We start from the raw sequence: 72,089 nt of genomic DNA, 5'->3' as shown, positions 1-72,089 counted from the left end.
AGTGAGAGTACAAATGAAAATCAGAGTTGGCTTGAGGGACATACTGAGAGTGTACTGCCATGCAAGAAGGAAAGAGAAAGCTGAGAAGACTCTCTAACTTTCAGAGGCAGGCTCAAAAGGCAGCTTGATATTTCATCCTTCAGATGCCCCCGCACAGCAGCTTTTCTCCTCATATTCAGTTTAAATGGAAAGTCTTCAGCTGTATTTGCTTAAGAGACAACAATAAGCAATTGGTAGCACTTATAAGCTAAGAATGTAAAAGGTTGTCTATACAACACTTACTGCTAATTACCAAGAAAACATGGTAAGCTGCAGAGTTACATATCCTATACAAATTTTCAGTTGCTGAAGTTTTCTCTATGTCATCTCTAGTTGGTGTATGTAGCTACAGTAAACTAGATTCCTAGTTCAGTCTGACTTTTGCGCCTCTAAGATGATGGAACAGATCATCCTGGAAGATGTGTCAAGGCAAATGAATGACAGCGAGATGATTAGAGGCAGCTAATATGGCTTCAGCATGGGCACATCATGCCTGACTACTCTAGGGGCCTTCTACGATGGATTGATTGCATCAGTGGACAAGGAAAGAGCTACTGACTTCCACAAGGCCTTTGACAACGTCCCACACAACATTCTTGTCACTAAATTGGAGAGATATGGGTTTGACGGATGGAATATTTGATGGATGAGGAATTGGCTGTATGGCTGCATCCAAAGGATTGCAGTCAATGGCTCTATGTCCAAATGGAGATCAGTAATGAGTGGTGTCCCTCAGGGGTCTGTACTGGAACAGGTACTGTTAAATATATTATTAATTACATAGACAGTGTGGATGACACCAAGCTGAGTTGTGCAGCTGATTTGCTAGAGGGAAGGGATGCTGTCCAGAGGGACCTTGACAGGCTTGAGGCGTGAACCTCATGAAGTTCAACAAGGCCAAGTGCAAGGTCCTGCACATGGGCCAGGGCAATCCCCAAAATCAGTACTGGCTGGAAGATGAATGGATTGAGAGCAGCCTTGTAGAGAAGGACTTGGGGATACTGATGAATGAAAAATTAGATATGAGCAGGCAATGTGTGTTTGCAGCCCAGAAAGCCAATTGTATTCTTGGCTGCATAAAAAGAAGCATGACCAGCAGGTCAAGGGCGGTGGTTCTCCCTCTCTACTCTGCTCTCATGAGACCCCACCTGGAGTACTGTGTCTATGTCTGACGTCCCCAGCATAAGAAAGACATGGACCTGTAGGACCAGGTCCAGAGGAGGGTCATGAAAATGACCAGAGAAGTAAAACACCTCTCCTATGAAGACAAGCTGAGAGAGCTGGGATTTTTCAGCCTGGAGAAGAGAAGACTCCACGGACACCTTATAGTGGCCTTTCAATACTTAAAAGGGGGCTTATAAGAAACATGGAGAGAGAGTGTTTAGCAGGGCCTCTAGCAATAGGACAAGGGATAACAGTTTTAAACTGAAAGAGAGTAAATTCAGATTGGACATAAGGAACAAATTCTTTGCTATGAAGGCAGTGAGACACTGGACAAGGTTGCCCAGAGAACTTGTGAGTGCCCCATCGTTAGAAGTGTCTAAGGGCAGGCTGGAAGGGAGTTTGAACAACCTTATCTAATGAAAGATGCCTCTGGCCATGGTAGGGGGGTTGGAACTAGATGATCTTTAAAGGTTCCTTCCAACCCAAATCATTCTATGATTCTGTGATTCTAATGTTCTATGATTTTGCAAGTAAGGAAGCTTTGGATGGCAACTCACACTAATAATTAGATAAATGGCTTGGGACATGGACGACTTTAGATACATTCTTTACCTGCCAATATTAAATATATAAAAATTCATATATTGCTATGAATCTGTTTTGCTCTCCATCTGGATATCAGCAATTTTTCATTCATTTTCCTTCTTTATAATATTCAGAGAAAGAAGGAGGCTTCCCCCCCCCCCGCCCTTGCCATAAGGGAAATGTTGCTCTTACATTTTAAGAAATTTCTCAAAAGTTTTCAGCCTATGTTCTTTAATATGGCATTTAGGAGTTCAAGAATATTTACTTGAAAAGTAATAAATATGGTGAAAACTTAAGAATTTTCATTTACTACTCTGCTGTCACTTAAATTCAAGGTTATGATTGCTTTTTTCCTCAAAAGGAGAATAAAAAAATAAGTTAGTTTTTAGGTTGAAGATTCCAGGAGATTTATGGAGTTTTATCTGGCTAGTTGCCATGGAGGTTAATTACTGTTGAGATAAGCCCTAAGGATTATCAAATTTCAAAGCACAGAAAAAGTGCCATTCTTTGTTATATAAGGAATAAGTTCCCAAACTACTCAGATGTCCCTATTAGGAACAGCAATAAGCTGGGACAGCTGCAGTCTTTTTTTCTTTTTTTTTTTTTTTTCCCTAGTGATATTTCAGGTGAAATGCCCCTATTACATTTATAATCTTTATCCCCTTCCCTTGGGGAATGGGAGGAGTTAATGTGGTGCCTCTTCTCTTGGTTATGAAGCCTTTCTTTTGTTGCTTTAAATTCTCTCTTTGATTTGTAGCTATATTTAACTCCAGCGTTTTCTGAGCCATCAGCAAAAATATTCAAAATATCAACAAGAAGAAATGGTAATATGAACAGTAAGATGCTTTGATTGTTTTTGGACTAGGTCACAATTTAAAAAGAAGTGTTAAAAATAAGGTTATAATTCTTGTTAAAATACAAACATTGGAAACATAAAAAGGTATCCTTCTCTTTGATCTGTATTAGGAAAAAGGGGGTAAAGTTTTATCAGCTTCAATGGATTTTATTTTCACTGTGGAGAATTTAACACAGCTGTACATTTGGTTCAGTTGAATAAGATGTCTTCAAATGCCCAGAATCAAACATGGAGGATGTTATGCACTTAAATTTAACAAGCAAAAGGGAAGAAAAGATTTAAGGTTCCTCAGTCTCTCCCCAAGGAAGATGTTATGTTATCTTTTTAATTCCTGTGGAAGAAACTATTTTTTTAGATACGTTTTTCAGACCCTAATTGTATCCTTAAGTTCTGGGGGGTTTTTAGTTACTATAAAACTGGAATAAAGTAATACAAAACCAAATGCATTGGAAACTTGATTAAAATAAAGCACATACTGAAGAAATGTTATGAACCACATTCAGCTGACAGATCTGCAAGAAATCTGGTGTTATATATGCAGCAATTAATTACCTTCTTGTAAAAAAAAATTGAAATTGGTTCATTTGTTTTCTAAAGAAAACAAGGATTAGGAGAACATTTGCCTCCTATTGTGCTCTTTCAACAACTTATATGAAAAGCACTTTTTTATAAAACTTTATTTAAAAACAAAACCAACTTTAACTCACCCTTTGCTTTCTTGAGATTGTTGCCCATTCTATAGAACTGCTAATAACTACAGGGACCATATTTCTATTACAAGCCAGCCACTTAAACACTCATGTAATCACTTTTAAGAAGACTAACATCTAATTTAGGAGTGAGATTCAGTTTGTCTCTTCAGCTTTCTAGGCTGATATTTAGACTGTGATGGTAGCAACTGAGGTATTGATAAAGTTTGATCACACACACTGCAGTTTAGTGCTATTTGAAATATGGTATATTGCCTAACCTCCAGCTTCCACTGCAAAACTCCATGGGTAGTCCATAAGTCTTGTGTAAGATCATCCTGTCCCATGAGCATTTCTTTGATTGCCTAAGGCCTCTCACATGGTAGTAGATACCATGAATTAAGTTCAAGATCTCTCTGGACAGTAACGGAAAGTTAGACATCTACCTCAGTGCAGATACCTGCATTTAGACACCTAATTTAAGTGGTTGGCTTCACTCATAAATTTAGAGACCTTAATTTGACATTGAATTCCTCTCAGGTCTTGATTCAGTTGCTGAAACATGGCCATCTAGTACTGTCTGAGGAACTCAAGGATATCTGAGGCATCCCCATAAGGTTGATAGAAATGACAGGGAGGACTTATAGGAGACTTATTTAATCAGGAGCTTTGGCTGGAAGAGATACACTGGAGCAGTTTAAATATCATTAATAGTAGATTCTTTTCTGGCATAAACAGAAATAGTTTGATTTGTGTAACAAAGCCAGCAATTTAGGCTGGCAGATATGGCACATCTCATTGTAGAAGACTTGCACCATCCAAAAGCAGCAGCTAGAAACTTCGGATCCCAGGCAGAAGAGAGAGGCCCATATGTAGGCAATTGGATTCAGCCCAGGGTGTTCACAACGGTTGTGTTTAACTCTAAGCTCGTCATCCTAAATTCCATTTATAGCTAATGGAAAAAGACTGGCACTCTTAGGGCATAACGGATCTGACCTAATTTAGACGTGCTTATTAAAGGTCATACTCAAGGGACCTCTTTGAGTCAATGAGGGGCTGAAAATTGCATTAGAATAACTGTGAAAGCATTTTAAAGGAATTTTTGCAACTACCTGTGCACTGACTCCTCACATTGAAAGTGATGAGCTTATTAGTTAGCTTATGCTGGGTAAAGTTAGTAGACAGACATGAGTTATGGTAGGCAGTAGAAGAAGCAGCTGCTGGGTTTGTGTGCACAGCGAGGGCTGACTGCTACTGTTTAGGAAAAAAAATGGAATAGGTGGCCCTGTAGGACTCCTGTTGTCTGAGGTTAGGTCGAGTAGACTCACTAAAAAGAGAGCTGGCAGCGATCCCTTTTTTTTCTGTCTGTGACATGAAGTCTTTGCCACAAACAGTATGACAGAAAGAATATTGAAGTTGAAAGATTCAGGGCAGGAGAGATTAGAGTAAGAAAGATTTCCATTAAGAAGGAAGTAGCTACAACTGTGAGGTTAAATATGACTGATGTAACGGATGCTAGAGACTTGGGAAAAGAATAACAGTTGGAAGAGGTAAGGATTAGAGACCAAGAAAGCCAGATATGTTTGGCAACTGATAGTAAAAATCTACGCAAGCAACACCTCATTTGGTACATCTGAATATGCATCATGTCTAATTCTCCTGATTGTCCACACTGGCTATTTGTTAATCTGAACTAGAAAAAGCTAACAGATAGGTATAGTAAAGGAAGGCACAGGTTGTAAACCAACTCAGGAACAAGCTCTCACTCTGCAGGCAGTAAGGACACAGTAAGTGCCACTAGTTTTCAAGAACTCATATCTAACCTCTGCACAATTACTGAAGGCAAAGCAGATGTGTCTTTGCAGAAGACTTTTAAACCACTGCTTCTCTCTAGTGAAAGAGCTTTGGAGAAGACTAGTGAATTAAATCAACTGGCTTGTGGGGACTTGAGTCTAGCTGTTGTTACAGGGCAAAAGCTCTAGAAATGTTTGTGTGTGTATATATATATATATATATAAAGAAGACAGCTATGAATAATGAAAACAAGCTCTGCTGAAAAGAGCTTGAGGCATACAAAAAGAAACTTTTTAAGGTTCAAAGCAGACGGTATATGAATTATGCTGCAGCTGAAATCGGAATAGAACATTACATTAGGAAACTATCTGGTTGGATATTTAGTATGTTTTCAGAAGTTTCTGAGTTACTTAGTCCTGAGCAACTTTATAAACTCTGTGACTATAACCTAAATTCTTAATTTTAGAATGAGACCCAGGTGATACAAAACTAGCTGCTGCTCTTTAAAGAGCTCGTCCAGGGGCAAAACAAAGATGAAGGCAGAGCGACTTTCCATGAGACCTAGCTAGGGAGACCTTGTGACATTTGCCATAGAGACAGTACAGGTAAAGTATTGAAACAGTAGCTTCCAGTTAACTCCTAGTCAAATTCTGAAGAAGTACCACATCTATCAGGTTACTTTATGGTGACATATATAGATTACAGCCTGAAGGTAGCACCTAGAAGCAACAGACTTTATTATATTAGATGTTATAAACCAACTAAAAAAATAATTAAAAAAAAAAAAAAAAAAAAAGCTCCTGACTTTATGAACAAACAGAACACATGCAGAGATAGCTGCAGAAGGGCTGTAATACTGCTAATAGATTTTGGCAGACTTCTTGTGCAATGCTTTGGAAGTTAAAACTTTTAACTAAGTTAAGCTAAAAATAGGTGTCAAGGGAAGAAGAATTTAAAGAAATGGGCAAGGGATGGTAAAGGAACAAACTTTAAATTTTGCACAAGCATAATTGGCCACTGAATGGGACCAAACTGGTTTAATTAACCTTGGACTACAAATTAGACAAAAAGTTACATGAAATCTGCTGAAAAACAGTGTTTTGCATATATTTATAGATGGGTCTTTTTTGTTGTGTATGTTTGGGTTTTTTTAATAATGCAGCTTTATACCTATGGTTAAGTAAGAAAAGCTGGCCTTTGATGAGGAGCAGTATTTCTCTGGCAGGTGCAACAAGACAGAGCCTTACTTTCTTGCAGTTTACTATCTAAAATCAGCAAAATTTCGTCCTAAAAGGTTGCTACATATTAATGTATCGCAATGTCTTACAATTCATATTAATTTTATTAACATGTTTATAGAAATTTTAATAGTGCTGCCAGCAGGTCAAGGGAGCATCACTCTACTCATCACTGGTGACACAAATCTGGAGTGCTGGGCTCCCCAGTGTAAGACAGGAGATGCTGAGATCCAGTGAAGGGCCATAAAGATGGTTAAGAGCCTGGAGCATCTCTCATACAAGAGGCTGAGAGAGCTGGATCTGTTCAGCCTGGAGCAGAGAAGGCTCAAGGGGATCTTATCAATGTGTGGCGGAATGAAGACAAGGGAGTCAGACTTTCCTCAGTGGTGCCAGTGACAGGAAAGAGGACATAGGCACAAATTAAAAACACGTGGAATTCCATCTGAAAAAAAAAAGAAAACACATTTTTACTGTGAGGGTGGTCCAGCACTGGAGCAGGTTGCCCAGAGAGGTTGTGGAGTCTCCACCCTTGAAGTTTTTGAAAACTCAACTGGACATAGTCCTGAACAATCTGTTCCAACAGGTGGGTTGGACTAGATGATTCCTTCCAACCTCAACCATTCTGTTATCCTGTGATTTCTGTCAAGTTTTAACAATTATACCACTAATGAATTTTTATTTCAATATTTATAATAACTTATTTTGAATCTTTTAGTAAATTCTTTAAACAACATTTACATTAACAATCTTTGAGACGCAGCTATTTGTCATAAAGCCAGGCAGCCAGCTAGCCTGCCTGCCTTCTTCCCATGCTTCAAAGAGAAGAGAGGAGACATATCATGATGTGGAAATTCTCTCCATAAATAAATGCTTAAATTTCAGATATTATCACAAAATTGTTATGTTGCAATTTACCATATTACTAGTCTTCATCCATAATCACTGTAGGTTAACTGACTGGATCACATACTTAGCATGTCAAAGACAATGGGAATTAATTAAAACTTAATGGATAGCTGTGAAAGTGAAAGAAGTGGAGACCAGAGATTAGATAAGTCACAGACCTACCAATTCTATCAGTCTCTTTGTAGTGGAAATACGCATTCATGAACAAATTTACAGAAAATGGGACAGTCTTTGCAGAATTTATTCAGATAGCAAATATATGTAACACAGAGAGAAGAAATTACTCAAATACTAGGTTATTCAGTATCTCCATAGCAGACTAGAAAATGATGACCATGGCACATGATTAATATATTGCAGTATTGAACAATTATAAACATATTTTTGTCAAGGCACTTTTTTTCTTTTTTCTTTTTTTTTTTTTTTTTTTTCCTGACTGTGGAGGAGAATAGGGTAGAGAAAGGGAGGCACAGGGTCCTGAAAAGAAATGGCACAAGAGATTATAAGATATGCAAATCATGTAATCAGTGCTGTTTGAAGATACCTACTGGGCAGCTTTGTGCTTCCTCACCGCGGACTTAATCCAAGACTGTAAACCAAACCTCTTGTGCTGAACATACCACAGAAGTCAAACATCTTTCCACAATCAGGAAAAAGGAATGCTTTCGCTGGATAACAGGAGAACACCCAAACAAAATAAGCATCTTGATATCACTGTGTTAGTGCCTGTTCTAAGCTTGAGCATATCAGAATCTATCCACTACTGCCTAAGTGGGTTTAGCACTTTATTAAAATGTAATATTAGTTGTAAGCACACAAAATTAGCAAGTGTCAGAGTTAATGGAACTATTCTTTGTGCTTTTTGTAGCAGGGAGTGTTTGAATTTGTAATTGCCAGGAGTAAGTGATCCATGATCAGTCACTGCAGAAATATTGAATGATTGTACCTGTATCCTTTTTAAAAATTCACTTGAAAATATAGATTCTTTAGGAGTTTTTGGGACAGAAAACAACCTTCTCTTGCAGATGTTTTGAACACTTAGGTCCTATTGCATACTGAAAAGTATATGCGTTAGAAAATTTCTCCCATAAGCCGTCTCAGGACACATCACCTGTGGTCATTCCTGGCAGATGAGAAGAAATAATACTGTTAGCTGCAACACTATTAATGTATTAATTTCTGAGAGAGCAGAATTCTCTTTCTGCTAAAATGAGACAGATCATGTCAGCCAGTTCTATGCACTTTCACCTTTTAAGCAGTCCAGTTTCAAGCTTTGAGCATTTCGGTAAAAAGCAGCACTGCACCTCCTCTCCCTTCCTCTTCCCTCCCCACCCACTTTGATGAACAGTGGAGGTAGAACATTCTCAGCATCATCAGGATGTATGAAAAGGTCTTTGAGCAGAGCTCTGCATGATTCAAAATTCTAGTTTCAACCAATATTGAATAAGAAGATTATCCAAACCTCTTTCAATATGAGTGACCTCAAAATGTTCCTGAGATGGCTAGTTTAGTGAACAAAACCACATTATCAGTGTTAATGGGTCCAGCTCTATCGTAGAGTAATTCCTTATGCTGTAGGTATTTTGTCAGTAAGCTGCCATTCATTATGAATCTTAATAAAAAAGAGGAAAATAAAAATAAAACCAAAATCCTAGAGCTAACGAAATAGAATTAATATATAAAGAAGTAAAGGTAGAAAGTTTTCACCTTTTTCTTTTGCTCTCAATATATACCAAAGATTTGGGATCCCACAATGCTTGCAGGCTGGTTGAATCAGAGGACCCAGAGCTATTAGTTTTTAAAACACTAGTACAAGAATATTGTATCTTTAAATTGAGATAACTACGAAAAATATAAAGAAGTTATGAATGAGGACCTCTTACTACCCTTACTTTTACAGCGACTATAGAGTTCATTTCACCTATAAAATAGGTTACTGTATCTGAGCCAATCACCCCATTTTCCTCTCATAGGCAAGGGAGAGAATTAGTCACTTATAGAGAAAGATAGCCATGATATATTTTAGATGTCTTCTTTAGAATGAATCGCATCTTTGAAGTGCTTATTTCTCTCCACTAGCTATGAAGAAAGTCTGACTGACAGATCCGATAAAGACTTTCACGTTTAGTTAGATAAATCTCACTCTGCATTGCTTCTGCTGACGCTTGTCCAAACAAAGCATTCCTTCATTCCTCATTGCTCCTACAGTAGACTGGAGTCTTGAACAGTTGTATTTTGGTCAGCAATTGAAAGTCTACATTTTCCTGTACATACTTTTACATATGTGGCATGTGCGTGCACATATGTGTACATGTATTTTTACAAGATTGATTTCCAATGATAATATACCTTTACCTTATTCTCTAGAGAAAAGGAGGAAGAAATTAAAATTTGTTATTCCAGCTAGTCCAAATTTGTCCATGCTAGGGTCTTAATTTGAGATAGGGCAGAGTAGGCTTAAATCCCTGTTCTTTATGATTCAGGGAACTTCCTATCCCAGAAACATGTAATAGAATGTTTCCATCCTGCTAGGTGAAAGAGGGCCAAAGAACAAGCACACTGTTGAACTGATAGCTCACTATCTGCTTCCTTTTGCAACTATTCCAGCTAATTCACTCTGAGTCAAGTCTACTATAGAGCGAGCTAGTCACAAGCTAATTACAGCCTAGTCAGTAGCACCTCTCCTATCAGGACAGGCTGCGAGAGTTGGGGTTGTTCAGCCTGGAGAAGAGAAGGCTCCAGGGAGACCTTATTGCGGCCTTTCAATATATAAAGGGGGCTTATAAGAAAGCCAGAGAGGGACTTTTTACAGGGGCATGTAGTGATAGCACAAGGGGTAATGGTTTTAAACTGAAAGAGGGCAGATTTAGATTAGATGTCAGGAAGAAGCTCTTCACTGTGAGGGTGGTGAGGAACTGGCACAGGTTGCCCAGAGAGGCTGTGGCTGCCCCATCCCTGGCAGCGTTCAAGGCCAGGTTGGATGGGGCTTTGAGCAACCTGGTCTAGTGGAAGGTGTCCCTGCCCATAGCAGGGGGTTGGAACTAGATGATCTCTAAGGTCCCTTCCAGCCCAAACCATTCCATGACTTTATGATTCTGTGATTTCACTGTGGGGCCAACAATCAGTCTCTGGTCTCTTGTTATTATTAAAATAACTGTAGACATGGGTACTACTGCATGCTTGTGTGTGTGTGTGTGTGTGTTTGCTTCTGTTTGTGTTTTGGGGTTTTTTTTCTTGGTAGATTAATATGCCTTCAGAAAAAATGTTTTGGTCAAAAAATATCAATCTGTTATAGTCAGGAATCCCAACGTAGCAGTGATCCTCTGTAATACATGCTAGAATTTAAGCCACTCTGGAGGCAGATGTCACATTTGAGGAGATAAATAAGCAGTGCCCAAGGAGGTAAGCCTTTCCCCTGGATTATTTTTAGTATGCATACTTGCTTCTTCAAGCTAGTGCTATTAGGGAAAACAGACTTATTATTGGAAGCAGTAAAAGTCTAGAGAGCTGCAGAAGAGACTGAATGATAGACAGAGATGATAAACCACCAGAAAAAATGGAGGGGAAAAAGCTTTACAAGTCATAAATATAAAGAACATTTCAAAAATAAATGAGCAGAACAAAGAAAAAGGTTTACAAGTCATAAATATAAAGAACATTTCAAAAATAAATGAGCAGAACAAAGAAGAAGTAAATAAAATAAAAAGCTCCGTTCTGAGTAAGTTCAAAGAGAATGAACACACTTCATCCAGAAAGTTTACAAAAAGGACTCATATGAATGCAGCAGCTCCTCTAATGATTTAGTGGAACTGTGTCCTCTTTACTTACTTGAGAAAATTAAGAATGACTAGCAAGTTTGGAAATGTGTAGAAACTGGATTACCATAAACACAGTATAGGACCATAAAACCTTTGCCACACAAAAGGTGAAGAAATTAGTAAAACTGGAATATCCACTATCTAATTGTTACAACTACATGTATTTTGTTGGGTGATTTTTATAGCATGTTTGGTACTTATAACCCAATAGCTTTCATTGTGTGCTTTTTTTAAGATAGACCACCAGTAATGCATAAACAAAAGTATAATTCGGGAGTCAGGTATATTATCTCATATAACTGCATTGTCAGTTGTCTTCTAAATTGTATTAACACCATTATATTAGTGTTAAACATTTGATTTCTGAGGTAATTAAGAAAACTTTTAAAACATTTTCTACTCTCAGCCATTTCACAAGAGCAATAAAACTATCCCATCAATTCAGCCTTCAGGAAAAATGAGTCCTCTGTGGGAGAACATCTCTCATGATGGCAATCAAAGCATCTACTATAGCAAGATGTATTTGCTTACTTGTGCTTCACAGTGCAACTTTGTGCTTGAGATTTATGGGAAGAATAAAAATGAAATAGAGCATGTTTGTGGGCAGTATGCAGATCTGCACGCATTATCTAAATTAGTAGATCTAAAATATTCTTGTTCATTTTGTATGCCCTTCCTGTTATTTACAGGATCTAGCTTGGGAAGATAAACTAGTCCAGGAACTTCATTTTAGAGAACTTTAAAGTATTTGAAGAACTTTAAGGAATTGTATGCATTCAGTGCCTAAGAATTTGTTTTGTCATTCTCAGAATTTTAGAAAGAGTGAAGATAAGTGAAGCATATATGGCATAAAATAGAAGTAAATTAAGACAGGATGTCTCTCTTACTACAGAAAATATGCTGTAGCTCACCAAAACATTAGGCTGCAAGCGAGAACTTTCTCCTAGATTTCTTCATTTCAGCCATACTTTGTATTTCCTAGTTTAGAGGTTCAACACTATGAACAAAAGATAGAGAGGCTTTTGAGGGTAATTAGGTTTTCAGCTTTGCTGATACACTGTCTTAGTGCTAGTCCAAAACAGTGTGTTTGTATTTTTTGCATAACTGAAGAACTGGGGGGTGAGGTAACCCTAATCACCAACCCATTTTCCTGAGTGACTTTTGTTTGAAGGGGCTATGCATGACAAAGTCTGCATTCACTCATTTTGATGCCATCAATCTAACAACATCATAGCATTCAGCGTACTGTAGCACATTTAAGATGTGTTACCCTAGAAAAGGACATCAGCTTCTGAGGTGTTTTCAGAAAACATTACTTTGTAAAAAATGGTACTGGGTTAATGCTCATATCCTCCTCATTTGTATTCAGGAATATTAATTGTTTCTAATAACAAAGAAATAAGAGATCACACAGCTAGTGACTTGTTAACCTTTGGGTTCTCTTCATCACCCATTTTCATGGATCACCAAAAGAACTTTTTAGTATGCTAACATCTCTTACACAAGTGACTCAGATATTACAGAAAACTATGAATTTCCCATGTTAATATAATTTACTGAATATATAATGTGGAGGGAAACAAAGGGCTTTCAGGTATTATTTTGTCTCTTTTAAAGTCTCTTTGATGTGTACTTGCGTAGTTTCCATCTCAGATGTTCTCAGTTTGGCTTGTTAGTTTGTCATTATAAAAAATTTGCCTTCCCAGCATAACACAAATATTCTTTACAAAGTTTACACAACACAGAAATCATTAAATGATGATAAAATTTGAGCTTCATGAATGTTGTGCAGTTTCAGAAATTTTGGTAGCTATTCTGATAGCAAAATTTGACAGCTCAAAGCTGCTACTGAAATTTTGCTGAAATTCCAGCCCTAATTCATATCATGAAGAAAAATTAAAAATAGATATTATGATGTTACAGTTATCTGTATTTTTTATATGACAAGGTGTTCTGTGATATAGATTGAACTAGAAGCATGATAAAAGGTTTTAGTAAAGAAACATTATTTTTAGGAATATATTTTCAGTCTCTTTTTTTTTCCTTTTTCTTCTAGTACATACTTAAAAAAATAAAAAACAACAAAGAAGAAATTATTATTGTTTCTACAACTGATTTCTAAAAATAATTTTATGAGGAATAGGCTATTTGACACCAGAAAGCTCTAAAAGCTTTGAATGATGTGGTCAATTGTTACTTGAAGGGAAAATAGAAAAGAGTTTTTGGAGATAATTTAAGATTCTAAAGCAGCAAAGAGGCCTGGATGAGTCAGACAGTAAAGTATAGGCAATTTAGATGAATGATAAAGGAGCTCTACCTAAAAAAAAAATGATGACACTTGTCATCGTCTTGGTGCAGGACAGCCATTTTCTGTGACTGTGGATCTTATTGATGGTGGGAGTATAACATCTTTGACAGAACTTTCAGTCAGAAAGGTTGCTCAGTTAGATTACGGAATTTCTGGTCAAACAGAGAGCAGGTACAGGATCCCAGGTCTACAAATAACCTTGTGATCAATAGTGTTAGTTATGGAGAGAATACCACACCCGATTCATGTCCTTGGGCTGTCTGAGACAGATGAGAGATTTCAATCTCAGTCTCTTATATTCCAGATGAATAACCTCATCAAAGGCTGTTTAATGAGCCCTTAGTGTGTCATTCTAAATTTACCATGTGGTAAAGTAAGATACAGCAGGAATATAGACCCTGGGTTTTCCAGATTCCAGGATTTTATGCGTGTTTTTTTTTTCTGAGGTAGGCTTGCATTTCTGATTCTGGAAGTTTTATGCTTTGTCTGTTTGTTTGTTTGTTTGTCTGTTGGTTTGGTAGTTTGGTGGTTTTTTTCCCCTCCCTTGTGATGCTTTCAAATACATTTTTTTCTGCTGTGTTTCAGCAGGGAAGAGGAGAAAGTATGGGAGTTTTGGAGATGGACTTTATTTTCAGCTATACTTCCTTGTTCTCTTTTTCACGATAAATTGGTGCATCTCATGATCTGCACTTTAGTTAGAAGTCCAAAACAACTATGCAGTTAGATATCTAGCTATGTGGGTGTCTAAATTCTATTGGTATCACTCCCATCTTTCTTTCAAAAGACCAGTTCATGAATCTAAGGGACAGTGTGTACAGAACAGGAAAATACTTCCAGCCTAAGTGACAAAATTAACATATTTCAATCTGTTGTTAGATATTTCATTAAAGCAGAAGCAGTGTGATTTTGCAAATATTAGATCCCATAAAACCCTGGCTAAAATTGTGGAAGTCAGCTAGATTCAGGTTTGAAAATCTAATCGGAAACAGCCACATTTGAATTAAAGCAGTGAAGGGAGTTCCTGGGAATGATTTGAAACTGACTTATTTGTTCTCCCTTGAGAATCTGACTTTTGCAGGAAAAAGTACACAATCAGCATAATCTCTTTGTGTTTTCTATTAAATTTATAATTTTATTATTCAAAGTTTATCTAGATGCAGTCCAATTCCACATAACTGACCTTATCACTCTTCTCATTCTTTTTCTTCACTCATTTTTAGTACCCTTTCTGCCCTAGTAGATTTTGCTATGTTTCTCCTTCTTCAAGTGTCTCTAGTGCACTACATTTTTCCTTCACATGGTGTGTTTTAATCTTCTTCTTTCTTATCTTTACTATTTCTTTCTCCATTCATGTGACTGACATGGCTTTCTGTCCTCACTTCCATTCCCTGGTGCCCTATCAGCATTTCTTCTGTACCAGCCTTTCCAATTTAGTTTTCATTTCCTCCTTGATATAAATCCAGTAGTACTGAAGATTTCTCCTCTAACACCATGTAAGTACTGCATTAAAACTCTATTACTGGTAATTGAGCTAATGTAAAAGTGCAGATTACCTATAATTTATGACAAAGTAACTCTGTGTCTTAGGCATTGTAATGAATCACCATTTAAATTTAAATGTATTGGACGCTTACCAAACCTCCCAAAGTGATGTTGGGAATGCTTGAAAGAATTTTCTAAAACCTCTGACAACTGGAATCTAAGCAGTCCAAACCCAGAGTCTTTCAAGACAGTGGAGTATCCTGGGAGCTTATATTCAAGCTGTCTTCTTGACCACAAGGAGGGACAAGCCTGTCATCCATATGTGATAGCTGTTTCATCTCTTGAATCAGCTTCCCCATCTTCTGTTTCTGCAGCAGCCAAATGAAAGTTCAGTCCAGAATCATGTATTTTGGATGGAATCAGACAGTAGTTATTTCACATACATGGATATTTAGTTACTGCATTCACTCTTGTACAATTTAATCAGTGGTGTGAGTCTGATTGTTTCAGTTAGATATATAAGAATTAGATTTGGCCCAATATTTTAAATGTAAGACATTTTCACACTTTAATCATATCAATTATGCTGTGCAATCCTGAGTGTTTGAATTCTGCTGAGTTTAGCAGCTTCATGAAACTGACAAAAACCAGACTCTTAATCACCTGAAATTGGAAGAAGGGGAAATTTGGAACCAATCAGCAAAAGAACCTTCCCTGCCTTTCCATTGTGAGTGTTTTGTTTGCAAGAAGTGCACTGATGGAGTGGTCAGCCACAAATCAGTGTTTAACTGCACTGATCATTGTGCTGAAGCTAGCTTGCTGCTTTTTATGCCAAGTAAGAGAGCGGATATTTTATGTCAGCGCTGGCTCAATAATTCTGCTCATCTACATTTGAAAATACTCGGATGTGTTCTAAGATGTGCAGCTAATAAATCTAAGCATATGGACTGTGTAACCACATGGAAGTAAAATCAGTCCAGCAGGGCAGTTCTCCCCTTTTACGCTCTTTTTCTTCTGGATTCAATTCTAAGACCTTGTTAAATGAAGCCAGGCTATAAATTATTAATATTAGAATTAATAGAGATCTGTTGCTAAGGGAATAACAGAAAAAAAGAAAAAAAAAGTATTTGTTGTGTTGATCTGCACTTAGAAGTACCTCCCCCTTTTCTTCCTATTTGTAGTGTTTATCTTTGTACATGTCACCTGCTCAGGGTTTTTGGGAGGGGGACGATGGGAGAGGTATCTGAACAATTTTTTTTCTGAAGGAGATGGCAACTTGAAAATGTATTTTTCTAAAAGTTCTATGTTTTCATAACTATTACACTCAATAAGTATGCATTACATGTTATTAGCCTTAGCAAGGTATTTTAATCTAACAGTTCTGCACCATGTTCACATTAATATGCAAATAGAGCGAGAATACAAAATTAAATGGAAATGAAAGTTGGAAGTTAATTGACATTTTTGTCACAAAAGCTCAGAGAAACAGTACTTATGGTTTAATGGCAAAAAGCTAATGTGTCATCCTAGGGAGGGCTACATCAATCTAGAACTATGATGATTTCACTGAGGAAAAGTGCAAAGTGCTGTTTGTGTATGCAGGTTGTCAGCTCCCCCTATGCAGGTGGTCCTATCACCGTAAACCTGGACTAAATTGCTGCCATCCATTAAACACAGTGGCTGCCTGGATAGCTGCCTAGCACAGACTTACACAGGCCATCTATTCCTGTCAGAAATATGATATGTCACTGACAAAAGCTTAATTACTCCATTAATTAATAGGACAATTTTCAAAATGCCTTGCAATGCAGCTTGACACTCATTAGTGCCATTTATGAATAATTTCCCCCAGGGTATAATACTCTATAAAGTGTAATTTGAAAGGGAATAATACATGTTTAAAGCCTACGTATCTGTGAAACTAAAATACATTCTTTGCTGAATTAGTCAGCTTTATGAAAAAGCCCAGACCTATCTGCTAAATGCTTGGAAAGATATTTCCCTGTATCAAAACACTTCTGTCACAGAACAGCAAGTTTATTCTAGTTTAGACTCATTTGGAAGTCCAGGCAGGCCTTCTGTCCCTATAAGAATTCCTGATCCCCCTCTAGCTGGACTCTTACTACCCTCAGTTCTTCATGAAGGCCAGGGGCACTGAAACACTGGACTAGTACTGTACCAGTACATCCATTTGTCTCTGGGTATCTACATCCCTTTATATGACTGGACAAAGTAGAGGACAAGAGAACTGGCAGAGATTATTCCATCACATATCTCCTACAATACAGGACCAGGACTGATTTTGCAGGGGAGTAAAAGTACAAGAGAAAAATGAGCCAAAGTAAGAGAAATATGTGGAGAAAGCACGGGCACAGCTCCATTGTTTTTTATGTTAGTTAGTTAGGTCAGGAAAGGAGAAACACTTTTAAAGAGAATTGTCTTCCTGTTTTCACAGCCAGGAAGCTTCAGTATTTTGTTTTGATGAGGCAGAGTGTCTTCTAGTGCCTGCTCTGGGACAGTGCATCTCCTTCCTATTGAGCTTACAATTTTTTAAATTATTTTTTTTTTAACATTCTTAGAGTTCGTTCAACATATGGATAGTATCATAAATATAGTCACTGGACATATGGCCCTGCATGTGAAAATCTACAGAAGCCTAAAGTTTGAACAATATGGGCCACTGAGAAATAAGCACTTCAGTTCCCTGTGCTTTTTGCACAGACTCAGGGAATTAAAAGTTTCATTTCATTCTGCCTATGCTGCTCACTAAACAACTTTTTCTGACAGAAAAGTTTATATCACTTTAATAGACATGCTGAAGAAAAAATAGAAATAATAGTACAGAACAACATGATGAAGGTTGCTACAAGAATGCATGCAAAATATTAACAAAAACTTACTTCCAAGGCTCAACAGCACTTAGGAGGTTTAAGAAAATAAGCTACTAAGGAAGGTCTTGAAAAACACTTAATTTGTATAGATGGTGGTACAGTAAGGTAAACTGTCTCACAAGGGTATTAGTGCAAACTCTACAGTCTAAAATAAGGATTCCAGGAAGGGATCTTTTAGGTTCCTAATCTGGGACTGTATTACCTATGATTTTTGTTTAGCATCCATAATTTTCACTGTCCAAATTGGATTCCCTAAAAGAACTCAGAATTTGCCGAGTGTTCACACTCATAAAATTCATCTCCTTAGGGCATTCTTCAGTGCATGGAGGGAGGTGGTGTGGGCTGCAAAGGTGAAAAACGTTACCACTTCCTCTGCCTGCCCCGTTCCCCTGCACAAGTTGCTTGTTAGTCAGCTGAAGAGGCTGAGCTGACAGTGTGCTGCTGCCATGGTTCAGGATCTGGTGCTGGAACAGCAGGGATGGGGGACACAGTAACCTTTTCAGCCATCCCAGTCTTAGCCTTCTTGTCAATCAAAGCCCTAAGAATACACTGAAAAAACAGATTTTCTGAGGGTGGGCACTCAGCAGTTTCTAAAAATCCAGCTCTTTGAAAAAGTCTCATTCAGACACTCATCAGTTAGAGCCCTTAAATTTGGTCCGCAGCCCTTAATCGGCAAAAATTTTATACAGTTCTACATCTTGGGCAGCTAAAGCTGTTTGACATTTTAAAGTGCTGATTACCCAGCAAGTCCCATTAATCTTAGTGGGAATACGTTAGTGTCCGTGGCTCAGACTTAGGAATGTATGCTCAACCATAAGTATGTGAATAGTCAGTTGATGACAGTATTAGCACACTCCATCCCCCACCCCCCCAAAAAAAAAAAAAAAAAGAACAAAAAAACCCCAATGCAACCCTTTGATTTATTTTTACTTTCCAGTAAGAATTCCATGCTATCATTTGCTCTGGAATTTTAGACAAGACTGTATTAACCATTCCTCAGTGACTCAGTATAGCCAGCTATTTTTTGTGCAGAAGATCTAGAAGAGAGGTGTGTTAAATGATGCTCTGTGTCTTCTGCACACTCCTAGTCAAAGCATAGAGAGTATTAATGCACTCAAAAAAAAAAAAAAAGGGGGGGGGGGGGGGGGAAGGTTGCTGAGTGGATCACTGATGTTAGAGTGACTTCTGCATTCTTTCTCTCACCATTCAGCTGTCTTTCTTACAGTTTCCCTTCAACACCAAATAGGCACAGAAAGAGTGGGAGTTACAGTTCTGTTTGTCTTTAGCTATTGCAGGTGATAGGAAGATGCTACAAAGTCAGTGCCTCAAGCATTTTGCTTTTTTTCTGCACTGAAGGTAATCTTACTCTTACAAGATTTTTTTACAACAATTAATTTAGTTGTCCTCTTTGGTGCCAACAAGTACTACTACCCTGAAATATTATAGAAGTAGTTGGCTAGCCTTTCCCACCTGCAATACAAATACCGTCTCCCCTCCCTATAATCAGTGACTGGTGGACCTTTTTTATTTAAAATGCCCTCATATTTGATTTTGAAGATATAATCCTCCCAACGTACACACCTCAGCACAAGATGCATACTTCAGAATAAGCACATCTGAAGACTTCCCATCCACCTAAAAGCCACTATAAACTAGGTGGTTATCTCTCTGCAGTGGTGTTATGCTCTTCATTGCATCGGAAGAAATAAGAAATCCTTGGTGGTCACGTTGACTTAGTATCCCGTGTGTCTGTCCATCTCCAAAGAGCACCTGTCTAATGGAGGAAAGTAAGCTTCCTTTCCAGAAAGAAAAAAATAATTCTCACTTATTGTCTCTCAGCTTAGTGATCAGAACAATCAGTCATGATGATAAGGTACATACAGTCTTATCTTGACTCAGTCTGAGCTGCCCTCAGCCTTCATGTCCCGCACTGCAGGAGAGTTTCATAACACCAGGCTATAATAACAGTAAGAAAGAAGCAGAGAAACAGCTTTAGAGGTGAGCTGCTACATTACCAAAACCACAAGACTCCTGGGGACGGAAGGAGAGATGGCAAAAGGAAATTTGAATCTAACCTAGGATAACGCAGGCCATTGCTCATTGGAATAGGAACGCACATAATGTACAAACAACATAGATTACGAAAAATTAAAACAGCCTGAGGAAAAAAAACCAACCAAACCCCAAAACCATAGGTGTCTACCTTTCCAGCTGAGTGTCACAACCCCACACAATGTAGTACTCCCTTAATGGTCTGATGATTCATGCATTCTTGGGCTGCATGCTGATCCAGCTGCATTTAAAAGAGTAAAGAGGGTTCTTAGCCAGAATATGCCATAATGAGGTGTCATGATTGAGACTACCTGCAGCTAGAGTTTACCTTTTATTAATTTGTGTTACAAGAAATTAACTCATCTCTTGCTTTTCAAATAATTTTTACCTCCTTTTATTCTTATTGCTGCTTTTACCACAGTTTCAGGGTTCTCTCCTCAAATAAGGAAGCTGTAGGTGCCAACTGTCATCTGGGAAGGACTTAAATCCTGATCTGATTTCCTATGCTTAAGGTTGCTGCCATCATCTCCTCCTGACAGTCATGGGAGATTAAGTGGCTGCCTATGTTATCCTGAATTGCCACCATATTTCCCAGAACATATGTCTGGATGTGTGGGCAAATAACTGTAGACACTCAAAGACACTTGTGTGCCTATGGAGTTAGGTGATTTCAAAAAGCAAGATTACCATTTGGGAGTTAGGGTTTATTTAGTTTCTTAAATCCTTATTTTATTAAGGTTTAGCTGATCTTTATCCATGAAGATGTTTTTTTCCTTAAAACTTGGACGAAACCACTATCACTTCCATGATGATACTAGGAGGGCAAAGCAGAGCCTGCTGAGGTACCATCCCCCTCATAAAACAGAATGTCCTTAAATGCTTCAGTCTTAAGTAAAATTCTTGAAATAAACTCTGGATCTTTTGTATCTAAGGCTACCTGTTCTATAGAAAAAAGTAACGATTTCTGGGAGTAAGTTAGAAGAAGTGGATGTTTTCTAAACAGAAAGGTGGAATGATATTTTTTTGAGTCTTTGCAATGAATTATGATACCCATTCTCAGTTGAAGCTTTTTAAATTCAGCCTTGCTGCTGCATTCCTCACATTCAGTATCAATATTGTTACTCATATACTTATTATTCATAAGACTAAATATTTTACTGTTTGATTTGTTTTGTTGGATTCTGTTTGGTTATGGCCTGCTGTTCTAAGCCAACTTTGCAATAGTTTACATTTGTTGTCATAGCAATCATTCAGATTTTGCTTCCATATTTGCCAGTGCAGACTGCATAACATTTGACTTCATCAGTTGCTGTTCTTTTATAAACATTAGGCCATTGGTACCTTACTAAGTGAAAATTGTAAATGTCTGTCTTTTCCATTTGCACAGCACTAAATCATGTTCAGGTAGCAAAATATAAGTTCAGAAAAGATGTAGTTGCATTTATTTTGTTCTGCTAGTTAATTCTGTTAACATGGAAGGCTTAAAAGACTTTCATCTTTTCAAATCTGCAAAATTGTTCTAAAGTGGCTCTTCAATCCTGCATATATTAGACATCCCCAGTCTTCTGGCCAACAGCTATAGTGCATGTTTTCTTTTTAAAATAGGCTGCAGGAATTTTCAAAAATGGTAATAAGGTTCTGGTAATACTTTTTGTGGAACATGTTCTTCTGTATATGCTGTTCACTGAACTGGTATTCAATATGGCTTTTAAAAATTCTGAAAGTATTTTTAGCACTCAGAAGCTGATGTCTGATGGCAGATGCCTGGGTCACTGAAATCCCTACCAAGATTCTGAAAATGTGCCTGTGTAGACCTCACTCATTTCATTTCACATTTATTTCTCACAGAATAACAAAACCTTTTTTTGTTTGTATGTCTTGAGCTAGGTTTGATCTGTTGTCAAACTGAGCCAATGCTAGTGCCTCACAAAACAGATTGTGGAATCACAGCTTCTCATTTGTCCTGGTTTCAGATGTGATAGAGTTAATTTTCTTCCTAGTAGCTGGAACAGTGTGTTTTGGATTTAGTGTGAGAATAACGCTGATAACACACTGATGTTGTAGTTGTTGCTAAGTAGCACTTATCCTAAGTTAAGGATTTTTCAGTTTCCCATGCTCTGCCAGCAAGCAGGAGTACAAGCTGGGAGGAAGCATGGCCAGGACAGCTGACCTGAACGAGCCAAAGGGATATTTTCCATACCACAGGACATCATGCTCAGTACATAAACTGGGGGGGAGTTGGCTGGGAGGGGCTGACTGCTGCTTGGGCATCAGTCAGCAGGTGATGAGCAATTGCATTGTGCATAATTTGTCTTTTCTTGGGTTTTATTTCTCTTTCTTTTTTTGTTATATCCTCTTTCATTACTACTACTACTATTATTATTATATTTTCTTTTACTTATTAAACCATTCTTATCTCAACCCACAAGTTTTACTTCTTTTTGATTCTCCTCCCCAACCCACTGGGAACAGGGAGGAGTGAGCAAGCTGCTGCATGGGGCTTAGTTGCTGGCTGGGGTTAAACCACGGCATCATTATAGGCATATTGCTTCTCCTTTTCTTGTTTGTATTATTGCCTTCTACAATGAGTATTTTTAAATGACAATCTTGTTACAATTTTTCCAGGGTAGTTTTGACAAAAAAATATTATTCTTCTGAGATATACCTTCTCTTTACATGCTTCATATTTTGTAATCCAACCACTTAGCAGGTTAATCTTTCACAGTTTGAGGTTATGCTATAGACAGAACATGCTTTTAAGACCTTACTATTTGTTGCTTAAAGAGTTGCTGTTTTTTATTTCCTGTGTTCATGTCACTAGCTGTGTTAACCTCATTTACCACAAGCATCATAGAATCATTTAGACTGGAAAAGACCCTTAAGATCATCAAGTCCAACCATTAACCTAACACTGCCAAGTCCACCAGTAAACTGTGTCCCTAAGCACCATACCTACACATCTTTTAAACACCTCCAGGGATGGTGACCTGATCACTTCCCTGGGCAGCCTGTTCCAATGCTTGACAACCCTTTCGGTTAAGACATTTTTCTTAATTTCCAACCTAAATGTCCCCTGGTACAACTTGAGGCCTTTTCTTCTTTTCCTATCATTTGCTACATGGGAGAAGAGACTGACCCTTACCTTGCTACAACCTCCTTTCAGGTAGGTGTAGAGAGCAATAAGGTCTCCCCTCAGCCTCCTTTTCTCCAGGCTAAACAATCCCAGTTCCCTCAGCTGCTCCTCATAAGACTTTTGATCTACACTCTTCACTCATTATGAGTAGAAATCTTTCAGGCTTCATGCTCTGGCTGAGCACAAGCAGTTAAATAGCTGTTAAATAGTTGCAACATGAAAAAAAGAAAAAAAAATCTTCTAAGCTACTACTGGAATTTAAGCTATTACCTCACTGGAGCTAGTTCAGGGATCTCTAACCCACTCCTGCATAGATTACATCGGTATGCTCAATCTCTCTGGGGTTTTTAGCGCTTCAGCTCTTACTGACAAGGAGTAGAGAAAAGCAAGAACTGCACCTAACTGGAAAGAAGAGTCTGGGGAAGGAAAGAGGAGTATGGAACAGGGACATAGGCACAAGTGGAGCCAGCCAGACAGAAAAGACCTCAGGAACAAGACATACAGAACAGGGGAGAGGCAACTAGGACTGTACAGCCACAGTAAAGGAGAAAGATGGAACGTGGATCTACTCAGGAGAGGAGATTGAGAGCTGGTCAAGCAGGGAAACATTTGGAATTATAGTGTAAAGGAAATTTAATAATCTCAGATCCCTTCCACTACAAAGTTAATTGAATCAGTACATATTTTTCTGTTCTTTAATCACTGTTGATACACAAGGCATGAGGACATGAAGGAGGAATTGCGAAGAGATAGTGCTTCTTGATTGCTTTGAAAATTCTTAGCATTTCATATCTTGGGAGACCTGTCACTATAAAGAATGATAGCAGCTGACAGGGTAGCTTCAAATAGCTTTTGCTGTAGTCATGAGTTTTTGCTACTTCTTTAAATCTGATTTTATTTTTCCTACGGTACATATCTAGAAAATAAAAGTCACTGTGTTCATCATCTGCATGTGGAGGAGTTGGTTTAAGTGATGTCACTAAGATGTCAGGAAAAGAAGAGAGGCTAAAATTTTACATGTACTGTGGACAGCATTAACCATAAAACTATCCTTTCTCCTCAAAAGCTATTCTATTTGTCTCACATTGTATGTTGAAGCTTCTTTAAGAAGTGATGCATGGGAGCTTTGCAAACAAATCATTTTCCAGTAACAAAGTCTGACTTCTTTCCTCAGAACTTTTTCTTGCCTGTCTAGGGCAGCTTCTAGTGAGTAAAGAAATAAGATGATTAATTTTAATTAATACTCAATTAAATAATTTTTAAACTTATGAGTGTTCAGCCCTTCAAGTTGAACTTTCCTCACTATGATTTGTTATTTGTAATGAAGCAGGAAAAGGGATACTGTTACATGTTAATAGTAGTCAGATGGGGGCTCTCTGTAGCCTATTTGTTAAGACACTTTCCCTAACACACTTTAAGAGTGCTGGTTCCTGATCCTGTAATTGTGTAGGATATATGCAGTGGGATTGAACATAAAATTGAACAGTAGAGATTGAATCCTAGGCCTGCCAATTTCAAGCTGACTGCCATGGCAAGAAGTTATAGACTCATGCCTGCATTTGCTATCTTTTAGTCTTTCTTTGGGCCAGAAAATATTGCCTTTCTGCTGAGTACTCAACCGGTGGGTGGGACTGAATCTCATCTCCAAATGCGTAGTGATTAGAGTTGGAGATATGTGTTTGTATCTATCCAGGCAGGAAACAAATTTGAAATTAGCTGTCCCATATCACAAGTGAAGTGCTCTATTACTGAATTACCGGAGAAAAGAAGTGGTATCAGTATCTCGTCCCTTTCTTCCACCCTTGTTTCAAAATATATTAGGTCTCTGATCATATTTTGGGCCCTAATCTCTGCAGACACACACAGATATGAATCTTATATGGATTTAAATATTCTCTGGAGCTGGGAATTAGGTGACTATGGCCTTAGTTCCCATTTTCCCCTACAGTTATTCTTACTGTCTAACTTACTGTCTTTTTTTTTTTTTTTTTTTTTTTGTCTTGACCTATGTATATTCCATTCTTTAACACCAAGTTCTACCGAAATAAAGCACAAAGCATCTAACTGCCTGGATTGCATACCATGGGTTTCACTAAGTAGCTGTGGCATAAATTTCCCTTGTGAATGTATGGCCTAACAGCCCGTCTCCAGGCAGCAATCAGGACCCCACTGAGCTTGGCAAGGTGCGGTCACTGATCCAGAGCATTCCCAACATAAGCTCATGACAAGACGGAACAGATGGAGACAAAGGTAAATAGCAGTGTGGTGGGAAACAGAGTAACAATGAAGTTGGGTCCATCTGTTGTTCCAGTAGACACAGAGAGTATCCTTGTCCTCTGTTCTGTCCCATTGCACCACTTCATCTCTTCAGGTACAGCAGGCGGCTTGGTAGATAAATGGACAGGCCTACGCTTTCACTGGGGGGGGGGGGGGGGGTGTGTATGTATTTATATGTCATCTCTACCTCCCACGCAGACTTTGTTTCCTTCATCTCTCTCTTCCTTTCAGCCCTGAACACCATTCCAGTTCTGTTGGCAAGGTGGATGGGCACGGTGCCCTCGGTGTCTTTGTGGAGCAGCAGTTAGGTGCTGAGCAAGGAAAGCCATGAATAAAGGGCTCAAAGCTTTTCTCTGAGGCAAAAGCTCTCATAAAAAATAAAATGGTCAAGGAACCGCTCTCTGGTTCTGAGACCAAAGTGGCGTGACATAGCTGGTGTCCAAATGGCTACCTTCTTTTATGCTCCAAAGTAAGCTGGCCACATCAAAATTGCTTACTGGGGGTGGTCTTTGGTGCAACCTGTCCTTCAGCTGTTTGAAAACATTGTGTGGGAACATGCTAGCTGGTGCAGGCTAAAACTGATCCATAATAGTACAATTAAGCTGTATCAGTGGTCTCAGGTCAGTGCTTGAGCCCTGCACTTATTTAGTTTGCTAATATAGGAATAGTCTCAACAAAAAGACCTACCTGACATGTTATGAAAGATGCAAAACTAAGAGATAAAATGCAGGCATGTGGGGAAAAGACTTAAATAGTTGGAGTGGTTTTTAAGGTTCATGATAAACTATCCCTTTCAACACTTTTCATTTGTTTTTTGGTTTTGGCATGGGATGTCAACTCTGTCCAGGAAGAGGTGACCTTCCCATTCAGAAATCCTGGATGCTGGATCATTGCAAATATATCAGAAACTTTTTTAGTAAGGCACTGTCGTGGTTTAACCCCAGCCAGCAACTAAGCACCACGCAGCCGCTCACTCACTCCCCCACACACAGTGGGATGGGGGAGAAAATCGTGAAAAAGAACCAAAACTTGTGGGTTGAGATAAGAACAGTTTAATAGAACAGAAAAGAAGAAACTAATAATGATAATGATAACACTAATAAAATGACAACAGCAATAATAAAAGGATTGGAATGTACAAATGATGCGCAGGGCAATAGCTCACCATCCACCGACCGACACTCAGCCAGTCCCCGAGTGGCAATTCCCCGCCCCCACTCCCCAGTTTATACACTAGATGTGACGTCACATGGTACGGAATACACCGTTGGCCAGTTTGGGTCAGGTGCCCTGTGCCAACTTCTTGTGCCCCTCCAGCTTTCTCGCTGTCTGGGCATGAGAAGCTGAAAAATCCTTGACTTTAGACTAAACATTACTGAGCGCCAACTGAAAACATCAGTGTTATCAACATTCTTCTCATACTGAACTCAAAACACAGCACTGTACCAGCTACTAGGAAGACAGTTAACTCTATCCTAGTTGAAACTAGGACAGCACTAAGTGGAAAGTTGTGAAAATCATTCAGCTTAGAGACAGTTGTCATTAAATTCATTATTGTGGTTATTAGCATAACTGACAAAATAAAGATTGCAATAAATCTATTTCTACGCTTTAAGAAATAGAGTATATTAATAGAAGAGGTAAACTAGGAGCAAATATTAAAGTGTCATTAGAAAAAATGTCAATGTCATCTGATTTTATCTGGGAGCATACCTTTGATCAGAATGCTATGTGAATTCACTCAAAATCCAATCTTCTTTTAATGAAAAAGCAACATTTTGATCTTCATGTTGTTAAGCAGAATATAAGTGCTCATAACTAAATACCAAATTCACATGACTGCTCAGTATTTTAAATAACAAAGTACTTGTGTCTACAAATCACAAATTTCATACTAAATTGAATTTTGTTATTGCCATTCACAGACTGTATATGCAAGTAGTCTTCAGTTTTTTTTAAAAAAACAGTGTTCTAGTTTATAAACATAAAAGCTACATTTAAGGTATTAATGGACATATCACATTTTCCGTTGAATCAGTCTACTAAAAAATAACAATTCTTTCAGGTCTAAAGTGAAACTGTGTAAGCGAGCTGTCTAATCACACAATTCATAAGCAGAGTAAACTCCAGTTGATTTGAATTTTTGTGACCCCCCCCCCCTGCATAACATGAATGTAAAATTATATTATGTGGTCCATTTCTGGATCATATATTTAGTGATAAAAATTCCTACAATATTTTAACTGTAATTCTGTGTTGAAAAAAAGCTTTAACTGGAGTCACCTATGGACTTTTGCTCCCCTTCAAATAATTCCAAAGATAATTGTCTAAAACAGAGAGCAATTAAATTAAATCAATAGCTCTAGCAAGAAAATAATTCTTAAGGAAGCCAAGATGCTCCTTTTCAGACACAAGTGCACTTACCTTGGCAGATGGTATTAGGATTTGGAGATGAGGTCTAGCCTGACACTCATTCCAGTGTCTTTAAGACAAGTTCTTGCTAATCTACTGCATATTCATACATTATTTATTACTATTATTATTATTATGTGAAAAAGAATTCCCGAGAGCTGTGGGAAACATGAAATTTTGTCTTTATTAACTACTGGTTATTTTGGTGATGATAACTATGCAGTAAGCCCTTCATCCCTTCATTTTCTAAAGGAACTGACATTTGCTGATGTACATCAAGTAGGCCAGCTGTTCTTTTTTAGGGGGTAAAATATAATATACAGTTAAATCTACTCAAATTACTACAAAAATCCCCAAAGTAAAGTTGAAAGTCCTTCATCGGGGAACCTGAACTATAAATTCCAGAGTAATTAGAAAGAAAATAGTTTTCAGTATAAAGTAATGCATTCAAGTATTTAAGAATGCTGTCTTATGTTCCCAAATGGCAATAATTTAGAAAGTGAGAAATAAAGACATAAAGACAATCATTTTGCTATTTAATAGGGAATGTGATGGGTAATGAAGCAAGATTACAATTAAATTCTAGCATGCTGTGTCCTACAGGAAAAATCAGCTCTAATGTTTCTAACCTTTATCAACTGGCAACACTACAGTTCTGATCTCGTAAGTAGTTATCTGTTCTGTCTGTATGGCATTGACCAGGATTAATGCTGCAAGACACTAATGGAATGAGTAATCTAGATAATCTTAAATGTGTAACACTGCATGGTGATCATAGAATTGCAGAAATACTCTACAGATTGCAACTTCACATGATCAGAAACATTAACAGGCAGCATTTGCCAAATTGCAATGTCTAAATTTAGGAACCTGAAGCCATATTCTGACATCTCACTGTGCAGTCTGACTTTTTCATGAGTACTGAGCACTTCCAACCCTATTAATGTTTATGAGACCTAAAAGCCCAGAAAATCTCTGAAAATCTGGCAACTTTCTTTTATATGGCTAATTTCAATTATCAAAATTAAAAATTATAATGGAGAGTTTTTTCAGGTTTTCATCGCATGGTGGTGGGGCATGATGAAAAGCACAGGCCACTGCTGATTACTTGTGCTGGGTCTTTAGTAAAGCAGTTGGCAGCTAATGCAATAAATTGTTGAACAATAGCCTTTTAGGGAGACACCATAGGTGGACATCCACCATCAAGTGGAAGCTAGAGCCCGAAGAGGAACTGCTTTCTCAGCCATGAACCTGACACATCAACCCAGAGGAGCAAGTGTCCTATTCTCCTGGGTCCAACCTATGTTGGTCTAAAGTGCAGTGGTGGTGCTGAGCCTCTGGTTTGTGTGGACATTTGTGTTTTGGAGGAAAGGGATTGCTATCCACCCACTTAATCCTGTTAAGCACATAAATTTAGATCATATGTCAGTGAGCAGTGTGGTTCTGTCCCAGTGACCATCCCTCCCAATAGTCCCTTTACACCTTCCGACAGGCACCTTTCCTCCTACTTGTTTTGTCTGCACCTTGCAGAAAGGAGCCTTTTGAGAAGAAAGCTATGTAGAGTCATCCTTACAAAATGGTAGAACTCCCTAAACCTCTTTAAAGCTGAGTCATCCCAAATTGATGGGGTGACTGTGTCTCAGTAACATGGTTGGGAAGTGTGGAAATAGAGCAGATATTTAGCCTCCCCATTAATTCCCAACACTTTTCTGAATGGCAGTCTACTTACACATTACCTTAATGTAACTATGTCTCTGTGTCATCGGAGAGATGGCTCCATAAAACAGTCAGAAAGGCATACTGTCTAGAGACTGGGAACTACACAAAGAAATCGTATGTGAGTTTTTGGTAACTGAGTCATGGAACAGAAGACTCCTTAAAAAATAAAATAAAATAAAATAAAAAAAAAAAAAAAAAAAAAATCCTGATGATTATCCAGAAGTGAAGTGACTGTCTTCAAATGTTTTAATGTATTCTTGCATGTTACAAAACTGTAATAACTGTTTTTCATTCCTTAATAATAATAACTAATATCAATTTCTATTCGAAAATGGTATTTTTGTTAAATATGAAATGGAACTTTAATTCAAACATTTGTAATCAATTGCTTCATGATTTCATTCTGAATTATACTGTATCATTATGTCTTTGTAAAATTATTGATGGTCACTTTGTTGTACAGTTTCTCTTCAATGAGGCTTAACCAGGTGTCAGCATTTTTTCAGTGGTTTGATCTCAAGATAGTGGTTAACCAATGTTTTGTACCTTTTATCCCTGTATCATAAGACCAAAGCCATTCAGGAAGAAAAAAAAATGAGGTCATATAGTCCATGTTTTTACTAATGATGAATTGCCCTTTATCATGCACTTTATGCTGTTTTCCTCAGAATTTACTTCCAGATATCATAGGTGAGGCCATTTTAATCACTTTTAGCCCAAATTAATTCCAGAACATAATATACCTGGTTGCCATTTTTTTTCTCTCTATAATCAGGCCTAATTATTTCCCTTTTAGTACTATTTTCCTGTTTCAGCTGGATCCAATCATACAGTGAAACTCTAAATAATTTTCCAAGTGTTTGTTGTCTGCCCCCCCCAACACTTCTACTTGTATAAATGCTTCTTTTTCCAGCCTAGATCATCACTCATGTGACAACTATGCATACATTTCATTTTTTGAAGGATTTGGAATATACTCCACTTGGATTTTAGCTCTGAGAAAGTACACAAATCTGACTACTAGGGCACAGTGTAGACCTCCACAATTTTCACAGGTATTCAAAGCACTGACTGTAGTACATGTCTGGCTGAAATATTTACATATCAGTCTTTCTTCTGAAACTGGCTGAAATCTTACACTGCTGAATCAGAAATCGTACATTGAATAGTATGAATCCCATTTATATCCCATCTATAAATATACAAATTTCCAATTGGGTAGTTTCCTGAAAGGTCATATGTGGCTGAATGGCTCTTCTGTCAGATTTCCAAGTTGGTCAATGCTTTGAGGAGAGTCTGCTTGCAACTTTAAAATGGTGAGCCTAAAAAATATAAAAAGGCTTTTGTAAATTTAGAACTATACTTTCCAAAAACATGGATTTCATAGACTAAGAAGCAGAAAGTCCTAGAACAAATAATTTTTTAAAAGCAGAATGAGACGGAACAGAAATATACGAGGTTTTTAGACAAATCTGTACTCTGCCTACAGTGACCTTGCAGGTCAAGGCCTTTCCTTCTGATTTGCTCTCAGTACAAGAATGCAATGTTTTCTGGGGTCTCAAAAAATCCGCCCAGTGCTTTCTGACTTTCCAAGGAAAAAATTGTCTGCCATTATGTCTGACACTCCTTGTTTCTTCTTACCCTCCCCCTGACCACAGTACTTTGGTTTCATGGAAAAATGTTCTTTCTGCTTCCAGATATTCTAATGCATTATCCCTGATAACACCAGGAGACAGTCATTAAAAAAAAAAAAAAAAAAAAAGAGAATGAAATGGTGAACTAGGCATAAAGACAGACATCACCTGTGAGAGTATCACATCTCTCCTTAAGTTGTTTTCCGACCATTTTTCTGAGTTTGGGAAATATTACTGGTGAGAGATATAAAACAAAAATAAATGCTTGCCTTACCCTGACAAAACACATAACCTCACAATCTTTAAGGAAGACACAAAATATCTAGCAGCATAAGTAACAGTTGCACAATCAATGTTTGAAGACACATCTGCATGGCAATACACAGTCCACTGCAGAGAAAATATGTAAGTGATTCCAAACAAGCTGGACTTAGAACTCTAAGAAATATTATTCTCTCAACATAGCAGCTTGGCTGAAGAGCGGGATATGTATTAGCTTAAGCAGATCAGTGTGCTAACAATACCTTCGTACTAGCCTAGCATGGCCATATTACTTTTTGATCTCCACTTCTACATCTGCATGATATCACTGAGACAAACCTGTTCAACAGACAGTAGCTGAATATGTTAACAAGTCATTGCACTGTTACACACAGGCATATTGCAAATGCACATACTCCAGTTCTTCATGCATTGATAATTTGTATAGAATTCCGAAGTCTTGAAACAACAGTTTGTCTTCACTGAACTTTGATTAGATGCAAACACAGATGATTCAGATTTACTTAATGGTAGCAGTAGCCTTAACCTCAAGTAATTCAACTGTTTAAATGATTTTCATTTTATTCTTGCATTATATCTGCATTTTGTATTATGAGCTATAATGCAGTTGTGGTGTTTTACTCATTATCTGAGGAAGTACTTGGACCATTTCATGCAATTTTGTGTTTTGTGTGCATTTCAAATGTTATAAACTGCTAAAAGCTGAAGAAACTGACTGTCTTATTATAGCACAAAACTATGGCATGGTCTAACAATTATAGGAAAGCACTTTTGTTAACAGACTTTCTCCAACATTATATATAAACAACAGTGACAAATAGGACTTATCTTATTAATACTTCACTACTAATCCATCAGCTTTAACTAAGTCTCGGATGACCTAAAACTCTCAAGATCTCAGCTAGTACCCTGCCTTAGCTTGCATGCTTCAACAATTTTATTATGTTAGCCTTCTTTCTACATACATAATGCATAGATAAACTGATCCACTGGGGCGCTGCCTTGTCTTCAATATTCAGTAGATTAAATGAAGTCCCAGTCTGAGTAAAATGGAAAAAAGTAGCAGCAATGGTAAACACATATACAACATAAAGAAAATAGTATTGTACATCACAAGGGAGAATCAAATGAAGTTTCAGTATTTGATAATTTCCTCAAAGTTAAATTATATCCAGGAATCTTATACGAAAGGTGTATGTTTTTACCAATATAAAAGTAAATTTCTTTCTAAGTAAATTGCTGCAGGAAGAAAAGAAGATAGAAATGTGATTTTTTAGGAATCCAACTTAAAGTCAAGGTCATCAATTGAACAAAAGTGAACAATATTCACTGTATAGTTAGTTACAGGGAAATCTCATCTCAGATCTCACCATGTGTAACTGATCAACAAATCCCTACAACTGAAGAAGACTCAGAGGAGATGGGCACAGGCGATGTGTTCATGAGGCTCAGGAGTGAATATAAAGAGTAACCACAGCTCTTAATAAAGGAAGCCAAACTTAACAAAAAAGGAACCATGGGGGTGGTTTATATAAAGGGCTACATCAGTTGAGTGGATCGACTGTTTTTTTTTAAATGGCCTTCCCTGAGTTTATCAAGAAGTATGAATCTCTTCCCAAGCTATCCAGACCAGCATGGGGGAAGTGTAGAAGTGGCTCAGCCCAACTTAGACTATAAAAACTGAGCAACCAACAGAAGAAACTTTGAAGAAGGCAATGGGATTGAGCTTGCTTCAACTTTATATTCCTTAGCAGTGACTGGGGACACCCAGTGTCATGCTGGTGAGCATATAAAGACTTCACCCTGAAGATATGCCTACCACTGTCAAGTGCTTATAGGGGAACTTTAAATAAATATCGTAAAATAAAGGCCCAACTTTAGACATCTAGAGTATTGTTGTAGTTTAACCCCAGCCAGCAACTAAGCACCACACAGCCGCTCACTCACTCCCCCCCACCTAGTGGGATGGGGGAGAGAATTGGGAAAAGAAGTAAAACTCATGGGTTGAGATAAGAACGATTTAATAGAACAGAAAAGAAGAAACTAATAATGATAATGATAACACTAATAAAATGACAACAGTAATAATAAAAGGACTGGAATATACAAATGATGCACAGTGCAATTGCTCACCACCCGCCGCCTGATGCCTAGTTAGTCCCCGAGTGGTGATCCCCCCACCCCAACTCCCCCCCAGTTTATATACTAGATGTGACGTCTCATGGTATGGAAGACCCCATTGGACAGTTTGTGTCAGCTGCCTTGGCTGTGTCCCCTCCCAATTTCTTGTGCCCCTCCAGCTTTCTCACTGTCTGGGCATGAGAAGCTGAAAAATCCTTGACTTTAGATTAACCATAACTTAGCAACAACTGAAAAGATCAGTGTGTTATCAACATTCTTCTCATACCTAACTCAGAAACACAGCACAGTACCAGCTACTAGGAAGACAATTAACTCTTGTTGAAACCAGGACAAGTATTCAGTTCCCTAAACATAGGCATCTAGTGCCCCCTGAGATGTCCTCCATCTAACATTCTACGAAGGTGCAAATGACCCCCCAATACTGCATAATATAGAATAAAATAGAATAGAACAGAACAGGCTATTTTGGTTGGAAGGGACCTACAACAATCATGTAGTGCAACTGCCTGACCACTTCAGGGCTGACCAAGTTAAAGCAAGTTATTAAGGACATTGTCCAAATGCCTCTTAAACACTGACAGGCTTGGGGCATCAACCACCTTTCTAGGAAGCCTGTTCCAGTGTTTGACCACCCTCTCAGTATGAAATGCTTCCTAATGTCCAATCTAAATCTCCCCTGGTGCAGCTGTGAGCCACTCCCATGAGTTCTGTCACTGGGTACCAGGGAGAAGAGCTCAGCACCTCCCTCTCTGCTTCCCCTCCTCAGGAAGCTGCAGAGAGCAATGAGGTGGCCCCTCAGCCTCCTTTTCTCCAAACTAGACAAGCCCAAAGTCCTTAGCTGCTCCTCATAGGTCATGCCTCCCAGCCCTTTCATCAGCTTTGTTGCCCTCCTTTAGACACACTGAAATACCTTAACATCCTTCTTAAATTGCGGGGCCCAGAACTTCCCAACTACCCAAGGTGAGACTGCACCAACACTGAATACAGCAGGATAATTACCTCTTTGACCAGCTGGTTGTGCTGTGCTTGATGCACCCCAGGATGCGGTTTTCTCTCTTGGCTGCCAAGGTATACTGCTGACTTACATTGAGCTTGCTGTCAATAAGCACCCCCTATCTGCTAACTGTGTGTAGATGACTAAAATATTCTAGGGTTTTCAAAATAGACAAGGTATCTAGGCAAATGAATTACCCTCAAGTGGGACTCAGATCCAGAGTATTGACCTCTTACTTCAAGTATCTAATTCTAGGTATCTATATTGAACCGTGAACTATATGAACCATGTGGCTAAGCTGTCATTATATTTAGTGGACACCTCATTGTTAGAGTCAGTGGAGTCTAGAGACCTATTCAGTTCACCCAAAAGCAGGTATCTACATGGTTCATATGAATCATGAAACAATTGATTTGAATAAACCAGAACATATCCAGAGCATTCTTCCCTGCAGCTAAGGCTTTACAGCACCACAATTTTATTCTTTTTCCTTAGAGATGTTCTCACTGTAATTCTGAAACAATTTTATAATAGTTTATTCATATTCTAAACCAATATGCATCTCTTACAAATAATTTTCATGCACATTCAAAATACTTGGAAGATTTAAGTACAGATTGGTGTATATGTGATATTACAGGAAAATTGAGTCACCTGGTTTGAAAAAATTACATGATTACATGAAAAAGTAACAATGCATAATCAAGATAAATTATCACACTTTGTAGCTGCAGTTTTGCAACCTCACACTGAATCAAGTACTTTTACGTACTTAGATTCACATTCATTTTCCATTGTCTGTAGTGACAAAAATTAATTTTGTAGTTCTAAGGGAACACTTTTTTAATGTTTACAACACTAAATGCATAAACAGGAGCTGAAAATCTTGAATAATGTAAGAGAGTTAATTTATTAATTTCATTATTACAATCTAGAACTGAAGTGTCAATATCTTGCAGTCAAAACATTATGCAAGATAGATGAAAACTTAAAAGAAAAAAAACCCCTGCTTTCATTCCTTTCTTGTAAAAAATCAAATAAAAAATTAAACATGCAATCAACCACTATGAATATTTATAATTACAAACTCTATAATGGGAAATAATAAAAGAAAAGGTTACATTTCATTTTACCTATGGCTGCTCACTATCTTTATATTTTAAGATGGAAAATAAGAGATGCAACTGCAGAAAGCTGTTGTACCTACAATAGCAGGACCGTGAAATCAATTTCTCTCTTTTCATGCATAAGTATTTATACAGAAATTTCTTTACACCTTCTCTATAGTATAATTCTATGGTTTGTATGTGTGGAGGAGTCTCTGAGAACATTTTCATGTACAAGATCTCAAACAATAGACTACATAAGAAGTACATGTGTAAAGTAATACAGAAGCTAGTATAGCTTAGAATTGAGGGTAAACCATAGTTGTTAACCTCTTTTCTTCTCTGGGACAGAATTAATTGTGGCGCATATGTTTTTACAATGATAGGTTTCCTATGGGAAATTATTTCCTATTTTTACTGGTATGTATAATTTGAAGTATCCTGCAGTTCCATAGGAATAAAAAAACCCTGTAGTTCACAGCAAGATCACAAGGTAATACTCTATCTCAATAGATTGATTTCCTTGACATTTTGAGTCTTCTCATATGGTATATTTTAAACAAAAGAGCTACTCTTTCAAGCGCAACAGTGCCTCAGAGATTATTCTCTTTTCTTTTGGAGCAATCACCCTGGTGCTTCATTTGAAGACAAAGTATATTTCTTCTTTTAGAGAAAAGCAACCTAGAAGGGTAAATATTTTAATCCATTGGTTAGGTATTCTGTATGCTGTGAGCAGAAAGTGTTTAGCCATAGTCTTTAGAAAGCAAACAAAAACCAATCCTTTTTTAGATCACCAACATAAATTTAAATGCTCTGAAAATTCATATCCTCATCTCATAGCCCAAAGTTCCACCAACTAGTTATACATCCTATAGAACTGCATTTCTTTCTACTAGTTTTAAATTTAATTTGTCTCAATTTAGCTTATATAGAGACAGATATATAGAACAGTAGCAGGTAGAAAGATGGAAAATGTGGTATTTATCTACCTCTATTCTGCTCATCCCTGGTTAAGGTAAACCTTTATTATAATATAAACCTTTATTATAATAAACCTTTTATTATAAACTTATTCTCTTTCTTGAAAAGTGGTCAATAGACAAATTTAGTCACCTAGAATCCCTCTCAATTACACACTGCTCTGGGCCAAAGGTGACTAATTTTTTTACCAAGACAGTAGCGGTGGCATCTCTCCTTATACAGGATTTGGAGTTATTGAGACATTTGTGCATACATGCCCAGATTTACTAAGGGAGAAATAGAAACTTCAAGCCCTTGAGACCATGTTGCTACTTCTACTGGGTCTGTACTGGGAGTGATGCAATGCTCGCATAGCTGGGGAAGCCTGCTATGACTGAAGTTGGTGCAAAATTGGTGAGGGAAAGGATGTGGACTGGAGAGAAAGGTCAGGCTCTCAAAGAGTTAATTATTCTCATTCTTTTACTCTCTGATAGTACAAGCACAAAATTACAAGCTGTTTTCCTTTGCTTCTGACCACACCATTAGTCCAGGCTACCTTGAGTTCTCTGATCTCTCAATAGATTATCCTTTACTTTGTCTATTTTGACAAACAAACAAAAAAATAATCAAGGAATGTACTGATGACTGTTGAAAGCTCTTCCCCCTCCAGTGATCTCTTAAAACTGTCAGAAATGTTCCTGACAGGCACAGCCACAGCCACCAAATATTACTTGGAATTAACTAAGCAGATGTAAGGCCAGTATTGTTTCTCTTTGGACAGTCAACATCACAGATTTGTAGTTTCTGATTTTTTAAAATATTATCTTTTTCATTTTTCTATGCCAGCATGAACATCTCAATGTTGTTCACATGTACTATTCTTTGGGTAACTCTGATATGGAGAAATGTCTGAGTAGAAGGTAGAGTTCTATAGGTTTGCTCTTTCTTATTGTCCTTCTCTGCAAAGACAGATGCTTTCCAGCTCTGTACATTATTCCTCAGACTTTCATTATAAGAAATCTGTCTGTTCTTTCTCCTCCTATTTCTGTACTGTAGGTTTTATAACTTGCCAAACAGCAAAGCAAGTCTAGTTTCCTACTGACTTTTCCTTAACAAAGATTTGCCTCCTCAGGCATCTCTAGCATTTACAGTACCCACATATACCTCTTCAACAACTTAGCAAAGCTATTCAGAACATTTCAGACACTGCTGGCCACCAGGCTCATTACAAATAAACCCACCCTGCTTCAAGGGAGTTATCTACATCATGTAGAATTTTTTGCCACCAGCTGACATTTTTATAGGTGAAACTGATTAACAGTCATACGCTGCTAAATCATATGAAACTGTGATTACGTGACAGCATGCAGAATATGCCAGTCAGCACACACCCAAAATGCCCTGTGTTGATTTCAGAATCCTGTGAATAAGCCAAAGGTAGAAGAATATGGTACAACAGTATGATCAGTGAAATTAACACACTGCAGCTGTTGAAAGATTTGAATCACATTTGACTTTTATAAGAGTGTTTCTTCATTAATTTAACAGAGGTAATAAGCAAAACATTTGATTTTCCAGGAAAAACAGCTTGAAAACTGGGAAGCAGATGGTTTCAATACAAATCACCTTTAGATGTTCTATTTCTGTTGTGGAACCAGAGAACTGTTATTAAAATAAATATTTCTGGTTTATTTCAGCCACCTGTAATCCATGTATTGCAAAACATCTGAAAAATGTATAGTTGTTTTTTTTTAATTTTTCATGCAATGCAGTTTCTTTCTGTATTTTCTTTGGAACATGTTTTTTATTTTAGCTGACTTGTCTTTTCATCTATTCCTATTATCAAACAAAATCTTTTACACAGTGCATTCCTTCTGCCCCCATTCACTTTACATATCCTTAACAATGTGTTTATGCCTAATCCCATTAAAGAAGGTGTATTTATTCATGCATTCACACAAATCAAAAAATAGTTAAGTGACGTATTATTGGGAGTCCATTACGGTCTCTCCACTGGAAGACCATAAACCAACCTTAAATTTGCCTTCTATTGTTGTGGGTAGATGCAAACCAATTTTCTTTCTCCATATCTTTGCAGCTGTAAACAATACTTTCATTATTCCTTTTATGACTATCACATTGATAATGTGCCATGGAAGGATCTGATTCCTTAAATTTCTACACTCAACTATAAAAGCCAAGTCCTTCATGTCCACACTTAGCAAAATAACGGAGTCATCTTGTGCTCATATGTGCAGGAGATGTATCCCCATGAATGTATATATTTGAACCAGAGAGTTCTAAGAACAGAGCTGCCTGGTCTTTTTCCACAAGAGAACATGCAAAACATGGAGTTTCTTTCAGTTATGAAACTGGTATATCTATACCTGTATTCCTATTTCAAACAAAGCTGGAAAAGGACATAAAACCTTAGAATTTCTTATGCATGTAAAATTTAGAAATAAATTATTCAGATGGACATCTATTTATATAATCATAACTACTGTCAATAAAATATTTGTAAATTTCCAGTTCAACATTACATTTACTGATCACTCTGTGTTTCTGTTAGGTGCACTTCCTGTGATCCATCCTGCTTTTTCTCTGTAGCTGAACAACAATGGTCTTGAGTCCTATCAGATACCAGGACAACTAGGTAAGCAGCACTCTGAACAGCAGTATTAGCAGCTTTCTAGGAAAGTTCTGTACAAATTCTATTTGGTTAAAGGCCTATTGCTGAAGAAATACTATACATGAGTTTCTGAACAGCCCTACCCTGAGTATGACTTCACTTGCCATATGTTGGTGCAAGATTTGCTGTCACTAATTCTACTGCATTGCAAATAATTAGAAGTTCCTCAAATACTTTAACTACTTCACACCCACCTGTAAATGTGCTGACCTATGAAATGACACATTCTGTTTTTCAAGATTTGTAACTTAGTCCTTGATTCTGCAAAGGCATGTGAGGGAATGCTGCCACAAGCTGTTTCAAGTCTTCATTCTGAAGTCCACACACATTTCCATTTGCCTGCTGTTCCAACTCGTTCTAATTGGACATGAAATTTTAAATAAAAAGACCATCACAGCTGATGAAGTCACAAAAGAATTTCTTTTTCACTGTATAACTTTCAAAGTTCCACTCTGTGTATGGTAGTAAAATTGCAAATTTATAAAACAGTGCACGTGAGCTTTTATCAAAATTTGTCTGAAAAAAAATCCAGCAGAATAAAATGAAACTATGAGTAACCACACCCACTTCCTAAATTATGTGAGACTAACATCTGCCACACAAAGATGACAATTCCATGTTTACAGTAGTGAAAGTAAAGAATTTTTCCAAGAACAATAAATCTGTGCTGAATCTGCATTAAAAACTTAGCCTCTGGATATGTCTTGCAGAATATTTTTTGAGATAATTGGCAGAAGGAAATGACTTTATTTTCATATTTTGTCCAGTTTAACCATAACAATAAAATAATGCTAGAACTATATAGGTCTATAATAATATCCAAAGAGAAAAATATGTTACTGTAGATGACAGCTGGGCAAACATCCAAGGACTACAAACGTTTCTGAAACTTTAATATAATCTTTTTAGCATGTTAACAACAAATGAGAAATAAACTGAAGAAAATAAAAATGTCATACTTATCACCAGTCTAGTATTTTTACTCATCTTTTTATGTTTGCTACGTGCACCTGTGTTGTGGTTTCAGCCCAGCTGGCAACAAAGCACCATGAAGCCGCTCCCTCACTCCTCCTCCCTGGCCCCAGTGGAATGAGGAGAAAATATAAAGAAAAGCTTGTGGGTGGAGACAAGGACAGGGAGGGATCACTCACCACTTGTGGTCCTGGGTAAAAGACAGACTCAACTTGGGGAAAAAACAAAATCAATTTAATTTGCTACCAATCAAATCAAAACAAGGACATTGAGAAGTAATCCCAAACCTTAGAGAACATCTTCCCCCCAGCCCTCCCTCCTTCCCAGGCTCAACTCCACTCCTGATTTTCTCCACCTTCTCCACCCTGGCAGTACAGGGGGATGGGGAATGGGGGTTGGGGTCAGTCCGTCATACCTTGTCTCTGCCACTCCTTCCTCCTCAGGGGGAGGAGGACTCCGCACTCCTCCCCTGCTCCACTGTGGGGTCCCTCCCACAGGAGACAGTCCTCCACGAACTTCTCCAGCGTGGGTCCTTCCCGCGGGCTGCAGTTCCTCACAAACTGCCCCAGCGCGGGTCCCTCCTGCAAGCTGCGGTCCTGCAGTCCTGGTCCTGCGCGGGCTTCCCCAGGGAGCAGCGGCCATCTTGTGGGGCCTCCACCCCCTGCTCCGGCATGGGCTCCTCTCTCCCCAGGCTGCAGGTGGGCATCTGCTCCCCCGCTGCCCTCCGTGGGCTGGGGACACACAGCCTGCCTGCCGCCTGGTCTCCCCACGGGCTGCAGGGGCATCCCCTCCTTCCTCCCTGCCCTCGGGATCTGCACAGGGGTTCCTCTCCCATCCCGATCCCCCGAGTCCCGGCAGGTTTCCCCTCTGGAATCTGTTCTCCCAGAGGCGGCTCCGGCTCCCAGCCAGGGAAGCTTCCAGCAGCTTCCAGCAGCAGCCGGCCCTGCCGACCCTACCTGGCTACCAAAAAACCCCACCACACAAACCCAGAACAACATGTTTGAGAATGTATAAGTTGATATGTATTTACAATCAGCAATATTCTGGGATATGGAATATGTGTCTGCAGCCTGTGGAGTATATTCATCCCATAGTTTAAATCAGTAAGAATATTTTCTTTCTAAATCTATTTAAAAGTCTCTTCAGAATGGATTTTCTTAGTTCATTTGTCAATAATAGTAACTTGCTTCCTAATCCACAGATGCTATTGAAAATATAACCTTTTTAATTCTTTAACAATCTTTTTGAAATTGAGGTGGTCAACATTATCACGTTTGCTAGTTATTATTAAAGTACCCTGTGGTTATTTCTCCCTAATACAGACTAATGAGGATCATGAAACAAAACACGATCTCAGAGATAAGACAATGTTCTGTGTAGTGATGCTTCATTTGGCAGGAGCAAGAACTAAGAGGGCCTGAACTTCCAAGAGGAAGGGAGGTATTTCCAGTTGCCACTGAGATCTGTGGATGCTCTGGTATGAAGTAGCAGCCTGGGATTTTCTGTAACTTCCAGGGGAGTACTGTAGCACCCAAATACAAAAATTTTGTGTTCTTAGTGTCTTTGAAGGTTTGTTTCATTGCTATAGGCTTGTATGTGCTTCTGGTCCTGTTTTGATAGCTTGCATGAAGGTGATATGACTTTCTCCTCTACAAATGCATTTTCACTTTGACTTCTTTTAACAGTGAAGAGGTTTTTTCCCCATTTCTTCATAACATCCATTTAAAAAAAAAATAATCAGTTGCTAAGCAAATTCCTTACCAGATTCACATGCAATATCCTTAACAGTAAAAAGCAATATTACCTCAGACTCAATGAATTTTAGTTACAGCTAAGAAAGTCCCCTTCATTAGATTCTTTGAGGGCAATGAAAACACTGGCTTGCTCCAGAACATCACAATCCATTTATCTATTTTCCCATCATTTGCTGGAAAAAAAAACCCCAAAAAACCAAAAAAAAAAAAAAAATTGCTAGGTTTTTTTCTCCCCAAAATAAGTTAAAAAATCAGAGGAAAAGACCTAAAGTCTCTGTTACATTAAAACTGAATTCAAGGGAGGGGAATTTCAAGGGGACCATGAGTTGCTGAGGATTTCTTTCGAAACCACTTATTATTTAGCACATCATCTTTCATTAGACCAAAATCAGTCATAGGCTTTATGATAAGAATGACTGTGAAAGCATTACACAACAATATATCTGGAGAATTTTCATTTTCATGATATCCGTTTTGATGTGTAAATCTAGACTCTCCATGGTAATCCAGACACTCTGTTCCAATTTATAGTTTTAAAAGCTGTCTGCCTGTAGTTCTAAGACTGGAAGTTACTTGGGTACAACTGTGAACGAAATTAGCTAAAAACTCAAGAGAAGTGAATTGAAACTTAAGTATGTTTGCATGTAGCATTTCTGTTGTAAGGGAAGACACTTATTTCCTGACAGGCTACTACAAGAACAGAGAAACATGTAGGCTTTTTTAAGAAATAGTGAATATTATGCAGTTGAAAACTTTCATGATGCAGACATTTCATGGTACAAGGAGAAGACAAGTAGTGTAGGAGCTCTTTTCTTTAGAAAACTATTTTTTTTAACCTACAGTGAGGAATTTGGTATCCCACACTAATTCTTATTTCCCCACTTAACAAAGTTATAACACATCTCACCAGGCTGTGTGATATGGATCTTCTTGGAAAAAGCCTCAGGTATTGAAGTAGCAAGGGTAATAAGAAGATCTCAAAGAGAAATATTACAGACTTAGATCTGTAAAGGTTTTAATGAGCTGCTCATCCTGAGAAAGACTTTTGGTCCGTCTTTTTAATGAAAAGAAAATTTAATGTATACTAATAATTCTAAATTTGCTTCATGTGTTTTAGAAATTATTTGCTTCAGGTATTTCTCTACTTAAAATGGACTAATGAGAATATTGGACTGTCATACTTTGTCTGAGAGAAGTTGTGACTGAGCTTTTCTGACAAGTGATGAGAAAGCACTATTCTCACACCCATTCAAATAGCTGATCAAAAAAGTTTCTTGTAGTTTCTCTACAGCATGTTGATCCTACAGCAGTTGTATATGAACACTAAAAACTGTTTTATATATCACAGGTCTAATTGCCTCTTATGAAGTTTTCCATTGAATATTTGAAATTATGTTTTTTAATGAATTTTCAGACAGTTGCATTTATTTATTGCATACTCCATATGTTGTATGATTTTTGTAAATAATTGTATTGCTGATTCTTTAAAAAACAGAGCTGGAAGTGTTGATACAGCCTGCCCTGGCTGCAGATCAAGAAAATATAAGTAAAAAACTTAACATTTATTTATTTGTAGGTTAGAAATAACACAGTAGTTTACACCAGACATTAACAATTAGAGTATAATTTGGAGTAAATCAGAACCATACACAAAGTGCATCCTCTCCATTTCACAGGCAGTCATGACAGTGTTTGTTAAAAATAAGAAAAATCTAATTTATTGGGATCTTGGCGAGGTACTGCATGTGTGGGGAATTGAGTCTCCAGAACAGCATAGTTAGTCATTCTTTGGTGGTGATGGGAGGTCTGTATTTGAACACAGACCTGTTACAAGGGTCTTTAGAGTAGCATCTTCAGCTGGATTAGGAAAGGCTCCTCAAATCACTGTCTTGCATGGTTCTTACAATCTAGCTGGCCTCAGCACATGCATAATTCCTTGTTTTTATATGTCTTAAGAATATACAAAACATCTCTTAAATAAATTTACTGCATACAAAAGACTGATCCACCTGACCATGTCTGCAGGAATAGTTTTTATTGAGTACTTATAGTCTACATAAAATTTAATTACTTCTATAGCAGGAATCACCTCTGGGAGTCTTTGGGACACACCACCTGGGGTGTTAATCAACATTTCTAAGCATACAAATTGGACTAGACAGAGCAGGAATTGCCTCGGTCTATTTCTAGACCTGTCCAAAATTCTTAACAGAACTACTCCTCCAGTAATCAGTCAATAACTTAATTCTAAAAGTTCAATTAATGATCTAGTTTCAAGTCAGTTCATTGTCTCAAACCAATCCATCATCTCATCTATACAGGTGACTACCAAGGGAGTTCCTGGACCACCTAAGAATTAATCACTCGGATGCAATCGTTGTGCAGACAGGCACAGCCCCAGTATACTACAGAAGAGCCCCAACTATACTGCAGAGCATACTTGATTTCATCCCTATAATTTAAATGCTACAGTTCTTGCCACACTGTAGACCATTCTTTAACAAATAATGCTTTGTTTACAGTACTATATGGTGTATATTGAACAGGATGCTGCCTTTTACTAAGAGTGGTTCCGGGGTTTGGTCCTTGTTTCTGTCCGTATTGCTGTTCCTTCCCTTCACATACCTTCCTTGCCCCATCCTGCTTCAAGCTTATCGACACCTGGGGAGATAGAGCTACAAATCCAGGAGTGCGGGAGGAATGCAGAATTACTTGCCGGGCTCAGCCTGTGGATGAGGACTCTGCACCCCCCACCTCTTACCAAGACAGAAGTTCCCATTCCTAGTGCTGATGAGGGAGGAGAGCAGAGAGGAGAAACAAGAAGAAATTTACACCTGAGATTAGAGCGAGAAACAACACTTGGTTAGGAAGCAGCCTGTAACTGATGAAGCAAAACCAGTACTGGTTTTCAGTGAAGCAGAAGGAGGCAAGGACAGGAACAAATAACAGATGAGATTCAAAAGCAACAAAGAGAACAGGGAGATATTTCCATAAAACCTAGGAGATTTCAGAAGATTTTTTTTTTTTAATTCCTAAAAGAAATGTTTGATTCAGAATTAATTCGTGAAGTGCTATTTAGATGAAAATTATTTCTAATCAACCTTTGGGAAAAGTCAATACATTTCTGAAAGACCACATAAGAGATAAGGGTCTTTGAATACATTATTTTTAAATTGTTTTATACTTCAGAATATAATGCAAGGTTGAAACATTGATTAATTATGGATGTGGGCAAAATTTCATTATCCACAGCTGGGACTCTTTTGTGCTTGAATAACAATATTTTCTCAAAACTGACATTATCTAATAAACCCCTATAATCTGACCTTATGAAATGCTGTGCATTATGTGCTGTTTAATGAAAGACTGGGCCCATAACACATTCTGCAAGGTGATTATATATATGAGTTTTATCTCAAAGCAAATTTGATAGCTTTCTCTGAATGTTTGTGCATATGCACATTAATTTACTAATGCAAAATTAATGTAGACTGTTATTTAGGAAATTAAAGATAAGAAAGGTATATATTTCTCTTTATATAGTCTTTCAAAAATTACCTTACTGCATTAGAAACAAATTAATTGTAAAAAATATTCTGACCTGGAGTAATATAATTTTTATTTTAAAAAAATTATTTACAAATTATTTACAACACTTTAAAGAACAAATTGTGGCTTTAATGAATGATCCAAGCACTGGGCTGGGAAGAAGAATCTCTCTCTGAGCCTGGAGAATACAAGCTCTTCTTTTTACTCTTTAACACTAGTATTCATTTAAAAAAAAAAAAAATCACAATGTAGATTTTTCAGCCAGAAAGTTATATTTTATGAAATTATCATGCAGTTTATCTTGTTCTTTTCACAGTAGGGCACTGTTCTGTAGAACACTACATGCAGGCAGTAGATTTGTGACAAATGCAAAGCTCAAGGAATTTTTACTATTTATTTCTAAGTCCTATGGTAATTTTACTGAAATCTACCTCTGAAATGCTGTGAGCAGCATAAGATAATCCTTTTGGCCTCTACCAAACTTAGTTCAAAGAGAAAAATGCCTCCCTTACTCCAAAACAGATCATTCTTCAAGCTTGTACACTCCTAAAAATCTCTATACTATGTTTATTCTGCAAGGAAAGGAGCAAGATAGCTAATGGGAGAAAAAACCCACTAAAATATCCAGATTCAGGTTTTATGTTACTAGTGGAGAAGTCTAGTGAAGATCCAGTCAGTGCCTATGTGTCTTTTGCTAGCCAATAAGTCTCCTGGTAGCAGTAGGCATGACTTTTCTCCTCCCAAACAGGTCTTCTCATCACCTTTCTGTGTCTTTTTGTCGTAGTGTAGATTCCAAAAGGTGTGACCAGAGATAATAGAGGGCATTGTTAACTATCTGACAATCTGAGTGTAAAATGTATCAGATCTGCTTGGTTGCCAGCTGAGGCCAACCCATTACACATATTCTATATAGGGAAATTGTATGTATTTGGTGCTTTAGAAGACAGAGTGCTTGGCTACCTTGTACTCATAACTGGGAGTCCCCAAAAGTTCTTTCTGTCTGTAGAAGAATTTCAGAGAAGGGCCCAGCTGGTTCAGACTCACTGAGCTCAGTCTAATATTTCAGTCCTAGAGCTGTACTACTGTTTAAGGCTGATTATGGTTTGTTATATTTGCCCCTCTGTATAGTTCCACTTATATAAAAAAGACACGAGGGAGAGTTCTCCAGTCACAATTTAACTGTAATGTGAATTTATCCCTCTATCCTGGTGGAATCAGATTACATGAATATGACTACGGAGAAACTAGAGAAGAATTACTACTGATGCATAGGCCTGGGGTATATGTATAGTGCTAAATAGATTCAGGGCTTTAATACCACCTTGTGACTGACTGTGGGATCCACACACAACCCAAGCAACCAAAAAGTGGGGAGTCATTTCAATGATGAAATAGCATACTTGGCCTTGGTATCTATAGGGTAGGCCAGTATACATCCTTTCAACTCTTTTCCAATTTATTTTCCAGTCTCAGGTGCCTGCACTTCCAAGACTTTGCCAGAATTGCTAGAAAGCATTAAAAGATTTTGCTACTAGTAAACCTCCCTCCCTTCCTCATTTCCCCAGATTTCAGTCAAAATTCTTTTCTCTCAGAATTTTTTTACCTCATTATTCTGTGTTACTTCTCCCTCCCAAAAGATTAAACAAATCCTTTTTTCTTATTGTTCCAATAAGAAGTGATTGTTGACTTTTTCTCCATAGCACAAAGTCTCTGTATGTCCAGATAGAACTCTGATTCATGGGGTTTTGTGTAAAATGTTCCCTTCCATCTGTTAGTTGATTCAATACTTAAATATGCACATTATGCAAAATAAAGGGTAGGAAATTGGTCTGTAGACTTGCTTCATTCCTCATTAGTATAGAGAGTAGAGTAGAGATGAGGAAGAATTCTCCATCTTATTAAAAAAAAAAAAAGTCATGGTTCTTGATTGCACTTAGAAGTTTTGGGATGCACACATACAAGGTTTTAGGAAGGTACATTGGGACATCAACTTTATGCATTTGTTTATAGTGGCTTGTGTTTTAATAAGGCAAGTGTCTGGCTCAAAATGATTAGATGGTGAAATTAAGTGCATATTTTCTTAGCTTCATGATTTTTATTTAGTTGTTTGTTGTTCTCATTTTCTAACATTTATTTTCTTTGTGTTATGAGAAGGATGGAGTTTGTAGAACTACTTTTCCATTTCTTAGTTTGTTGCATAAAAAAGATGAATCATATCTGCCTAAAGTGGGTGTTGCTTTGAGATAAAGGTCACAATTTGCTCTATAGAAAAGGAACTCTCTTTTTCCCTGAAATTTGGTTTCTTAAACTTGGTGACCATGAAAGACTGATTTATATTGCTATGGTGCAGCAGTTTAATGCTGTGCTTGGATTTGAACAAAAAAAGAAGTGTGTTTGCAGTACACAGCAGAACTAATTTTTTTTTTTTTTTTAAAAAGCTGCAAACCTTGAAGTTGGGACAGAAATAGTTAGTTCTGAAAAAGCCCATGGTTTTAGCAAAAGAAATTCATCTGCAGCTCAGTGGAATACAATACAGTATAGCCTACTTTAAATGACATCAGGCTAAGCTGTCTGTCAGGCTAATTGAAGAGAAAACATTTTGTTAAATAAGACTAGTTTCTAAATTACTAATCTTCATCCTGCAGCCATTCACTTGTAATTTCAGTGGCATTGGAAATGGGCTTTTCTTTTTACAAAACAGAAAATAGGAACTAGAATTTTCTAAGTAAAAGAGGAATGTTATATACATAAAGAATAATTTGAACCATTTTGCAGTGCTTCATCCTAAGGACAATTTCTGTTTCTATCTTTAGAGGAGGTGCCTCAGAAGCCAGACATGGGAGTATGTAACCATAATAAACACTATGAACTAGACCTTGTAAAAACAAGTACTTTGTAATGAAGTACTAAAATTTACCTCATATTGGACTTGTCAGGAAAAAAAACCAAATGAATCCCATGTGAAACTTGAGCTCAATCTAGGAAGATGCAGACCACTTATTGGGAGGGGCTGAAAACTCCGACCAGGATTTGAGCCCAATGAATATTTCTTATATTATGTACTGAATATAAACATAAAATCAACCTTATAAAATATCAGGAACAGAAGTATAAAATTAAAGGTTAAAATGGTCTAATTTTTTGCCTAACAGTCGACATGATAAAAATTTCCATAGTTCAGTAAAATGCTTGAAGTATCCAGTTTTGCCAAGGCATTACCTTTTTGGATGTGACTTTTTTTTTCTGTTCAGTTTGGGTTCTATTTGAATACAACCTGCTTGAAACTCTGACTCAAACATTGTGTTAGCCATATCCACAGAAAGATGGATACGGAATTGGGAAAAGGGTAGAGAAAATTTAAATAAATAAATAAATTTAAGATAGACCAGAGGAGGCAGAGTGAAAAACAACTATAGGGAGACTAAAAATAGGAATAAATATATATGGCATGTATTCTAATAAAAAAATGAATATGACATAAAAATCCCGAGTATACAAATTCAAAATCCTTTATATATTAAAATACATAAATTTTATTTATTATGTAATTACAATGTATTTTATACATGAGAAGCAGATGATAGATGATAATTAGTCATGTAGATGAGTAACATAGAGATCTCCTGGATTCTAAGAATTGATTCTTTGTGTATTAACCCCTAATAAGTTATTTATAGGTGGAATTCCCTTTTCAGGAAAGGCTGCTATAGGAAACTTCTGTGAGATCTGATCAAGACGCAAAGACAGTGTAACCTAACTCACAGTAACTGGTACCTTGTTCTCATAGGTATGGACTTTTTGTAAAGAACTACTCGATAGAACCAAGATTAACCAAAATTGACGTTTATGGTTTATGACTCAGTTCAGTTCAACGGTGCAGTTCCCCCTGCTTTCTTTGCCATCCTCTCCCACCCCAATGTGTAGCAAAGGCAATCAGAGCTCATTGATCTGGAAATAAAATTGGGAAGTGTGGGATATTATGGCAATTTATGAGACTCCTATTATTTTCTATTTTTACCTAGGAAAGCAATATGAACACAGTCTTTTTGCAGTTCCATTTTCACTCATGCCTTGAACTAGGGCATGCAGAGTCATAGAAATTCATTAACTGGACATGTTGAACCTCAAAAAGCTGTTCAATTCACTGAAACTTCTGGGTGAAAGTTTAGGTCACTTTTTTTTTTCAGAACTGGCTCATCTGTCCGTAGGTCTGGCACAATCATTCAGCTCTTCCTAATGTAGCTGGATGTCCTGGGTTCAGCTGGGATAGAGTGAATTTTTACAGGAACCTGGGAGGTGGGGACATAGCCGGGGCAGCTGACCTGAACTAGCCAAGGAGCTATTCCATACCATGGGACATCATGCTCAGTATATAACTGGGGAGCGGGATGGGGGGAGCGCTCTTGACTTTCGGTGGGGGAAGTGGCGGAGCGTCGGGTTCTGGGTGGTGAGCAGTTACACTATGCATCACTCTTTTTGTATATTCTTTCATTAGTACTGTTGTTGTTTTAACTTCTTTTTTGTTTGTTTGTTTTTGTTTTTTTTTTGTGTTGTCCCAGTAAACTGCCCTTATCTCAGCCCTCGAGGTTCTGGTTTTGTTTTTTTTTTTTTCCTTTTCTCTCCTCTGTCTCCTCCCTACCCCACCGGAGGGGGGCAGGAGGAGTGAGCGAGCGACTGCTTGGTCCTTTGTTACTGGCTGGGCTGAAACTAGGACACTGGAAAAGGCTAGAAAAGATTCAACAGCTTCATTCCCACCTCGTGCAAAACAAAATTAAGAAATCTAGAGCAAACTACTTTTTTTTTTCTTTTTCTTCAAACAAACAGATGCTTCTTAAAACAACGCAAAAACATAAAATAGATTATACTGGGTTAAGCTAGAGGTCTGTTTGATCCAGTGTTATCTCCCTGTCCTTGGCTAGATGCTTATGGAAGTTCAGAATAATACTTCCACCAGTGTACGACCAGCTTTTGGCAATCTCCTACTTAAGACCTTCTGTAGTGAAGACTTTACTTTCACATCACAGTGTTTAATAGACCTTGTTGGACATTTCTCCTATGAATTTGTCTAATCTACTTTTGATCCCATTTGTACTTTTGGCATCTAAAATGTCCTGTGGCAACGAGTGCCAGAATTTAATTACACATTCTGTGAAAAACTACTTCCCTCGATTTGTTTTAAACCAGCTGCCTTATAATCTCATTTGCTGCCCCTACTTTCTGTGTTATAAGAAATACTGAATAATAGTTTCTTATTCATCTGTTCCATGCCATTCATTACTTTATATGCTTTTATCATATCCCACCACCTGTTCTCTGAAGCTGATGAGTCTTGTTCTATTTAATTTCTCTTTCTACGGAAGCCATTTTATATCTCTGAGTATCCTTCTTCATATCAATTATATCCTTTGTGACAGCAAGAGACCAGAACTGTATGCAATATTTGAGACATAGGAATACCACAGAGGTATTAGTCACACAGCAATATTATCTGTTCTTTTCTCTATTCTTAATAACTCCTGATGTCCAACTTGCCTTTTTGACCTCAGGTGAATACTGAGCTGACTTTTCCTAAGTTCAGATCCAGATCTCTCACCTGACAGACTAAAAGCAAAATTTAAGCCCATAAAAATGAATGTACAGTTAGAATTGTAGTTCCCCATGTACATTACTTTACAATTTTCAACATGGAATTTTTTCTAGCATTTATTGACTGAGGTTGTTTTTCAAGTCTTTCAGTCTGCTTTATTTCTGACTCTTTCTAATCATTTATTACCAAGAACCATTGCCCATCTTTGTCATGCCACTACTCACCCTTCTGTTCTAGGTTTTTCAATAGATATGCTAAACTGCACAAATACTGGTACAGCTTTCGTGGTACCATCCCATGTTACCCTTAAAACCAACTATTTATCTCTGCTCCTCTTTTCACATTAGGTAACTAGTTATTAATACAAAAGAAGGTCTTATTTCCAATAACAGTGTAAAAAAAAAACCCTAACAAGTCTGTGAAATATTCATTCCCTCTGCAAAAATAGTCTTAATGCTTCTCCATTTACATTTCATTCACCACATTTATTAATTCCATAATTTTGATAAATTTGTTTGGTGAAAAGTCAAACCCAAGTACCTGTTAATGTAGAAATACTGACCTTGATTTTTATCATTTAAGGGACAGCAACTGTTATCTGTAGTACCGTAGTGTTTCTATCTTTGGCGGAACCAAAGGGTTCAAGAAGGAAACAGCCAAAAAACCCCTTCCACATCTGGTGAAAGAAAGACAATGTTCATTACAGACTATCATCTCATAGTAGCTGTTCCACGGAAGTTTAAACTGTCTGCTGCACAGTGGACTTAGAAAACTGCACTTAGTCATGATCTGAACATGGTCTTTCCTAACCAAAGGAGTACTTTTTCTTGAGCTTAATTATTTTGTCTAGGGTTTAAAAAGACATTTTCTGGGATCTTTCTGGCATTAAGAATTTCTGGAATCATCACAGTCGTAGAGAAGCAAAGGAGTAGAAGTGAATATTCACTCATGAGTATTTGTCTATTGGTAATTTGACCTAAAGAATTATTTTAAAGAGAAAGGGCAGCTGTGGCTAAAATGGAAGGGAATGATATCTCCTATTTCTTACAAAGATAATAGCTAGAGTTTTCTTCTTCCCTTGCAAACAGAAGAAGGTAAGTTGGAGTTGAAGGGAAAGACAGGAGAATTTGTAGAGGGTTCTTAGTTTTTCAATTTTACCTCTAAGACATGTGAAATTTGTCCTTCGACCTGTTTCTAATATTGAACCAATAGTATTGAACTAAGTTATAACCAGAAACATAGGACTATTTATTGTGGCAGTATCCTGAAACATTAGTAGGTAGAGTCAAAGAAGTGAAAGAAAAAGAAAAGAAAAAATAAGAAGAACTTAAAAAAGACAAGGAGATTCCCTCCTTCACTTAATTAGATAAATGTTTTTAGATTGCCAAGTGGACAAATATGTAAGACAGACAACAAGCAAAGTAAGGGGGAAAAAAAAAAAAAGTCACTGTCCAACACAGAAGATTAAGAATTCACATAATGATCAATTAGATTTTATCCTATAGTCAAAAAGTACTGTGAATACCAAGAAGAAGATAATAAATGCCATATATATATATATATATGAAGCAACTTTCATCTTGGAAACACTATCACCAGTGTTTTTTCTCTTACAGTAGAGGTCAATTTTCACATCATATCCCTTTTTTTTTTTTATTCCTTGGAAATATTATTTCTGTAAGCTTGATCCCTGGGGTGTGTTTCAGTTTTTTTCTCAGAAATTAAATGTTTATAAAGCTTTGTACTTTTCAGAAGTGAAGGCTTATTATTTGTTAGCTGGAACAACAGTTTCTTGCCACCAAAAAATGCCATTTATTTAAATCAACATCAGTTTATGGTGTTTAATTTTTTTCACCTAAAATTCCGAAATATTAATTTTCACTTTCTTTTTAACTTCTTCAAGAGCTTTGACTTTTACATATCCGATTGCTGGTCAATGCTCTAGTGCATTGAGGCTGTGTTTTTATTGTTGTTTTGGTTAAAAACTTCTGTAGAAAAATTTTGGGTTTACGTTAGCCTAAACTAAACTTGCTCAGGCTCAGTTATAACCTCTTAATAGTGAGATCTGTAGCAGAAAAGCTCACAACCCTTTAACTATGGTAGACATGTAATGCAGTACCCTGAACAATATAAATAATTTCAGCATAAAACTGCCAAAGAAAGCAAGTTGAGAATTTAGCAATTGTATCTCCCTAGGTTGTATTTGAGTTTTTTTTTTTTTTTCCTCTGACAGGTAAATAACCAGTTTCTCTTAATTAGACTAGATTATGGGAAATGAAAGTGCTATTGAAAACAGCAATGGAGTAGAATATTGTCTTTTATCAAGAGCAGTATCTTGTAAATGTCTTAAGCTGTCTAGTTACAATGATAAATAGGTTGGGGTACATGCACACTTTAATTACTAACAGTGAAATCTGCTGAAATTGAAGTATTGCACTTAGTAAGAGCTATTAATGTTGAAATGACCCATTTAATAGTGACCTGTGGTATCAAAGTATGGATTTAAATTGGTAATTAATAAAAGTCCATTTCTGAAAATGCTAACACAAGAGCTCAATAAAAATGCTAACTAGGTCTCAAATACCACAGACAGTTTATTGACATTTTAATACATATTACTTATGCTAAATACTTTTGTACACTCAGAACTAAGGATGAGAGGATAACAATGGACATATTTCCCAGCTAGCAGTTAGGAGATCAGTGGTACACTTAGTGGACTAGTTCACTTTTGTAGGTTTTAATCCTGCTTATAATGGAGGAACACGGCATGATTTCTTTTTGAAGCTGCATTTACAAAATGAACCATTTTATCTCACACTGCAGAGAACAAGAATTCTTATTTTAAAAAAGGAAGAAGAAAATTAAGTAGTTCTCATCAGACTATATTTTTAATGTCCAGGAGATGAGTAAAGTGAGCTCTCCATGATTTAATAGTGAAAGTGTTACTGCTGGTATAAAGACAAAAGCTGACATATTATCTGTCTGGTGTCTTCCACCTATATATCTAGCAACTGACATTTCAGAGGCTCAAAACCCCTCATAAAATCCATATATTGCATATGTCAGACAGTGCAGAATTTTGTCCAATGTTCTGTAGGACAGAACAGACATTTCTTGAGAAAAATACCAACTTCTATTTTACATTATAGGCCCTTTTTCTCAGGCAACCCAAGGATTAATTAGCCCAATTCAGCAAGATATTACAGTGCATATTTAAATCTATAGGATTAGTGTGCCTTGCTGAATGATGCCCTAAATTTATAGCTATTTTTATTGGTAGATAAAGTGCTTTAATGGAATGCTAACATGAATCCCGAAACTGGAACATAGCTGCTGAGGTGTATTATATGTCTTTGGAAGGCAGCAATTTTTTATTTTTTTTTCCCTTGCAACTAAGTGTAACTTCTCCCTATGTTAAACTTCAGCTTAGGCTGGTGATTTTATGTGTATACACACATATATATATAAACTCTTGTTATGAAGACTTCAGTTTTTATTAGAAGATAAATTTTTTTGAGGAGTGACATTCATTCAATCTCTCTATAGCTACAAAATACCTACATTTTAAAATAATTCTCTATACTCTTAATAACAACCAGTAAGGATAACAAAATTTCTGAAGAGTTTTCAAATTTAAGTACTTGCAACTATCACTTGCTTATGCAGAATACAGTTGTGTGTATGCTGAGTCACCACTGAAAACAATGATCTTCTAATGTGAGACTAGCACAAGACCGAGCAGTCTGGAAAAAATAGAAAATTGGAAAAAAGCATTTCTTTTCAGTGGGTGGTAAGGTGTTTGTGGCTTTGGGAGAAAAGAAGAGCTTGTTCAAACATTGGACTTTTGTTAGATTACTCATTATCTCTGTATTTTTTTGACTGCTGGACATTAGCCTTTCCATGTCATACCAACTATAGAGAGGGTTAGTTCCAAGCACTCTGGAAATGTATCAATTTGCACCACTTGGACTTGGGCAAAGGACTGCAGATCAGGCATAGTCTGTTTGATTAAGTGTTGGTTTTGTCTATTAGTGTATTTAGAACTGGACACCTTGAAATTAATCTTAGGCCTTGCCTATCCTCTTTTAGATCTGAATGGTCATTGCATTATGAATTTGAGCAAAAAAGCTCAAAGCAATTGCTTTATTTCTCTTTATTGTGAGTAATGAAATGGTAATTTCTCAATTACTGAATATAAAATACAAAAGAGGAGCCTTACCACTCTGGTCATTTCAAATGTAAATATTTCAAGTCATATAGATAATATACATTGCCTTTCAGCACAAACATGCTGAATAGACGCCTTTATTTGACTTCTATGATCACAAGGAGAGTGGCCTTTTCCAAGATTAGAGACAAGAGCCCAGACTATTGATCTCAGCATTATGCTGTTATCTACCTTACATGAAATATTAAGGAAATGATGTTCCAGATTTCAAATCCAACCTATGTGAAGACTCTATAGCAATGCCTTTAGTGGCATTTGATTTTGTATTTTTCACTTAAATTTTCATGACCATACTCAGAGAACATCACTAATAGGTTTTATACTTCAGAATACACTGATTGGTCAAATATGATGTGGCATGTAATTTAACAGGTATTTAACTTTTTGGTCATTTGATTGCTTGTGTCACACATTAGTAGGTCTGAAGGTTCAAAACATGATTTTGACACATAGAACAAAATAAATCGGCCCCAAAATGATATAGCTGTTTAGAATAATCTTCCTCGGTCTTCACAAGATAAGGTACCTGTTTTAGAGAAAATATTTTCCTTGCATGTCACCAACAAAACAGTCTCAACTCAGGGAAATTTTAGATAATTTAGTTTATTGTCAATTAACACAAACTTCTAATCACTAATTTGGACAATAAGAAAGGACAAAACATTAAACAGTTAAACACACAGTTAGGTAAAGACCTTTTTTCTCCCTTCCCCAAGCTCAACAAAGCTGAAAACCTGTCCTCCCCTCTTCCTAGCCTCAACCTCCTTTGTTTTTGCCATGGGTTACACTCAGTATGTCCAAAATCCTTTGGTGAGGTGACAGGTAGTGAAGGAGGTTGGGGTTGGTTCTGCCACTCTTTCTTGCTTTTCAACTCATTTTTCTCTGCCACAGCATGGATTGCCTACAGGCAGCAGTACCTCAGCGGTGTCCCTGCTCTAGCATGAATCAAGGATAGTATTATCTTAATAATTCTATCTTCTGCATTGTTACTTCAGAACCTTTTTATTTTTGTCTATATGTGGAATGGGAGTGTGGGGAGGTGAGTTTGGTGACTCATCAGTTCAGTGAGACTTAGAACATCGCCAACACTGGTTTAGTTACATGTTGTCTTTTCCCTCCACTTTTTGATTGCCCTCTTTATTTACAGTGTGCATACTTCAGAGATGAAGATCTGAACTCCACAAGTGTGTGGAGTGCCTAGTACATTACAGCTTTCTATCTGTCTGAGAAGTTCTGGGAGCCACTGTAATACAAGCATTTAATAACCACCAGTGCCAGTGCTCTTTTATTTTCTGAAGTAATATCACTTAAAAATTTGGTTTAGAGTGACCTTCCTCGGAATTTTCAATATGTTTATATTCTTTTGGTGTCAGTTGTTTGTTCTTTCATTGCTTCACTTTCATTCTGCCATTTGTGAGTGAAAAGTGATAAGCAGTCTCTAGGCAAATATGTTCTGTGTACCATCCTTTATTTACTGAGCTTCCTGTTAAGAATTACTTCCCACACGACATGAAATCACTATAATAACCTAAAAATTACTATGAAATTTAACCAATTACACTGGTCATATTTTAGGGCTTATTTAACAATGTAATTCTTTTGTAAAACTAATTATTACAGAGTTCAGAGGGAGCTAGCATTTTTTACTTATTTTTGATTGCTTTTAACTACAAGACACAAATTTTGCTCTCGTCAGCTGTCTAACCTATCTGTTTGGGTATTGCAAAGCTCTCAGCTGGCCTCTAACTTTGGGCTTCCTTTCTGGGAAAATCTTGACACTAAAGGGAGGGGAAATGAGAGAACAAAACAGAGTTGCTATGTAGTCATGTCAGAACACAGTTAGGAAACACAGGATTTAGAAAGTGCTACCAGGGTTTGATCCAGACATAACCTTGAATTTTAATTAGCTAAAAACTCCTCACTTCAAAATGGTTAACACAAGTTTGAATATAATTTTTTGGATAGTATAATTTTTATTTCATTTACTTACTTCCTTAATAATTTCATTTGGAGTGTTTAAATCTATGTTTTCTCATTTCTTTGAGTTTGAGAATCGGATCACTCAAAATCCTTGTCTTCCAGAAGGTCAGTTTCCATATCCTTACCTTCATAAAACAACTTGAGAACGTGGCAGTACACATTCTGGAAATGCACATAGAACACCACAGCTCAAATCATTGCTTCACGCTGTACCAAAATTTCTTCTGATTGCTGCTCTGTCCTTAGGGTGATCATCTAAATATCCAGCATGCCTTCTTAACTAAATCACCCATGAAGAGTTGGCAGCTTTAGTGATTCTAAATCTCTCTCTTCAGAATGGCTGTTAAACTTTCTTTAGTAAATGGAGTCTGTTTCTCAGAACCCTGAAGTTTTCTTTCTCACCTTTTAAAAAATGTGATATGTGCTTGCTTGTCTACTCTGGGAAGAAGTCAAAATATCTGTTCTGTGTTGCCTTAAAATTTATATTGTCAACCATAGTATTGTTATGTGGTGGGTTGACCTTGGCTAGCTGCCAGGTGCCCACAAAGCCACTTTCTCACCTTCCCTCCCCAACAGCACAGGGGAGAAAATAAGATGAAAAAGCTCATGGGTTGAGATAAAGACAGGGAGATCACTCATCAGTTACTGTCAGGGGCAAATCAGACTTGACTTGGGGAAGATGGATTTGATCTGTTGCCAGTTAAAATAGATTTTGATAGTGAGAAACAAAGACAAAATTAAACCAACACTTCCCCCCCCACTACCCTCTTTCTTCCAGGCTCAACTTTACTTCTTCATTCCTGACGACTCTACCTAGCATGGAAATCCTGCTTCAGCACAGACCCTCCCCAGGTGGCAATACCTTCAGGAAATATCCACCTGCTCTGGTGTGGGGTCCTTTACAGGCTGCAGTGTAGGTATTTGTTATGGTGTAGACCTCTTTACAGGCTGCAGGGGAATCTCTGCTCCGGTGCCTGGACAACTTCCTTCCCCTCCTTCTGCACTGACCTGGGGGTCTGCAGGGCTGTTTCTCTCACGTTTTTCCTCACTTTTCACTGCCAGACAGCACTTTTTACCCTTTCCTGAGCACACTTTCCCCGGGGCACCCCGGGCTTGTCTGTGGGGCTGAGCGGTGCCCTGGGGTGGGTGGGTTGGAGCCGGCTGGAGCCGGCTGGAACCGGCTGTGTCCGGCACGGGGCAGCCCCGGCCGCTCCTCACAGGGGCCGCCCCACGGCCCCCTTGCTATCAAAACCTTGACTGTACACCCAATACATGTTAAAACAAAGCAAATAAACAAACTGGTTTTGATCTCTCTATGTTATTATTTCCAGTCCTACCAAACATAACCATTACTTATGAAAGAAGGGGGTAAATGAAAAGTGTGGGGGTTGCAAAACTTGACGCTCAGAAATAACATAAAGGATCTTAATTCAGATCAGTTGTACTTAAAAATTAAAAAGAATCTTGTACTATTTTTGCATGTTCATGTTCCATTTTTCCCCCTAAGGGTCACTGATTCGCTTGTCATCCTACGTATGCCACAAAATCACATTATTGCTACTCCAGTTACAAACCAGAAGCCATAGCACTTTAGTACTTTCTTGTTCTAGTACTCAAAAGCATATCACAAGCACAAAAGAAGATCTATTTTCTACTTTTTAAAAAGCTTAAATGATGCTTTACCTAACAAAGACCCATATGATCCAACATGTTTATTATCTGAAGCACTGGTCTTGTATTAAACTTGCACATTCTAAATTGTACCTACCAAAAGTGGGAATATTCAAAAGTTTTCAAGATTTGTCTCACTCTGCTTCTACCAGAACCCTCCTTCCATTTGTAATGTGTGAAGGTTACATCTACATGGAGCAAACAAGGGCCACATAGTTATATTCCAGTACTTCAGAATGAGTTAGCTTAAATATCAGAAATAGCACAGGATTAGCAGGGGATTTGATCTGAACTAATTAGCCCTGCTGAAGTATGGCCTCAATAGAGCATCATGTTTCATCAGATAGCATTGGTCCATGGAGATGTACCTACAATTAAGCACATGTGTAAGTTCTCATAGGACCAGAGTTTAAATTCCGTACAACTCCAACAAAGTAGCCCTGTGTGGGCCAAGTAATAGCTTTATATTCAGCCAAAGCTGATGTGCAGCCTTAAATAATACAATATTTTAGCATGAGAGAAAAAGATAATAAAAAGTTAAACCCTCCCTGCTCTAAACCAGTGATTGTTTGGTGTTTATTTTGTTGAGTGAAATTGTTTCATCTGTATAGAAAGATCCTAAAAGTAAGACAACTTCCATTTGGCGTAACAACGCTACATCTTAGCTAGCTATTTATTGTCATCTAACGTATAGCAGGACAACCTTTAAAAAAATTACTTAAATTTCTGAAAATTAAGTTAATGGAGCACCACACCTTCTGTTATTTAGACTCTTGGAGTAGAATCCATTAGTCTGAATTTGTTTCATACTTTTATATAACATCATGCATGACATAGAAATGCACAGTGGAACACAAATTACATAGAATAAGTCTTCATCTGTGCTTAGAAATAAAATCCAAACCTCCTTGCTTTCATAGAATTTCATTCAAAATTATTGAAATACACACCTCTTCCTAATAATTTTTTGAAGAAAGTTCTGATTTGCTTTTTTCTCACTCACTATTTAATACCTAGTGTCACATATTTGATGAACACAACAAAGGAAGCTTAACTTGAAGTCTGGTATCTCTGGCGAAGTTACTCTGCTAAGAAGGATATGATGTATGTTGTAATCTGAACTAGGTGTTTCGTCGCTTACACTATGTCTGTACTAAGTACGGTAGCTTAGTGACCATTCTTTAGTCTTGAGAATAAATAGCATATGGTAATTTTTCCACCAGTCTAAGCTCCTTTCTCCCACAGGACAAGGCTGCCTATTGGAAATGGTCCCAGGCTAATATCATGTTCTCACTCATGCCCAGGCATCATTGTGTGTCATTTGGTAAGGCCCAAAATTATACCAGGATATATTATGTATGTAATTTTTACACACCTTATGGCTACGTTGACCATGTTAGATGTATCTGCTCCTGATAATCATCTCTTGTCCCAAGGCAAAGTAGTACAAAACAATTTGTATTCATACTGTCTAGGGATAGCCCTTTTTAAAACAGACGGTTTGTATCTCTACTGCATGACCTAACTTGAAATCTTCTATGCCCTGCGTTAAGTCTAGTCCCTTATTCTTTGGTGCAAGCTTCTCTGATGTAGTTCAGTATTTGAAATGATGCTAGGGCTAACACTGTAGTTAACAAAATATTTTTTTCAATAGTGTGAGATTGGGAGTATGATGTGATGGATGAGCTGGAGGAATGTTTTGAAAGAATGTGTAGAAAGGGAGAAACCAAGTCTTTTCAGACTGTCTTCATCTATCTTGCCTTACTGGAGAGGGTCTGAAGTAAACTGCCCATAGCTACACATGGATTTTCATTCCAGGGCATTTGCTCACTACCAAGAAAAGTCAAGAAGTGAACATGTTTCTACCAACATGCAGTCCCGGGACTGAGAACTGGGACTACACTGCTAAATTATTTGATGGTGTTGACATAATGCCTCTATGAGGTGACTCACACATTATATTTACTTATACCTTACTTCACTCATAAAGACAAAACTGCAAAACAGGCTGGAATGCTTTTATACAAGTGAAGAAATACAGTTCAAAGTACATGAAAAGATGAAATAAAAAAGTAGGGCACATCATGTGAAGGCTATGAAAGGTTTTGTGAAATAAAACTTAGAATATACATGAAGCCCTACTGTACGTATCTAAATCCTTTACTGGCTCTTGATCACAGACCATTGACGTTAAACAGTAGCAATAATACTGCTTTAATCTGTGTAGTCCTACACAGGAATCCTGTGCTTTTAGGAAAGAGGAGTAAAGTGAACAACTTTACAATGCAAAATTAAAAAAAAAAAAAAGCAGCAACTTAAAAGTGTAAACTTTGACCATGTTTTCTAAGTATTTGATCTTCAGGGCTCTCCAAACCAAAACGAAATGTATCCTAAAATCAGACCAATGAATTTCCAACTTATGTTATCAAAGAATTGCATTCTATAATAGACACATTTTTAAGGAAAGAAACAAAATAATTTGGAGAGCAATTTTGAAGTCTACAGACTGATAATTTTCAGGGGTGGCACAGTTCAGACTGTTAATTTTTTACTATAGCAACTTTTTATTTTCCTAAAAATGTTGACACAGAAATATAAATGTGTAGGACATGATGCTTTCTCTGCTGCATAACTTCAGCAATGATGAAAGTACTGTTTCTTCTTTTGATTTGTATTACGTTAAATAAATGTTAAACCTTGTATTGAAATTTGACTGACCAGATATTTCTCTTTGAACACAGACTTGGAATTATCTGATAAGACTATTTGAGTGCTATGTATTTCTAAAACCAACAGTTAATTACACAGATGTGACGCTGTCTATATGTAAAAACCAGTAAGGTTTGTTACATCTTGTTTTTTCCCCAAGAAATCTATGAGTAACAATATACCTAATTGTACAGGACATGAATTTTCAGCATTCTTTAAAAGCATTGTAAATTATTCTGCTCAATTATCATTCAGGCTTAGATTTAAAATTTTTAGATAAAACATGATAGCATGGAACCTGCCTTGAAAAGTAAAAGTTTGATGTGCAACAGTGCCTGTCAAATGGATAGTGCAAGTACAAGTTAGGAATAAATATACATTTCCTCCTTTAGGTTGTTCTTTTCCCCTCCTAAATGAAATAAATACTAAAGGTAATGCAAGCTAACAGGAAACCTACCATGTATATTAAAAATTAGAAATTTATGGAAAAAAGTTATGGTGGTTACATTAATTTTTCTCTTCTTCATCAGTATTACTATTATAGTCCTCATTAGTTAATCCTGGTAATTCTTTTGTAGGTGTTAATATATTCAGTATTATTGTGAACTTTTCAAATCTGACCTTCTTTATTTATTTATTCAGGCTGTAAAGTAAAACACACCACCTGCTTCTGTCTAAAATAGAAAATAATTGTTTGGAAAGCACTTTACTGGAAATAGAGTTAACCTTTTTCTCTTCAGAAGGTCTGCCTTGATCCACCTTGAGGAAGACTTCCTTAACTCTCTGCTCCACAAATGAACAAAATGTAGAAGTTTCTTCATTCCATAAAATCAGTGAAGATTAAAACATTACATTACCTATAAAACGAAAGGCCAGTTAGTCATATAGCAGTGATGAATGGGTATTTTATGCTTTGGATGAACATTTACATTTCTTATGACACATGGCAAGTAGAGTACAAAATCACATTATCATTATCTTCTCTTACATACAATGAGAAAACTCTTTTCTTTGGGTACAAATACAGAAGCTTTCAACAGAAGTTTAAAACACAAAGAGAAGGAAAGATGAACATGAAAGATAAGTTTATTTAGGAAAAAAACCCAAACAACCAGTTGCTAAAGATGAAACAAAAAAGGGTATTATGATACCCTAAACAAAGAGTTACATAATTATTTGCTACCTAATTATCTTTGGAGGCAACAGAATTGGAGGTTAAACTAACTGGTCTCCAAGCTCTTTTTATGACTTCTTTTCATATTATTGATGTGGCTGTATTTATTCTGTTCCAGCCAAGCACACTGAAAGTTAAGGCGATATACTGTAACAGACCAGACTTGTGAAAATCAGCCAAATACATTCTGTAATGCCAAAACAAACCCAAAAGCATGAAAAACTGTCACCTCATTCAAATTGTGTAGCAATCATTACAATTATTGAATAGATCCTGAAGACTTGGATCAGGTTATTAAACAAATCAATTTACCTAGTAAATAAAAAAAAAAATAAAATACTATATAGTATTATAAACTAGACATAGTTGCTAACAGGGAGTTATGTGCTAAAAATGAAGGTAATTTAATTTGATGGTTACAAACAGACCTGCAATTAGTATTCAATAGTCTTAATTTTTTGTGTCAGGAAACACAGAACTAGCTGGAGCAGGTACATATCATGCCTTGCAATTTATTAATCTAGTACTAAATTCTATTAACATTGCACATGATTGGCACATTAGCACCTTACTTCTAGTAGATTGGTTTTAATGAGGTTGCTATCAGGTTAATCAGGATAATAAGTCTTTGTAAAAGCTGTTTCTACATCTATAAGCACTTGCATTTCCCCATTTGTCCCACTCAAGAAAAATGAAAACACATCAGTGTGTTTTATTGGTCACTAGCTATCATGAACATTTAAATAAGGTTTTGCTAGGGGCTGATAGTATACAAATCTTGTGGTATGGGGAAACCTTCACAGTTATTTAATGCAGTAGTCCAGCAAGTGATCTATAAGTTTAATGTGAGGTTGGACAAGACAATTGAGCTGATATAATTATACTGAAAAAAGTATCCGGTTCCCCCTTCTGCTCTTAGCTTCACAGTCCTGTACAGCTCCTCCGTAGTTTCAGCCCTGCTGCACGTTTAGTCCTTTGATAAGCTATGGGACTAAATGAAGATCAGCAACATTATGTTACCGAAGCACCAGAGGTAACACAAGGGTGTTGAAAGGATGAAAGAAAGGTGGGACAGGACAAGAGGACTCCCCTACTGTGTGGCCATCTTATGAACCCACAATCTTAGTCACTCTTCTCAAGATGTTAAAGATTCAAGCACTAGTACCAAGTACACAAGCATTTGAAACTAACTCCTGAAAAAGGTCTTTGTGATGAAAAGAAAAACTACTGCAAACCATGCTTTCAGAATTATTTGCCACCTTTTCCTGTGAAATTGAGAATAAAGGGAATGTACCCGAACTTGAACGTAACTGTTAGGAAAGACCCTCTCCCCACCCTCCCCCATCCCTGGCTCAGATATGCAATTAATTAACCATTCCCCACCTTTTTCTTCTTTTTTTTTTTTTTTTTTTTTTTTTTGTCTGATTCAAATAAGTACAGGTGTGGTCATTTTGAAAAGGGCCAAGCAATAAAATCTGAGTTTCAAGAGAAGCCATTTTTTACCTAACTGTTCTGTGAGAAAGCTGTCTAATTAGTTATGCTTTTTCCCCAAGTTTTTGCATACTAGTCAGAAAAAAAACCCAACCCCCCCCACACACACACACAAACCCAACCAAAAAAACCTAAAATACATTTCCAACAAAATTTAAAGATTTTCACGTCTTTTGACATCACCTATTTTGGCTGTTTTCTTCATAATTTGAACAGATATACCAGTTTTGTCTTGTTGTCCATGAGCACTCAAAGATAACTGCCCTAAGGCATATTCATTTAAGGAGGAGCTTTTCAAAATGACAGCAAATCCTTTCTGATTATGCTCAAAGGACTCCAATTCACTATCCTAGCCATTTTTTTCCTTTCAAATAGTGATTTAAATCAGCACTCCACCCTCATCTATCTGCAAGTGTCTTAAAAATTACTGGTGTCATGAACGACTTAAAAAAAAACCTAAGAAGCTGAAAAAAAACGAATCCCAAACCCAAAAGGCTGTGTTTTCTAAAGATTTTTCAAACTTCACCTCTTCCTTATTTTTTGTGATTTTTAAACTTATAAAAAATCTCTACGATTTGAATGGAAAAAGCCTTCCAGTTCTGCATTGTTTTCTTTTCTGTGAAACTTCGTGCCTATCAGAAATGTAGTTTCTGACCCACTTTGCCTTTTTCTCCAGTGCCAGGTGTTGATATGTCTCATGGCTTTTGTATCTCCAAGAGTATTTACCAAAACAAGTATTTGCATTTTCTGGGGAATATCTAGAAACAAACTTACATTGTATTGTTTCATGTACCACAGGGTCACAGTGTCTCAAAAGCAGCACTGGAAGACAGAATCTTTCTCTTGGGTGCTTGGCTGTATAAGAGGGAAGTGTCTTTTCTCAAATTCAAAAAAATAAGCTGACAAAAGCATTTCTCCCAGCACTTAGCAAGATGATGTTAAAACATCCAAAACATTTAGTCTGGTGGCAACTTTTTTTGCCTGATAACCAAAGACGACTGGAAAGAGAAGCAGAAAACAGTTTACCTAAGACAAATTAAAACCATAAGCATCCCTTACTTTAGGAACTGGAAAAGTGTACACCTACGTGTACAAAATTTCAGTTGTCAGTGGTAGGATAGCTATGAAAAACGGAAGTGACTGAAAACTCATTGCATGTGTTTGACATGTTAGGAGAACCTTGAGCAAACCTGGTGCCATATGTGGGTATGTTTGTTTTCTCTCCCTCTATGCCTGCAACTAAAAGAGAATCCAGGAAGAAGATTACTACACTGTAGAATTTCTATATATTGAATACTGGTTTCCCACTCATTTAAATAAGATAATTTGTCACTTGATGACACTTCTCAAGATAAGCAAAGCTGGGAAATGTGGACATTGGATTTCACTGTCAGTGCTATAATATGGTTGTCTTCTAACATGTCACTGGCTCTGTTTTGTTAGCATTGTGTAATTTGAAAAGTTTACTGGTAAGCCAGTTATGAACTTACTAGAGTTATTGTGTGTTTGGGTGATTGAGATAATTTGTCCTATTCTTTTATTTTACCTTACCATTTTCAAGTCTCTGTGTTTTCTGCAGGCTCTTCTCTTTTATTTATTTATTTATTTTTTTAAGAGAGTCGTCAAAAGATTAATGCTTATTCTATATGAGACTTGGATAGGATCAAAACAACAGATTTAGTTTTCAGAATGTCTTCCCTCACTTTGCTGTAAATCTGAACAAAAGATTTATAATAACACACACAATTTTTAAAGTTGTTTCACTAATAGTCAGCAGTCAAACTATTATAATTTAAACTTACTATGAAGGCCTAGAGAGTTCTTTTTGCAAGAAAGATAAGATGCATTGAAAAACAATGTGACTTAAGGTCTCTTTGCCATTGTGTTGATGTTTCTGAGAAAATCAGTGGTGATAATGTCTAATAAGACTGCATGCTTTTGTAATATTTCATTCAAAAAAGCTAAGACAATAGAAAAAGAAAAGGTCATGGTAATGCTGCTTTTCCGATTGCATGACTATACTCCTTCTTTAACATCTTTGTATTCTATTATTTCAGAGTCTCTTATTTGGTGGAAATAAAGGAAATCTTTGCTGCATTTCAGTGGCAATGAGTGAAGGCAGCAATTTGCTGAGCTTTTTCTAAGTTGATATGAAAATATATTGATATATGAATTAAATATGAAACTGAATTATGTTGGGTTTCTTATTTAATTCATATATTATGGCACTTTAGCTAACATTTTGTGTAAAATGTTTTTAAGGAAGTTAATTGTATGCATATTTTTAATATATCTGTTCATATTGGTGTTATTTAGTCATCAGGTGATGCAGAAAGGATTAATGTAAATTACACTCAAGCAAATCACAAAATTTCACAGCGAAGTCATATTAGAAATTGTTGCTAATAATCATCTTAGAAATATAATTTGTTAAAATGTAAAGACAAAAACTGCACTCCTCCCTTGTTGAGAAGTGAATTGAAACCAGAATCTCTGGGCTTCACTGTGTGACCTTAAGTGGGTATTATGTTTCACCCCTCCCTGTAAAAGACACAGGAAAGCAAGCTCAGTGGAGAGTGGAAAGGAAGTGATATGGAAATGGGTGGAAATGATTTTTTTTAACAGCAGAACAGCCAAAGCTTTTGCTTATCTTGAGTAATATGTTGTACACATATGAAGTCTTTTTTTAGTTACAATTAACTTTAAAAGGACTTTAAAATATTGACCTTTTTCTTGCTTCGATATCTCTTATGCTAACATGTACAAAGATACTGTCAGCAAATACACTTGCTTTGGTAAAAGTATTTTAATGCTTCTTACTATTATATCCAGATTTGAGATTTCATCTGTTTTATTAGTATGTGCATACAGTGATGACATGAAATAAATCTTTATTTTGTCAGGATTTGTTAATATTTGAAAATAAAATAAATGTAGTAGTTTTACTGCATTCTAGAAAGAACAAAGTGATCACATTTTATAATACTACTAGCATTACTCATGGCACATTGAATTATTCCTATCTGACTCCCTGGTCTACTGATACCAAATATGTCTGCAGTATAAAATAGGGAAAGATGGGAAAAAATAAACTGGTGACTTATGCTTTCTACTGAAATTCCTGTTCTTTTGGGGGTTGGGAACATCTATTTTTCTTATGTTTTGGACATAATGAAAATGTTTTTTTTCTTTAATTTTGTGCAAGGAACAGACCTTTATGCAGCTCCCCTGAATATTCCCCTGGATCAAGTGCTCTATACAGTTGTTTATGTGTGCTGGACTGAATGGGTTCATTCTTTTATGAAGTGAATGAATCACAACACCCCCATTTGTTCTGTGTCCCACCAAAGAGACCTAAACTGTTCAAGTTATGAACTGAACAATCTTAAAGACAATTTAGTATGATATAATAGTGATAATAAAACAAGCCATGATTTATTAGACATCTAATCTAAAGCCAAAGTCCTGAAGTCAGAACACCCAGATTGCAGTGAGGAAAGCCTTTATTATGCATAGCAGCATAGGACAAATGTGAACCCTTTCTTTCCCCATGGGTTTCCAGAGTGCAGTTCCATGTACTCTTCAGAGGCAAAGCTGGCTTAAAAGATCACTTTTCTAACACCACTTCCGCATTTCTGCCCCTATGGTAGAATTCATCACTTCTTCAATGTAGCAGTGCAACTATTTGTAATGCTGTGCTGTAAACTGAATCATTGACGTGAATAACAAACCTTGGAGACTCTTTTATTAATACAGTTCATTTCAGGGATCTATTCTACATTATGGCCTTACAAATCTTTTCAGCAGCACAAAAGAGAGGGTGGTGAATGAGAACAAGCAGTGGGGGGCCAAGGTGTGTGCATTTGTGTAGGGAGTAAGAACCCCTTAAATTAGCTTCACTTCCAAAGAAAATATACGTGGAACTACACTCTTAGTCTTCCACCTGCTCTCTTTTTAATACAACTTCTATTCACATTGTTCTTCTGTTCCTCCCTCCAGGGGGGATTCACTGCTTAAAGCAAATGTCTGGTAGTTGAAAATTCTATTCTCTTCAGCAAAGTGTAATCTCTTAGGTAGGAGGGCCCCATTGAATTCCCAATAGTGCTGCATACACTACCATAAATATCTGCAACCTCCCATCATGATACAAGATTTTTAACACATTCTTTCCTTTATTTCGGAAGTAGAGAGAAAGGGAAACTAAGGCAGGCATAATGATGAAAAATGTATTCTCATACTCTCCACACAGTCAATCCTGCTTCTATTGTAATTAACAAACCTCTCTTTTACTTCAGAGGAAACAGATTGCTGACAAGCTGTAGATAGACTGAAACAGTAAATTAAAACAATTTATTACATGAGCAGTAACCTTTACAATTTCATGCTAGTTCTTACGTTTTCTTCATATAATTCCTGCCCCTTTAACACAATTTAAGAAAAGAATGCAAACTAGTGCAGGTATGAAAACCCAACAGCCTGGGCAAACACTTTGCATACAAAAGTTCTGAGCAAAGAATGCAGCTTCAGCAGAACGCTTCTACTTGTTTGTTTTGGGTTTTTTTTTGTTTTGTTTTGTTGGTTTTTTTTAAGTGAGACAACTGTTTCACTTAATAAATCATGGAAAATTATGAAAGTTACCTTGCATACTTTTACTCAACCCGTCATGACATTGGAGCACATCAGAAATACATTTTGTCTCAAATTGATACACAATTACAGTATCACAGAGTCAGAATCACAGACTGGTTGAGGCTGAAAGGGACCTCTGGAGGTCATCTGGTCCAAACTCCTGCTCAAGCAGAGCAACCTACATGCAGTTGCCCAGGACCATGTCCAGACGGCTTTTGAATACCTCAGAGGGAGACTCCACAATCCCTCTGGGCAACCTGTACCAGTGCTCAGTCACCTTCACACTAAAAAAGTCTTTCCCAATGTTCAGACAGAACTTCCTGTGTTTCAATTTGTGCCCATTGCTTCTTGTCCTGTCACTGGGCACCACTTTTTAGAGCCAGGCTCCAGTGTCTTTACACACTCCCCTCATATACATTAATGAGATATCCCTTGAGCCTCATCTTCTCCAGGCTGAACAGTCCCAACTCTCTCAACCTTTCCTCCTATCAGTGCTGCTCCAGTCCCTTCATCATCTTTGTGACCCTTTGTTGGACTCTCTGCGGTATGTCCATGTCTCTCTTGTACTGAGGAGCCCAGACCTGGATGCAGCACTCTAGGTGCGGCCTTACCAGGGCTGAGGAGAGGGGAAGGATCACCTCCCCCCATCTGCTGGCAATAATTTGCCTAATGCAGCTGACAATACCATTAGCCTTTTTTGTCACAAGGGCACACTGTTGGCTCATGTTCAATTTAGTGTCCACCAGGACTTCCGTGACCTTTTCTGCAAAGCTGCTTTCCAGTTGGTCAGCCCCCAGCACTGGGGGGCTGTACTGGTGCTTGGGGTTTTTCCTTCCCAGGTGCAGGACTTTGCACTCCCCCTTGTTGAACTTCATAAGGTTTCTGTCAGCCCATTTCTCCAGCCTGTTCAGGTGCCTCTGGATGGCAGCATGACCCTCTGGCATACCAGTCACTCCTCCCAGTTTTGTGTAATCTGCAAACTTGTTGATTGTACACACTGCCCCATCATCCAGATCATTAATGAAGATGTTAAAGAGGACCAACCCAATATTGACCCTTGGGGTACACCACTAGTCACTGGTCTCCAACTAGGGTTTGTTCCAGTGGTCACCACCCTTGGACAGGCTGTTCAGGTAGTTTTCAATCCACCTCACTGTCTGTTCATCCAGGCCATACTTAAACAGCTTCTCTATGAGGATCTTATGCGAGGCAATATCAAAGACCTTACTACAGCCCAGGTAGACAATATCCACTGCTCTGCCCTCATCTACGAGGACATTGTAGAAGTTTATCAAGTTGGTCAAGCATGATTTCCCCTTGGTGAAACCATGCTGACTACTTCTGATGATTTTCTTGTCTTTCATGTGCCTGGAAATGGTTTCCAAGATTAGCTGCTCCATCACAATCCCAGGGATCAAGGTGAGGTTGACCAGCCTGTAATTCCCTTGGTCCTCCTTGTTGCCCTTCTCAAAAGGGATGACATTTGCTTTCCTCCAATTTATAGACACTTCTGCGAGTCCCCATGATGGATCAAAGATTATCAAGAGAGGCCTCACAATGACATCTGCTGGCTTCCTCAGCACTCCTGGGTGCATGCCATCAGGGATGATGGACTTATGCATGTCCAGTTTGCTTATTGATTCCCTGACCTGATGCTCTTACACCAAGGGTACATCTTCCTTGCTCCAGCCTTTTTTTCAATGTCTCTGAGACCTGGGATTACCAAAGGATGGTTTTGCTAGTAATGACTGAGACAAAGACGACATTCAGCACTTCCATCTTTTCCACATTCTGTATAACCAGGTCCCCTGTCTCGTTGAGCATTGGGTCCACGTTTTCCCTAGTCTTCCTTTTGTTGCCTACGTACTCTTAGAAGCACTTCCTGTTGTCTTTGACACCTCTGCCTAGATGCAATTCCATTTGGGCTTTAGTTTTCCTAGGTTCATCCCTGGCTGCTTGGACAATGTTTCTTTATTCCTCTTGGGACACCTGCCCTTGCCTCCACTGTCTGTATAATTCCTTTTAGTTTGAGTTTGGCCAGGAGCTACTTGTTCATCCACACAGGCCTCCTGGAATTTTTGCCTGACTTCATATTCATCGAAATGGAACTCTCTTGATCTTGGAGGAGGTGATCCTTGAATATTAACCAGCTTTTTGGGCTCCTCTTCCCTCCAGAGCTTTATCCCATGGGATGCTTCCAAGCAGATCTTTGAAGAGGCCAAAGTCTGTTCTCCTGAAGTCCAGGGCTGTGAGCATGCTTTTCATCATCCTCCCTGTCCTCATGGTTGTGAACTCCACCACCTCATGGTCACTTCAGCCATGCTGTTTCTGACCTTCATATTCCTAAAAAGCCCCTCCTCTTTGGTAAGTATGAGGTCCAGCAAAACAGCTCTCCTCATTGGCTCCTCTATCACTGGGAAGAGGAAGTTATCATCAATGCACTCCAGGAACCTCCAGAATTCCTTATGTATTGCAGTGGTTGAAGTCCCCCATGAGGACCAAGGCCTGCAAACCTGAGGCTGCTCCTATCTGTCTGTAGAGACCCTGATCCACTCATTCTTCATGGTCAGGTAGCTTATAGCAGACACCCACTATAATGTCACCTTTACCTGTCCTGTCTTTTATCCTAACTCATAAGTTCCCAGACGGCTCTTAATCCATCCCCAGGCAGAGCTCCATGCACTCCAGCTGCTCTCTCACATAAAGGACAACTCCCCTTTCTCATCTTCCCATCCTGTCTTTCGTAAGAGCCCGTGTCTCTCCATTGCAATGGTAACAAATTAATGTAACCCAAGCCTTTTTTCATACTGTAAGCACCCAGAATGAGATTATCAGGGGTTTTTTTTCCATTTTATCTTGTTTCTGTCTTTATCTCTTGATCATTGTAACTAAGATTCATACTGATAGCGTATGTCCATATATTCTGTATGGGTTGCTTCAATTGGTTTTTTATGGTTTTAATATTTTGTACCTGATATGAAAACTGGATTGCTGCTAGATCACTGTAAAAGTGAGATTTGATAAATGATTATAAGAAATCTTATACTAACATTATGATTGAAACAATAGACAAAGCGTAGCCAGGGGATTAGCTAGTAGAGGTAATTACAAAAGTGTAGTCAAGTGATTAACTAGTAATTACTCTTAAGTTTTACAGTTCTTTGCTCTT

This window comes from Accipiter gentilis, chromosome 13 (genome assembly GCF_929443795.1).
Source record: "Accipiter gentilis chromosome 13, bAccGen1.1, whole genome shotgun sequence".
NCBI classification, from domain to species: Eukaryota; Metazoa; Chordata; class Aves; order Accipitriformes; family Accipitridae; genus Astur; species Astur gentilis.
Note: the sequence above shows the minus strand (reverse complement) of the source record.